At 40.2% G+C, this 72,089-nt stretch overlaps 1 protein-coding gene across 2 annotated transcripts; it reads right to left on the bottom strand.

The window, feature by feature from the left end:
• Positions 1 to 28,748: 28,748 nt before the first annotated feature.
• Positions 28,749 to 61,932, bottom strand: THBS2 (thrombospondin 2). Of its 2 annotated transcripts, none has more exons than XM_049831129.1 (22): positions 61,905 to 61,932; positions 60,351 to 60,425; positions 58,875 to 59,431; positions 57,244 to 57,328; positions 52,583 to 52,776; positions 51,646 to 51,786; positions 51,318 to 51,414; positions 49,949 to 50,119; positions 48,933 to 49,109; positions 47,441 to 47,614; positions 46,864 to 46,991; positions 46,605 to 46,757; positions 45,347 to 45,565; positions 41,629 to 41,736; positions 39,680 to 39,839; positions 38,095 to 38,213; positions 37,598 to 37,832; positions 34,244 to 34,471; positions 33,511 to 33,782; positions 32,470 to 32,567; positions 30,062 to 30,201; positions 28,749 to 29,359 (listed from the first exon to the last, which is right to left on the bottom strand). In XM_049831129.1, exons 2-22 carry the CDS (start codon positions 60,418 to 60,420, stop codon positions 29,352 to 29,354), a joined length of 3,534 nt encoding a protein of 1,177 aa, XP_049687086.1. In that variant the 5' UTR covers positions 60,421 to 60,425; positions 61,905 to 61,932; the 3' UTR covers positions 28,749 to 29,351. The 2 variants fall into 2 exon arrangements, with proteins under 2 accessions (XP_049687086.1, XP_049687085.1); XM_049831128.1 differs by lacking the exon at positions 61,905 to 61,932 and adding an exon at positions 61,620 to 61,691.
• Positions 61,933 to 72,089: the final 10,157 nt, after the last annotated feature.

Below are 72,089 nucleotides of genomic sequence, written 5' to 3'. Positions count from 1 at the left end.
TCCTCTGTCTGGCATGTCTTTTCCCCTTATCCACTCCTTAGGCTGGACCTGGACCACACATGAGAGCTTCATCAGGCTGATGGTACCACATGAGCATCCCGAGCCCTCGCTCCAGACGGAAGGGAGAGCTGCTCCCGGAGTGGCTTCTTCCAGAACAGCCTCAGGGGAACATGCTCTGCTCTACAGATGGGAAAATACGCCAACTGGGTCCTAATGGATTGTCACTTCTGTTAGCGAGATAGGAAAAAAGCATAGTCGTTATTATGAGTGAAATTTGGGCTGTAGGGAAGGTCAAGAAGTGGCTGATGTTAGCTTCAATAATGACAGGATTTAACTCTGTGTCTTTATGGTCAAATTTAAAATTTTTTTCAGGTAAATACTCTAAAAGCATTGCAAAAAGAATATGAACCGCTTCGATCCAAATAACTGCTCATGGAGGTTTCAGACCATCTACTTGCTAGTTTCTGAAAAATTATTTTAATGGTTGGGAAACCTGGATTTCTCTAGTAAAACTCCCATTAACAGCCAACCATGAACTGGTAAATTGGCACCATGCTATTCTTCTTCAACTGGAAATCTTAGCCGAGTTGCTATTAGTTCAGGAGCCTCTTCACTACCTGTTGCTTTACACATTCTAGGTTTCCTTAAGACATTTCTTTAAAATACTATTTAAAATGCAAATCCGAACTGGACAAAGCCAAGGTCAAGGGTAGTGGTATCCAAACTGGGCATATGTGGCAAGGAAGTGTATGAGGAGAAGAGTATTTATGATTAACAGGCGCAAAAATATACATTTGAAAGGAAAACAAATCATTAGTTACCAGACTGGAGTAGTCATCTAACCTTCAGCTGGCATTGCAGTAACACCACGGACTTTTGACTATGGATCTCCAAAGCAGGGCTATGGTAAAGTGAGTGAGGACCAAACTTCAGTGCCTGGCTGGATAGGACAGGCAGCCAGACCTTTTCTTTCCTTTAACGGGACCTGCTCCAGCCACATGCACCACAGCTCTTCCCTGCCGCTGCTGTGCCACGTCCCACGCCATCTACCAAATGCCGTGAGAACAACAAGCAGAAGCAAATGTAAATATTTGTTCCTTGCCTCCTAACAAATTTATAGTGTTTAGCTAAGGTTAAAATGCCTAGCCACATGCTTGCCATATGCTTGTCATATGTTTGTTGCTGTGGCTTTGCTTTGTGCTAAATAATGGTTTACCCATCTTGAAGTTCAAAAGTTGATTTAAGGGAGGGGAGAAGACAGTTGTCTAAGGTACCTTATAAGGGACAAATGTCTCATTTCCTCAAGGAAGGAGAAAATGCAGTGAAATAAAAAAAATTCTTGCATTATAGTACAGAAGCTAAGCTCCTCACAGGATGGGTCTGCTGGGCCTCAGGAGCACCAGTGAATCTTACCATTTAAGGTTTAGTCCTTATCTAAGCACTTTCCTAATACATGCTATTCAGTACAATACTTGCTGAAGTGAGGTAGAGGCGAACCAAACCATTCAGCATCCAAAAACACAATACCAGAATGTTTTGGTCAATAGCTCTCTAGCTTCTGCTACATCTACTTTTTAAAGTTATCTGCTGCTCCTAGCTGGTGCTCTAGGTATTATAGTCAACAGTGGTCTAGTCTATGCAAATCAATAAGGTTTTATTCCACTGCCCACACACAGTCTTCTTCATTAGGTATGGGCTGGGGTATCCAAGGGATCCATATGGGACTAGCAAATATGTTACAGGACCTGCAGGAGATCAGTGCCTTGCTGGGGGTCAGGCAGGATGCCTTGGGGCATTAAATGCCCATGTACAAGCAGCTGTATGGATGTTGATGAAGTCTGGAAAGTTATTCATCTGACTATTGCCAAGTATCTGCCTTAGGATCAGGTTAATTGCTCCATATGGGTTCCATTGACTTTATTGACTGGAGTGCCAGTGAGTGCTCAGACATTAGTTCATGTACAGAAACCTGAATAAAGCTGGAGCTGAATCCCACCCTCACTGAGCATAGCCCGGAATGATTTACTTAGATCTTTCTTGATCTTAACCCTGCTGTATTGCCAAGGAGACTTGGATCCTTCCTTCTACTTAGAAAACAGAGGCAAAGTTTCAGTTTTGCAGTCCTGCACTTTTGGTCACTTAGATATTTAGTATCTGAGTATTTGTTTGCACCTCAGAATGACTAAAAGCAGAGCTAGCCTTAATTCCAAACGCCATATCCGACCTCTTTCATTTGGGAAAAATCACATCTCTAAATAGCCACATCTGCTTCGAGCACGTGTCCACAGATGGGTTTCAGCCTCCATGCCTGCATGCCACAGGCTGGATTCCTCTGGCCAGGACGCGTGCCCGGGCTGTGCGTGCAAGCTCAGCACTTCCCTGCCAAGGGAGCGCTGACTGCCATGACCAAACCTCCGCTCTGTTCCCTCTTGCTGTCTGAGCTATATCCTGACATCTCCTTGTATGTAATTAACTTTCTCAGCTACAGTGTTAGCCAGCTGCAGGATTTTTACCCAATGACACATTTACCCCCCCCCCCCCCCCGCCAAAAAGGCATTGTTTTTTCCTTCTTTGTTTTGTTTTGCTTTGTTTTGTTTTGTTTCTGTGTAACAAAGACAGCCAAACACGTTAGCCTTTCTTTTGGGATTCCCATATTCTGGGCAATTGTACCATATGCACATCTTTCTCAGAAGGAATTCTCAAGACCAAGCAACCTCAATTACACACGTTTTTACTTCATGGCTGTGCGAGACCAACTTCTCAGCTTTTGGTGTTCCTGGCCCATGGCCATGGTCCACATTCTTCCAAAAGTGCTCTCCTCAGCTGTGGGTCATACATCTAGTTTAGATGGTCTCACCCTCCCCTGCCACAGGCAATTTCTGCGGCATTGCTAAAACTCCCTAGCATAGACACTGATAATGCAAACAGTGGAGAATCAAATGCGTAGTTTTACAGAGAAACATCAAGGCAGACGACCGCATTGGCAGAGCTGTGCAGCAGTCTTTTTTTATCTAGATTTCAGGTTTCAGTTGCCTTAGATGAACTAACTGCTCCTAAATCCCCAAAAGTGACATGTATGCATGAACAAAGCAGTCTAAGGCACTGCACTTTATTCTAGTTCTTTGAGAGTTGATAAACACATAGGTGAGCAGGCAGACAGGCAGTGACTTGAAGCCCATGGTGAAACCAGATTTGAATTACAAGGGATCCATGCCCATCGTCCCCTCCGTGGCATCTTTCACATGCAACAGAACCCAGAGAGACAATTTGTCTAAAGGCTCTGACTTCAATCTTGTGAAATGCAGTTACCTGAAGTGGAATATATTTGAGGGTAATACATGGGCAGGTATTGCATTTACTATACAAATACTTGGTATAAACACTGTTTACCAAAGAACATTTTTCTAAAATACCTGAATATTTAATTAGAGAATAAATATTCACACTTGTGTTCTTTACCAGCTGCTTGCAAGATAAACCTACACAATGGGAGTAGCATTTAAAATTACCTGTTGTGCTTTAGCCATTGCCAGTGGCTTGCATGTATATTACAATCCAAGACAACTAGGGAGCTCAGAGAAAAAGTTATAGTGCACATGACAGAGCTTTTGCGGTGTTGAGAAAACAGAACTTCTATCACAGATAACAATTTTTTTAACCTGCAACAACAGGCGTTTAAAGAAAAGACATCATGTGTCCTTGAATGCTTCTTGCATAGGAATTAGAAACAGCTGAAAGAACTGCACAGCAAAATGTGGTGCAGCTTTGAATGCGGAAAATACTGTTGTGCATCAGAAGGGAGTTAGGTTCAGATGCAGACTTCCTTAGTTCTTTCACATGGCTGAAAATCATGAGATGATTTTGACGACCAATGATGAAATCTTTCTCTGTGGCTGAAATTGTGAAAAGTTTTTAGCTCTGAGCATTCCACACACATCAGGACAGAACTTTTTTTTACAGAGTTAGGGTTGAGGTTTTTTAAATTGTTTTTAAGGGCTGTGGCAGAGATTCTGAAACAACAGATACATTTGCACTGTACAAGATTAAGCCTGATTTATTGCTTAAAGTCAGGAATTTTTTCCCCTACAAAACAGAAGCTGACATCACAGAGCAGGTATCCTGATTTTGGGTGGGATAGGGTTAACTTTCTTTCTAGTAGCTGGTACAGTGTTATGTTTTGGATTTAGTATCAGAAGAATGTTGATAACACACTGATGTTTTCAGTTGTTGCTAAGTAGTGTTTAGACTAAGTCAAGGATTTTTCAGCTTCTCATGCCCAGCCAGCAAGAAGGCTGGAGGGGCACAAGGAGTTCGGAGAGGACACAGCCAGGACAGCCGACCCAAACTGGCCAAAGAGGTATTCCATACCATGCGACATAATGTCCAGTATATAAACTGGGGGGGGGGGGTTGGCCTGGGCAGTGGATAGCTGCTCGGGAACTAACTGGTCATCGGTCGGTGAGTGGTGAGCAATTGCATTGTGCATCACTTGTTTTGTATATTCCAATTCTTTTATTAGTATTATTGTCATTCTATTATTGTTATTATTATCATTATTAGTTTCTTCCTTTCTGTTCTATCAAACTGTTCTTATCTCGACCCAGGAGTTTTACTTTTTTTTTCCCGATTCTCTCCCCCATCCCACTGGGTGGGGAGGTATGAGTGAGCAGCTGCATGGTGCTTAGTTGATGGCTGGGGTTAAAGCACGACACCAGGGAACTCACAGGGGCAATATACTCCAACGATTGTGCCCTGGATAATGTAACACAGCACACAATTGAGTGTATTGCTGGGCACTATAACACTTTTTCTGTTTATGCAGCCTTGGCTGGGAAAATATTTAAAATTTGTCTCTCAATTCATCTTTAACTCTGAAGTTCAGCTATGTAAAAATGACATTGTTCTACTCAAAATACCTGCTCCTTCCCTCTAATCGGCATCTGATTTTCTAACTTCAGTGCTTAGAAAAACGTTTTCTCTTCTCTATTCCAGGCCACACTGTACAATCTCTTCAGTATGATTTTACATAAATTGTGATTCCAGAATCTTTATTGCTAACCCTGAAGCCAGAAAGAGCTCAGGCAGTCTTTTAGATTTTGTGATGAGTTTTGCAATGTTCTTAGCTAGTTAAAAGACACAACCTTCTAGTTGTGATCTGAGCAGATTTCACATGGAACTCATGAAAGACAATAAACACATCCACAGTTTAAAGACACTCTCAGACAGAATATTCAAACCATTCTAAAGTCCTGCTGCCGTAAAATTCTTAAGCTTTCTGAAAGGACACTTCTGGTCTTTTATCTTTAATGTCCATGCAGAACCGTTGTCAGGATTTAAATAACAGTATTTTTTGCCAAATGAATATAAAATAGGCCGAAACCTGCAGTGCACTTTTCCTTCTCTTACTTGAAATGACACTTGTTATGTTAGGAGGCTACAGAACGCTTGTAGTATTCATGTAATTATCTCTGTGATGTTAGCAGCAGTCCAGAGAAAAAGACAGAAGATGGCAAAATGCTCCTCTTCAGAATATTGGTTGTGTCTGTCCAAATCTGGTCATCCAGATTACAGCCTAGCAGAGCTAATGCAGTTTACCTAAATATTTCCAAAATTGCTAGTAAGTCTCTATTAAGGCCTCCCCAGGCTTGTCTCTCTTCCAAACTCCCAACCAGTTTTAATTTTCAAGTCCAAGCTATTTTTAAAAGACTCTCAGTGGAATGTGATTTTCTTTTCATTACTTAGAAAGCTCATTTACGTGGCTTCCCTGCTACAGAATTGATAATTCTCCATCTTAATGAAGTGCAGAAGTACTTCTTACTGAGGAGATAATATTCTGTTGATAGGTTTATGGTAGCTGAAGAAAACCATACACTGTCCACTGCAAAGCCACCCACACAACTCCAGACGCTTAATCCTTTCTTTAGAACAACAACAAAAGGAAGGCAGGCGACTTGATGTTTTTCTTGAGCAGTTCATCTACTTCTTAACCACCCTGAGGTGAAATCCACTCTGGTAGAATGGATTATACATCAGACCTATGCACTACTGAGTCCTGCTTAAGTCCCACTTGTGTTTGGGAATGTAAGTGACTTTTAGTTGTTGCACAGACCTCGTGGAGCTCATCAGAAGTAAGAAATGATTGGGGATTATAGATGATGATGTCCTAATTTAGGCAAGAATTCCCAGAGTAGATACCGAGGGTTTTTTCCCTCTCCTGAAAGCCATGGCTCCTCCTTATGCCCAAACAAAGTATATCACATTATTTCAGGCTTCAGCCAAGCTCTTTCTTCTTCCTCTCCTTCCTCACTGCCACCTGCCTTACAAATTGGCCTCACTCTATATAAATGCGGTAGGGCATTTTGTCACTGCTACTAAAATTCATTTGGTTAACTTCAACCTTGGAAGCTGCAAGCCTGCTTTGAAATCAATACAATTGAAATTTTCTCATAGCTGATCTGGTTTGACCATGCAGCTCAGCAGCACAGCCTGAATAACCAAGGTACGATGTATCACTGGCGAATTTCCACACTGGGTTACCTGCTTCGCAGACTGAGTTTTGTGTGCGCCAGTAAGATATCAATTAGCTTATTTTGTCCAGATTTTAAAAAGTGAAAATGACGTAGGTTTTTTTCTAGGCTTGGCCTAAGCGTAAACAAAAATTTTCTGACAAATAAAATAAATTTTAAGGAGTGCACAAAAAATACATCACAAGGATAAGGTTCAATGGAAATCCAGAGCACAAATACACACTAGAGAAAGAAAAGAATCCAGAAAAAAAAATTAATTTGTTGAATCCTTACCAGTTGAGCCCTGCTCCAGGAGTCAGGGCCAACTGTTTTTGGCACAATAGGATAAAGCTAAAATCCATGTTGTAGTTACTACTGTTTTGTTTGTAGTTGTTTGTTTTCCTTACAAAATTTCCCTATGCACATAAAAGAAATCATGTGACTCTTACTAAATTGCATATTTATAGTGAAATAGATTGAAGCATAAACTCACAGAGAAGCAGAGATGATGACTGATAGATTTTGTTTGTTTGTTTTTCATATGTTTTTCAAAACTTGCCTGGATTGTTTTGATGCTGCCTTGTATAACAGAGCGAGCTTAAGTTTTTCCACATCATTTGGAAGTTTCAGTGTAAAAGAGAAGACAATGTCATTGCAGTAAGCAAGACAGGAGAGGAAAAAAAAATGTGCAAAATCTTGTCTCTGTACAGCTGAAGCTTTACAGAGGAACTTTTCAGGGAGAATAGTATTTATTTATTTTTTTTTATTAAAGTTCATGTCAGCTAGAATTCTGAACTTTATTCCAGTGATGACTAACTCACTCTTTAAAGTTTATATGAAGATATATTTTTTTGTTTTGAAGGATGGACTTGGAAACTGGCATGACATTTTTCAGCCTCATGTTACAGCTGAACCATGAAGGATGATGAGGGCACTGTTTTATTGCCTCTGCAGTTTTCCATATTTTTACTTTCACTCCCTGGAAGTATCAAACGGTTATATTGGCTTGGTGTGAGGCACGCAAACTTTTTAGGCAGTAGTAATAAGGAGTAACAATGGACAATACTCTCATCAGGGCATTTCTGACTCCCTGACCCAAACCCCCAGGTACCTGGCAGGAAGCTCGCAGCATGAAACCGGAGCAAGATTTGAGTTCAGCCCCAGTGGGTCCTCAGAGAAAAACCGCCTCTGTCTGGAAGTTTAAAGGCAGACAAAAAGGTGGAGGAAGGACAGACAGATCTGCCACTTCAGGGAGGGACACGTGGCTCCACTGGTTCCGAGAAGGGCAGACAGGACACACTGCTTTTTGTCTGTCCTGTGGACTGCAGTCTCATTGCCAGCTGCAAGGCATGGGGCTTGTGTCTGGAGAGCATCTGCTGCTCTCGTTTCATCCAAAAAGCTCCAGGTTCACACACTCCAGGACGACTCTGCAGCAAGACCTGCAGCATGGTTAGTGGGCATGATCAGGAGATTCCCATCAAAAGCACACTCCCGATCTCACCTAAGACACTAACACAGGTCACTCAGAGTTCATTTCCTAGTGTTTTGACTTACACCTTGGAAAATTCAGCAGATGCAGTTCCAGCAGCACTACAGGCAGGAGGAAATAAAGTGATCTTCTAAAACAATTGTCCCTCTCTCCTTCACTCACTGAACCTGTACAGGGAAGGTTAATAGAGGAACTAGGCATTATTCTACTCTTCCCTCTGTCAGATACTTGTAGAGTAGAGAGAAAAATTCGTGTTATAACAACTGGACTGAGGATTGGTTCCAGCAGTAAACAGTTTCTCAAGGGATCTTCAGGAATTGATGCAGTTATAAAGCTATGCTCTCTATCTAGTTAACTTGTTCCTTCTGTTCCTTAGCAAGTTCACCTATGTGACTAGAGAGGTGGTTCCTTCAGTTCACCTTCACCACCCTCCTACTTTCACCTGTCTCTGCCTTTGCTTTATCTCACGTCTTTTTTTTCCTTTCTCAACCACCACTGGTCTAGCTCACATTTGATATACTGTCAAAGATACAGTAAATAAACTCTAGCCAATACAATTGAAAGCCAACAGTGAATAAAAACTGGAATACTAAAAAAATAATAATAATCTTGAAACAACAGATTTGTAAATCATCATTTATCTTATGCATTTCTCCCCTTTCTTGACCCTGCTTGTCTCCATTGCAGGACCTTTCAAGAGAAGACTGTCTCTTGTCCTCTACTTATAGAATGGGCTGTAATGATCACTGGAACCTCCAAGGAATACTGCATTGCAATCAACAAGCAAAACAATAATGCACAAAAAGAGAAGAATGTATCTATCAGACAGAAGGATCTAGTTCTTCTACCGCTATTGCATAAATGTAATTGGATTTGACCAAAATTTTTCATTTGAGTTTTCATTGCCAAGGAAGCTTTGGTAGATCATTTTGACCCAGACAAAACAATTACAGAATTGTCTGAACTATAAATATTCCTTTTTCTTTCTTCAACCTTGGCTTACATTTCTTTCCCCTCTACTTAAGCAATAGTATTTCATTTTGAAAGGTTCAAGGGGAGTGAATAAAAAAATTAGTAAATAAAACAAATATAAGATAGATACATTACAGAATCCCACTATGTTTTATATAACCCTCACTAGTCATGAGAAAAGAGTTCTAGGGTCTTACAAGGGTTATACCCCTTGGGTAGATTTCCAAAGATTATGAAAATTGAGACTGTAGCCTTGACATGAATTAATGGATACTGTTGTGCAATCCCCTCACAGTATGATGTGTTTGTATGCTTATGAAGCAACTTGGGAGGTTAATGAGTACAAGTGAATACTACAGATTCTCCACATAATTTTAATCCTTTGGAGACAAGAAGATGATGCAAAAAAAGCTCGTAGCATGTCCTGATAAATGGTAGCAGAGAATTTTAAAGGAGAACATACTGCTCCAGGGCCCTTCAGCAGCCCAGACATGCCATTCTTCTCTACCCAGTGCTGAAGACTGATTAAGTTACAAGACATATCTGCAGAAGGTTGCTATTCCTCCCCTTTCCAGAAAGTTTATTAAAGAACCTATGCAGTGCTTGCTCCAGCTGTCAGATCTTCAGGGCATCTTGTTGCAAAAACTCTCAATCTAGGTCACTATCCAGATCTCACTGTTCTTGGAAGCAAGTCTGATTTCATGATCAAGCTCTCCAAGAGCTGACCTCTGTTCTAGTGCAGAAGAGAATACTTCAGGTTGAACACTGTGGAGTCACCAAGGTAATCTTTTTTTTTTTTGATAAGCAAATGAGACCTAGGCTAAAGAGTGTGGTAGATCAGACCAAAGAACTCTGGCAAACAGAAACATTTTTCTGTCTGCATATTAGGGAGTGCAGCTGAAACTGGGTTTGTGACTTCAAAAGTCACAAAAAATTCTTTTGTTTGTACCACATCTTTTTCCTGGTGTGTTTTTACATGCCTTTTCAGAAACCCAATTAACCAATGGAGAATGTTGAGCAAACTGTACTAATTTCAATACTTATGTATCTCAGTCTAGTCTGAAGCTGGATGAAATTTGTCAGAACAAGCAATAGGTAATCTCTGAAAAAAATAATCAAGCTGACAAATACAAGATGCAGAGCAACAGCTAAAGGATGTGATGTGGGCCTAACAGTTGGTAGCCAGCTGAATCTGTCAGCACTGTTATACAGCTGCAAAAAAATCCCCAAACAAACCTTGACTGCATATTCAAATAAGAGTCCAGCCTGCAAAATAAATGAAGTTGCTCTGCTTTCTGCCGCACTGTGTAAACATTGCTTAGTGGAGTGCTATGTCATGGGTAGGGCTCTGCATTTCAAAAAAGATGTGAACTAACTGGAGACAGTTGAAAACTGATCAACTGCCTGGAAAATGGGAGTTAAAAGGAAAGATTAAACAAACTGAGATTGGCAGAAAATGGGGAAGACATAATGATCCTAAATGGCTTGTACAAAGAGTTTATCAAAAGAAAGTCTTTTTCCATGTGTACATGTTATGTAAAGTTCATGAAAGTGTGAAATACCTGAAAATTCATCTATTGACCTGAAAAAGAAAACCATGTGTGGTTGTGTGCCTATGACTTTTGCAAGCATCTGTGGTTGATTCCACTTTCCATTTAAACTAGTTCTATTTGAAAAAATAAAAATTGGTGCCCTTTGCATCTTTGACTTTGGGCATCTAGTAAAAAACTTAAAATGTTTCCTAATTACTATTATCCGCTTATTTCTAAATACTATCAAAAAGCAGGTATTCGATTCCACTTTTCCCTGACAGGTTTCTATGTTGTCTGTTTCTTCAGTCCCTATTGCCATATCAAAAGGAAACTAAATGATGCTGAAACACCTTGTTAAACTGTAAGTATCATTGATAGGCAGGGATGGACTCACAGAAATTAGGCATGACAGAAGTGTCCTAGGCCACATGTTACGTGATCATTTATTTAATATGTATTAATTTACCAATGTAAATCTATACGCCTTCAAAATCAACCATATTTTGCAGTGGGAAGAGGCTATTAGAAACATGTTTTGCACTCTCGAGAACACAGTGAGACCACTGACCTGCAGCTGTGCCCAGTTGCTTTGGAGTCATTGCTTAATGCACAACATTTTCAAGAGGTGTGCAGGGGTGCAGAGTGGTCCCTCCATCCATCCAAAGCTGCAGGGCTGAGGTTTTCTTTCTGAGTGTGCACTAGTAATAGCAGAGGTGAGTGACCTGAAAATTGGAGAAACAATTTTTTATGACTTTTTAAATTAAAGACTGATGTTTCTCCACGACAGAACTCCTTGAAAGAAAAGGATGAAGCCTCCACCAGACTGGCCTGCGTCATTATCATAACTCGTCTGAAAAAGCCAAAGGTCATTTCTAGTGGGATGCCAGCAAAGCTGAAGCTTCATTTCAACACAGCCTGTCCCAGTTAATTCCCTAGTGAAGAAGCAGCAGAAATTCAGGCAGTGGGATGACTGCTGTCCTGCTGGAGGGCAAAGCTGGGCACTGAAACAGCATGTGAGGAAAAGCAGCTCTAGAGAACAGATACAACTTCTGGCTCTAATTTCTGCGTGGGACTATGCATCTGATTTTCTGGTTTCTGATAAAGTGAGCATGAATGCATTTTTAACTCACCTCTATGGTTTTCAGAAACCTTTCATGCAGTCTTTGCAGCTCTGAACCACCTGGTTTGGCAGGCGGGACTGCTTTTATGTGTTTCACTAAAAGACCACCAAACTTCATAACCTGATATGAACCACAAAATTTCTAAAATTTTACGAAAGAGTCAGCCCTGCCAAGACTTCTAGACGAGAGACGGTGGGGTGTGTCTGAATAACAACAATTCGTCAGGGCCCTCTGTGGCCTCCCGCCCTCCCTGCCAGGGGCTCAGCTGGCGGCAGGCAGGGCCGTCGCACACAGCAGGAGCTGCTGTGAGGGAAGATCTGGAAAATGCCGCGGCCAGGGCTGGACCCCCCCTTTCCTCGGGGGCTGCCTCAGCTGAGGGTCCCACCCTCAGCCTCGCCGTGTCTTCCTGCAGCCACGTCTGACCCTGGTTCCCCTCACCAGGCCCAAATCCCGGCCTCCACCCCAGGCCCACGGCCCGTCCCGGCTTCATCCCATCCCCATCCCCAGGGATGTGCCCGATGCCTGGGGCTGGGGCTGCCCCGGTGTCCCCCCCGGCTGCCCGGCTCCTGGCTGGAGCAGTGGGACAGGCCCTGGCTGCCAGGCCCTGCCATGACGGACCCCCCCATGGGCAGCCCCCATTGCCCCCGGGGAGCCCCACATCTGTGAGCCCTGGCACTGGGCACAACAGATGTCTCTGTTAAGTGACATGTAAATTTCGTTTGCTTAACTTTACAGGAACCTTTAAATTCACCACACTGTAAGAATGACAGAAGTCAAACGTTTGGACCACAAGCTTTGGCAACCATGAATTTTGTAATATGGGACTTAGCTTTCAAATAGTCTCACTTTTCTGAATAAATCTAGCTCAACAGATTTTGAGAGTAGCATTAAAAAGCACGTCCCTTTCATCAAGTTGCACAACACCTTAGCTACCAGTAAAAACAAAAATAATATACTGCACCCACTGGTGTTGTTCATGGGACTTAGGACACTGAAAGTAATCCCATTAGCATAGTCCTGGCCTTAGTAAAGATTTGTTGTATATTAAAAAAACCCCAACCAAACAACCAGTATCAACATGCATCCAGAAAGAATGATCACCTTAAAGCATTTTTATAGGTAAATTTGCCTCATTGTTATTATTATGACAAGCTTTGGGACCAGGATTTCTGAAGCTCTTTCTTCGTCTGCTTCTAAAGTGAGAATATGGCCCGTCCTTCCTGCAGGGCTCCCCCACTTTTCAGGTCCTCATCACCTTACGCTTGTACATAATGGAGCTGTTTAACTGTGGCAGTAGACGGTCTAATGAAATATTACCACACCATCTCTTCAAGGACTCCTTTGGCTTCTTGTGTCATTTATCCTTCTCAAAATCATCATGTTTACTTTGGACCGTTTTGCTGGAACTGCTCCTTGGTGCCTGATTGATTTGATGAAAAGAAGGACAGGCCGCCAGTGCCCCTTGGCCCCGTTCAGTAACGGGAATGTTTCTCCAAGGTTGGCAGCCTGCGCTCGCTCTAGGCACTGCTCCAGGTTTCCTCCGAGGAGCAGCTCTTTGATGACACGTAGCCTGCTCGGAGGAGTCCTGTTGACATCACCAGAACTGGCTTCCCTTGCACGCTGGCGGTAGGAGACGCAATTCAAGGAGACATGAAAGGCACGGGAGGACAGGGGAAGGAATGGTCGTCCGTGAAATGCCTCGTTTCTCCTCCAGAGTTGATTTCTTCGAAGCTGAGCTAGGGATTTGAGGCTGTCGGCCCGAGCACAGCTGTGACTCCAGCTGAGCTGCTGTTGTTTGTTTAGTGACAACAATTGTTCTCAGCTAGGACCTTCAGAAAACAGTACGTGTTTGGAGAGGCAGGACGATGATGCTGCTGCTGCTGCAAAGTACCGAGTATCCTCATCTCCCCACTCTGACTGCAGTGGGAGCTGAGAGCTCTTAGCACTTTGTTGGCAGTGATCACTACCTCATGATTAGGTCCGTGGACAATTAAGGCTTTCAGATATTCCCACACAGAAGGGATGAAGAGTTGCAAACATGAGGTTCTGATTCTCACCACTGCTATGAAGTGTGACTGCTGAAACATTTATTTCCACTTCGAGTATTTGTCCATATGTGTACTCCACTATTGGTAAGCGTACACAGTATGGGGTTGAAATTTGAAATCTTTGGCCAGCAGCATCCGCTGGGGACATTCTTTCTTCTTGCATGTCCACCTGCCATGATGCCAAAAGTGTAAAGAGCAGTTCGGGTATAATAGCACAGTTTCTTCTCAGCATTCATGTTCTCCCAGTATAATCATTTGTACTATATTCAATATATGCAGTAGTGTTAGCTTAACAGTGCTAATTAGGTAGCTGTTCCCTGAAAGTTCTTTAATCAGATTATTTTGTAGTCAGAAAGCAAAAGAGCTTCCTTCTTTGTGATAAACTGTTCCACACTGGGATTGCTGGACTGAAACACTGCCCATCTTTTAAGACAGAATTACTTCTTACTTAAAGAAAGTACTTCTTTAGAAAGAAGGACCTCAGAAACTGCAAGAAGTATCTAAAGATGTTGTTTTCCTTTTTTTTTTTTTTTTTTTTTTTTATTTTCCTACACACTTCCCTTTTCAGCACAACTAACCCTATCTGAAACCCCAGTTTAGAGCAGAAGTTCCTCGCAAGTTCTGTGTTCTCAGGACTCATCCTCACTCCTCCTGGTTTAGCAAGCTCTGCTCACCCTCGTCATTTTTATCCTGAAGGTAATATCACTCTCAAAGGGTGTGTTTTTAGGGCAGCAATAACTGAACATGCAATCTAGATGGCACGGATCTCTTTTTAAACTTTTGTTAAAGAAATCTGATTGGTTTATTCAATCTTGTACCAAAGGGGCTCTGCAAACAGAAGCATGGACTTCAGGAAACAAGAGACCTAGTCAGCTTCTGTAGCCGTGTCCTTACCTAATTGTCCCTGTGGAGACTGGAATAACTTCTAACATTGCTTACAGAGCCCAGTGGCTTTGTGAAGTTCAGTAATAGAGAGGGCATCAACACTGCATACATTTGCCTCATTAACCTATGTCTGTGCCAGTCCAGAATGGAATTCACAGCAGTGAGTAGGATCACAGCAGCAAAGGACATCTGGGATTTGAAAGACCCAGTTACTCCTGCTCTCAAATGGGCTGACCATTCCTCCGGTAAACCTGCAACAGGGGACAACCTCATACAGACAAGTGGAGAAGCAACCAACTGTCCAAACAGAGAGCAGGTGGCACAAAATTTGGGCATCACTGCAGAAAAGCACCTGTACATCAGAGGTGATCACGAACTAAACTTTTGAAAAAAGAAAACCTTCATACAGGATGTTCATAAACTGGAGCATCATTTTGCAAGACACAGGATGCAATCCTTCTGCTCTGCTCACAATCACATTTGGATCCCATCCATGGAAAAAATACAGGACACTTGAAAACAGTCCAGTGGAAAACAAGAAGAGTATTTTGGGCCCTATAATGTGTTACTTATGAGAAAAGATTGATAGTGGCTTGCTTGGGAGGAAGGGGTTTAGAAAAAATTTAGGTCTTCAAATACGTAAAAGGTTGCCACAGAGTTTGGCAGTGAAGTGTTTTCTATGTTCACTGTGGATAGGACAAGAAGTAGCAGGCTCAAAGAGCATCTAGAAATACTTTATGAGTTAGACAAATTCTTCTCTGTAACTGTAGTTAAGCAGAATATCTAAGGCAGTTGTGAAATCCCTATTCTGAAGAACAGACCAAGAAAATAATCTGTCAGGAACGGGTTAGGCAGAGGTTGCCCTGCCTTGAGAAGGAAGGATGGATCTGAACCATGGATCTTTGCCACTCTGTGGCAATGATTTGATATAATATAAAAAGGGCTAAGTTTCACACCTTAGAGAGGTTTTCACAAAAAAAAAAAAAAAAAAAAAAAAGTTAAAAACCCCTACTATCCATTGTTTCATCTTCAGTTTTTATTCTACTATTCTAAATTTCAATTTAAGCCAATCTTTCTTTGATTTTCTCTTTTTCACAATTTACAATTCAAGATTTTTTTCCTCATTTGTATGAGCCTGTTCTGTTTAATTCCCCTCACCCTCCACCTTGCTCAGAGCCACTTTTTCTCCATATGGTTTGACTCATATCACTTATCACACCACCACCAGCACGGACGGTCTTTTCCCTGCTTGACTTCTGTTCTTTCTATGTGTTCCTCAGTGTCTGAAATCTCATCTTCAAAACTCTCCACCATGCTTCTGTCTCCTCCAGTATTAAATCTATTTTGCAAAATAAACTTATTTTATTATCCCATCAGTGGCTAACTTTCATAAACCATATCTCTGAATCACATTTCCTTATAGTAGGAAAAATCCCAGACAATATATTAGGCATTACAAAACATGGGTGGTACATCTGAGCAATCCTTGAACAGTGGAGTATTCAAATCCAGGGCATTATTTCAGTCCCAACTATAAACTACAGTAAAAGACCAGTCATGGGAATACTAACAGAAGTATATAAAATGAGAAACTAGGAAATACACTCAGCTTCTTTGTGCTTATTTCCTTTTATAGATGAGGTGAATGAAGGGAAGAGTCATTGTGTGCTTTAGTAATTCATGTACCAGTGAGAAGGGGAGAAATTCAGTTAGGCCATTCAGGCACAGCCAGTGCTAATCTGGGATAATAAAGCCTCTTATCCAATGAAATTATCCAAGGTTAAATGTATACTGGAATAGGTACAGACACAGAGTTAAACAGGATAGTTTCCTTAGTTCTGGATTAAAATGCTTTGTCAACCGATGAACCAAAGTTTAGTTACTATATCTGAAGGTTCTGGGAAATATGCAAGAATCATTTAATAATCATAGAATTCTGTAAATTTTTGGTTGGTTGGTTGGGGGGGTGGGGTGGTATGTTTTCTTCAGGAAGATAAAATACTAAAATGCCATAGTTGTCTAAGAAGCTATAAAGAGCAAAAAAGGGGATGAAAGACCTTATAAAAGTCTGCCAGGGAGCTATCAGACTGTTTGACTATTTCAAACTAGCTTCTATTGAAATATAAAGAATAGCAGATCCTTGGGTGGCATGATTTTTTTTTTTTTTCCCTAAATGTTTTCCTACCTTTTTCCAGGATGCATATTTGTTACTTCTCTCTGTATTACCATAGACAGCAATGTTAGTGTCCAACAACATGGAGGAAGACAATTGGTCTAAAAGATCTTATGTGTTAGTAGACAAACTAAACTCATTCCTCTTGCCTTTTCAAATCCTGCCTAAGGATTCTTGTTAGATATTAATGAAAACGAACAAAAAGTGTCATTTCGGAAATCTGTGTTTTGTTCTCCGTTCCTCACTGGCCTCTGTGGAAATTTGGGGAAAACCCCTTAACTGTCTATTACACCATTCTCCATCTGCCCTTCCCTCCACCCGTGACTTCCACACACATTTGCACAAGTGTATCTTTAGTCTATATTGACCATTTAACAGATTTTCCAGGACAACAAACTGCATCTTAAACTGCGTTTCCGCAGTGCCTAGCAAGTAAGCCCTGAAGCTTGGCTAGAGCTTTCTGTGCTAATATAGAACAAAGAAATGACAAGGACAACTTGTTTCTGTTTGGTTGTTTTAAATTCCTGTGAATAGGCCACTCCCATGAGGGGTCTCCCAGTGTTGCCAGTGACACAAGTAACTCCCTGGGCACTGGAACTAGCGACTGGCTTCCAATGCATTTTTGTGCCTTTTAGGCATTTTTTCACTGAATGTTGCCTCGTGAGCTTTACCCTTATTAGACATCAAAGAGAAAGAGATTAGACATCCCCTAATTATGAGAAAAAACTTTCATTCTTTTTGTAACTTACTAGTAAAAAGAGAATCCACATGGAAGAGAAATCTTAATCAATCCTATCTGCACAAAAATCGTATGTACTTCGTAATCTGTGAAGTGTCTGTCAAATTCAGCTCTGTCAAGTCAATTAAAACTGGCCAGTGAGTTTAAAAGTTCTGTTAGTGATTTACTAGCATATGACAGACAAATGGTCAGCATGATCATGCCAGCTTCCTTTCTTTGAGAAACCAGGATTAGTAAAAAGCCTACTTCAGTTCCTAGTTAATTTTTCACTGTGAAATTGGTCTAGTAGGTACAAATCATGTTCTGTATCCTTAATGGTTTGCTTCTTTTGACTGTTTTGGTTTTGTTGGGTTTTTTTTTCTATTTTATATTTTTCTTATTTAGACTACAGTCAAGGCTAACATTTTTCAGTCAGAGGAATAAAGAGGCGGAAGCCCTTGAGAAGAAGCATCAACACGATGCTCTGCAATTGTATGATTTTCTGATGAGAGAGAGGGAGCAGGTATCTTGGGACAAATCAGGCAATTTTGGTAATGGTTAAACCCAGTGCCAGCTCCAGACATCTGCTGGTCTAAACAGGACTACACCGACTCCCTGTGTCTGTCTAATAGAGTAGTCAGGACCCTGTCTTCCCTCAGGATCTAGGGAATTTGATGTCCTGCATGTGGTACTAAATACGGGTTAAATATAAGATAACTGCACAGCCTCATGCCTATCACTGTTCCTTTATTTTAATGTCAGATTTAAGTTCACTACTGAAATCCCAACCTACTTACAGATTTTCTTGCTCAGCCTAATTTGCTGTTGAAGCTTTGCCATTAATAATAAGCACCTGAATCCAGTGCTTCTAGCAGGCTGTGTAAGAGCTCCTTTCATTTTCCATCATCTTTTTTAGAGTCACGGGGTGGTTGAGGTGGGAAGGGACCTCTGGAAATTGTCTAGCCCAATCCCCCTGCTCCAAGCAGAGCCAGCTGGACAAGTGGCTCAGAACTGATTTTTGGTTTAGTGATGAGGTTTCTTATATCCCAGCAATGGCCTTTATATCACAACAGTGTGCCTAAATGTTTAGGAGATGATTTATATCTATTCCAATATTGTCAATATCTCTAGAATTAGCAATGTCAAGTGAATGCAGCTGCTAGGAGCCAGAATCACAGCCATTTGGGTCCTTCTATCTGGTCAGCATCTTTTTGCCTAAGCTCAGAAGTCAGTCCTTAGTGAGTCATTCTATTCAAATGCCTCAATGTGGGGGCGTGAGTAAAGCAAAGGTCAAGTTGGATGAAGTCAGTCCAGTGAACACAGGTAATGAATCCTGAATCAGCATAGTCAGAAACAAAAACTCGCTCTATTTGCCTGGATAAAATTAAGTGGCCCTTGAAAAACCTTTACAGAATTATTTTTTTATAACCCACTAAGAGTGCATAAGAGAAATGTTCTTACTACAAGAGCACACCAGAAAAATACAGAGTATCTATAGTGTTATAGTCACTTGTGAGTGGACCACAACAGGAGGGATGCTTTCCTCCTGCATCCTAAAGAATAGTGTTGTAAGTAAATGCATACCTTTTTCGGCTTGGATTTGAGCTTTTCAAGTTTACTTGTCCTATTTTATACACCTACATTAAAAGAAAATCTTTGTTCTAGGAAAGACTGTTTTTCTTCACTAACTGAAAAGGAAGTATAAAGAGTTAGGCCAGGTATAGATATCTACTTCTCAGATGGTTAAATATAATTTCTGGTTTGGGGGTTTTTTTTCCATTTATTTACCAGAATATCATCTGTCTGGCACATCTGGAAATAGAGCATTTCTTACAGCTGTAGCTGCAAACAGGGCATTGTGATACACAGACCAAATGGCTGATCCTTTATAACCAGTATTCCTTTGGGAAATATGTTTTAACAATTGCCCTCAGCTCACCATTAACAATCATCTCCAATCATTTCTGTTTCCATCTTTAAGAAGTCTTGGTGTTTCTTAGGTATGACCATGGATCAGTGGCCTTCATTCTGTTCTGAAAGGGTTAAGAAAACAGAAAAAGGAAAAAAACAAAAGAAAAAAAGAAAAGAAAAGAAAAAACCAAAAAGTATGTAAGTGAAAAATGCCACCTCTGCAAGCTCACTCTGAGGAACGTAACTTCTGTAATTTATGCATACATCCAATTCTTCAGCCTGCCTTTGCACAAGTGAAGCAAGAATTTGGCTCTCTGGTTTTATAATCGATTTAATAAAAAAATAAGCAGCAAGCAAGACTAGCAGCGGGCTTCTGGTGCACAACAGTGCAGCAGTTCCCCGGGGGGCTCAGGCCAGGCGTCTTAGGTGGTTCAGGTACTGGCTGATGATCTCTGCAGACTAGATCCTACATTTCTGCAAGTACTGATTATGACTTTGAGCAGAGTATTTTTCTCCCTCTGCCCACCTCTTTTGTGCAGTTTGTCAGTCCCTGTAAAATTTTGTGCAGTTTTATTGCTGCTGCTTTCCCCGCACTCATTCCTCCACACCACATCTGGTATGTTACATGTCTCCATCTGAGAGATTTCTGCTGGCTTTCCAATAGCTTCAGTGAAGTGATATTGGCATAGGTATTTCAGAAAAGCAGAGGCCCCACTGCAGCACAAATCATCGCAATATGTCTCCTTCTGCCACTGAGCCAGTAAGTTTAGTACTGATATTTTTGCCTATGACTATTTTGAATCAGCAGCTATGTTTTTGTTAACAGGGATTGGGCAAGAGGTTCATTTTTCATTGTGATTTGCATGCAAACCCCTGTGCATATGAGCACTTAACTTGTATGTGTCTATATACGGGTTTGTCTATATGCAAATGTACTTAAAAATGGATATAGGCACAAATGCTTTGTGACTGACCCAGGGTGAGCAAAATTAATAGCCTTGACCCAGAAAGCAATAGAAAGCCTTTATTAATAGACTCTATTAACAGAGTTTCCGAAGGTTTTGTGCCTCACAGTTGAACCTCACAAATGCAGATGCCCTCCCTCCTCCTCAGCCTGCAATATCTCCATCTCATCAGAAGGGTTGAATTTTTCCCTTCCTCCCAAGGCAGCACCTTGGGAAGTAGTGAGGCTCCCTGCCACTTTCTGAAAAAGTAAAAAACTCTCTTTGACAATGAAACAATTCTCTTTGTAGTACAGAAAATGTGTTTCATTCAGTATAAAAATAAGGAAGATTTTTTTTTTTTTGCAATATACTTCCTGAAGTTTTACCAATATCAAAGAGAAGTATCATCGATGGAAGAGAACAAAACCAAATCAACCTTAAGTAGATCAGGTGACAAATACATTTGGCATTCACAGTTTCTTATTAGACAAGTTTTTAAAAAATCCCTTTGGCTTGATACACTTCAGGAAATTAATATTTAACCTGAAGAAAATTTAGAAATCCCTAAACACTGCTATTTGGTGTTGTGGGAGCCAGCAAATAGCTGTACAGGTTCCTCCTATCAGCCTTTTGGTCTTCATCCTTCTCCAGTTTCTGTCTCAGCACATGCTGGTCTGTGACACTGGGACACTGCCCCCCAAACCTTGGCGTTGAGGTGCACTTCAGAGAGCTCTGGCAGGTAAAAAGGGGAGGATTTTCCACCTTTCCTATCAGTTCTCCCCGGGAGAACTGGAACAGCTTCTCCTGTGATAGGGACATCAGGGTGCAGAGCATAAACATGTGTCAAAGCCCCAGATGATGAGATACAAAAATATGGATATAGCAGGAAATTAAAACGCTCTGAAATTGTTTCCTTTTGAATTAATAATTCTTTCCACAGCTTTAGTTTTATTTTACATTTCTAACGCAAAACACTTGCACCATAAGAAGTGTCAGGCTCTTCGCTAAAAGATGATGTATGTCCCTCAAAATTATGAACATGTGTATGAAAACCTGGTAGTCCCAGTAAGGCAAATTGACAACATTGGCTTATCCCACATGGACACATCCATGCAGAGTAATGACTGGGCAAACAGAAGAGCTAAAGATGTCTCAGATACTTGCCATTTCTTACTTTACTTATTAATTGTTTCACAGTGAAATGCCTACAGTTTCTTGTAAAAATTAATCTTTCTTCTGGAGAAATATGAGTTCTGCATCTTCAATTATTTAAACATCACAGCCCAAAGGTTTTCCAAGCCACTTTTCAGTGTTAAAATTTTTCTAGAATGTTGCAGGAAAAGGGCACAAAAATGTACATTGATAAATTCTTTTCCATATCCATCTGGAAGTGTCAACATTTAAAAATTCATATTAATATTTAATCAAAACTGGACAGAGAAGTAAACTTCCTGTTTATAAGAAGGTCATATGTGCAAATGGAGCATTAATTTCTTTTGAAGCTATAGAAATTAATGCAGTAGTTTTCCAAGTAATCTTTTATTTCTGAAAGTACTGCGAAAACTACAGTGTCTCCACTGTGTTTTGGGAATCTGGCAGGACCTAAATAGCCAATATGAAGTAACAGCTGATATGAAATTGGTTGTGATTTACCAGCTGCACTGTTAAATCACAGTATTTCATGCTCTGTTGGGAGAAACAGTACAGGGAAGAAAGTATGTATGTAATTATGGAGCTAAACAATACACACTTTTTGAGAAATAGCAGCCACCACATTCCGAACTCGTCCTGGACAGGAATGGAGAGGCGCAAGCAATGATCCTTCACAGGGCTACAACACCACAATGCTTTGCGCTGGGGCTTTTTAAGAACTCTTTCAAAACATTATTGGATCCTCTGGGACATAAAGGAGCATTATGAGACCCCAGTTCATAGAAGAAAAAAACAACACTAACATGAATATTCCAGAAATAAGCAAGTAAATGTGTTTAGTTTTAGTCTACATGCATCATTAAGAAGAAAAAAAACCTTAGGCACAGCATTCAGGTGTTAAACCTGGAACTAGGCTGTAGACAGATGCGTTGGCATGAGGATAGGAGAAAATATTTTAAGTACAGGCAACACAGCAGCCGTGGAGCTGATCTGCAGACCTCAGTGTTTGAAGTAACTCTCTGTAGGCTTAGCACATTTTCCCTCTCTCTTCCACAGGGGACTGACTGCGCACGGGGTAGCTGCATGCAGGATTTCTCACCTTAGCTATTTCTTTGGCTGTCGCAATGGGTCAAGTGGAATCATGACCCAGGTGCCAGCTCCTGCTTTCAGTAACCCAGTTGTACAGTTTCTCTCATCAGCCGATGCCCGCTGCAGGAGAACAGTTCTTCCTTCCTCTCTGCAGAAGAGAGAAGTGGTTCTGGCTAGAACTTTCCTTCCCTAGACACATGATTTCAGTAAAAACTTAACCAGGCATCAGGTCTTCCATGCAGTTAAGAATGATTGCTAATAACAAAAATCAGCTTGTTATTTTTATCCACAAAAAGTTACCGAAGATGGAAATGGAACAAAAAAAACCCTAAGAGCTGAAAAGATTTTACATGGAAGACCCTTCAATCACTGCAGAATAGTGGATATCATCCACTCATTTTCAAATGTAATATAGTAAATATTCTGCCCCCCCCCCTTGAAAATATTCCAGAAATATTATTTGTCTTACTAATAAATTCAGATAATATTAAATACCTAGGTCACTTGTTATAAGTAGCCATTAGTTCTAAAACAAGAGTTCTAAAAAAACCCAAGAATGTGGTCTCTTGCCATTTTACTGCCAATGGATGCTCCATTTCTCTGAAAATTGTGCAAATCTTAACCTGAGCATTTAACAACATTCTGTTTTTCTCCCTGCTCCTGATCTCCTTTATAAACATCGGAACTTTTTTCTTTAAATGGAAAAGTGCTGTTTTCTAGAGCAGTGATGCCAATACTTTTGTAACTGAATCTCACTGGAGAAAGCTAGTGATGTTCCACATGTCACTGGTTTCAGCTCTAGACATTGCCCCCACTTCTTCAGAATCAAGGCTGAGTTACTGTGTATAGTTAAACCCACTGGATTACATCCATGACCAGCTGGGTGGTCCTTTACTTCTGACTGCAAAATCCTAGAGCAGAGACACCGCAGCTGAATCTTCAGCAATCAGGACAGATTAATTTGCTTAGGCTCCATGCTCCAGCTCTGAAGTACCTGAGTCTCAGCAGCAAGGAATGTCTTAACAATTGGTAGTCACTGCTCCTGAATATCTGTTAAAGCAAGCTGAAATATTGGTTTTTCATATCTTGAATCATCATCTCTTTATGATGGGCAGATCTATCCCTAAAATTTCTATTGGATGTTGTTGCTACTTTGAAGAAGGCAGCAGATGTGGCAGCTCCAGGAAGAAAACTGGATTGAATGATCAATCAGAAGACTATCTGAGAGAAACCTGCCTCACATGAAACTGAAAATTCTGGGTTTCATTTTCTTCACATTGGTCAAAAATTATCCATTGCAGCCACTGACAGTGCCTGCAGCTTTCCCCCCTCTCCCTTGTTTTCTTTGATGTCAGCATGATTTAGAGAGGAAATCAGCTCACAAAGGGAGTCAAGATACAGTCAAGACTGTATCCCTAAAAGTCTGAATGACTATGTAATCTTAATGACTAAAAACAACTTCTGAGTTACAAGTTACCTTATTACAGCTGTTGCTATGATTTGAAGTGTGATCTGCAATGCATGCCTCCAGCATCCAGAGACCAGTGCATTCAGCAGCGCTGAAAAGAGTCCAGAAGATGTCTGAAAAGAAAGTCACTTGCTTCTAAAGGAACGACGCCAAATACATTCACGTCTAGCTCTACAAATATCAAGATGAATGGGTAATGATCCTATCATTGATAGGATAAAAGGTTGCAAAAGGTCTGTCCAACTCATTTGCCTGATTCTAGCTGTGGCCAGTAGCAGATGGCTAGACAACAAGAAGACAAACACAGAATGACATGTATCCTTTGCAAACTACATAGATCTGTGTGGGGGGGTGTGCGTACACACACATATATGACATGTCAATGCAAGAGCTAGACAGAGAGCCTTGGAGAAAGCCATAACCGTGGGTAGCATCCTGTGCCCAAACAGAATTGCAACATGACAGCTGATCTTTTCAGCAAGCAGAGGAAATTCTTCTACTTTTGGTGTACTGCAGGAACCCATTACAGACACATGCACACAAGCAGTAAAAGTAAGGCAGAAATTTTTTCTTGTAACATGCAGTTTTATGATGAAATACATACTATTCACTCCTTCCCAAAGTCTGTGAGAAGTAAAGCCTGTCAATGAAATTAAACAGTAACAGACCTGAAATTGGTAAAAGGAAATTTTTACTGTATATTGTGTATAAGCAATCTCCAGAACTCTCAAGAGGTCGAGATGTGGGATTACAAACCCGAGATCTTTATATGAATAACAGGAATATTTGCAGTTAAATTAAAACAAAAGAAGCCATGCAGGTACGAGGGCAGAAACCACCCATTAACCACCTGGGGCTAGGAGTGATCTTTCCCTTTTAGGTGTGCTGATGTATGATTTTTAGTGATAAAGAGTTTACACCTTCCTCTGGCGCATTTGGTACAGGCAGCTTTCAAGAAGCAGGATAATGGATTAGAAGGACCTTTGGTTTAATCAGTCCCAGGTTTCTTTTGCTTCGAAGTCCCCCTTCCTGATCTACAAGGGTGGTCTTCTCCACATTGGGAACACCACCGTGCCAAGTTATTACATCGTTAGTTATTTTTCAAATGCCTTTAGAGAGCAGATATTCCCATGTGAGCATTAGAGCTCTTCCTCTATGGACGTTTGCAGCACAAGCCAAACCCTGAATCTCATCCAGATATCACATCAAGTCCACAGCAAAACCCCCACTGAGCTGACCAAGATGAGGAATTGGCCCACTGACTGCGAGAGTCTGTTCAGCTTCTACTGCCATTGTGTAGCTAGCGAGGAGCAGACACAGATGTTAGCATTCATGATGCTAATACTTGGGCTGCCTGATGTGTGAAATCACAGGTATAATCCTTGGGCGGGTTTTTTCCCCTTCCTTTCTAGAAGAAACCATGGTAAAGGTGTTACTCTTACAACAGACAAATCCTTAAATGCTGCGAGTTCAGCTTAACTTTTCAGAATTCAGAGGCTTATCCAAAGCTTATCTGAAAAAAACATGTTTTAAATGCGGTCAAGAAGTCTCATTTGAACTTAAATTTCAGGGGGAGTTCAGGATTTCAGTATTTCCTGGTTTTTGGCTGATCCAGAAATAATAGGATACATAAAACTTATCAAAAGTTTTGTAAAGGGGAGGAAATTTATCATTGACTTCTAGTAGATGGGAACCTAATGCTCAGGGAAATGAAGAATATTCTGCCCAGTGTCATGCTGGAGTCAGTGGCAGAATGAGCGCCTGCTCTGCTTCCCCTTGTGAGAAAACAGCCTCTCTGCAGAGATTTCAGGCTCCCTTCTTTCAAACCCGTATCTCTCTGGGAACCAGCAAGGCAGGGGCTGCAAAATTCTTAAATATGTCTTTTCCCCAAATTACCCAAATATCCCTGCATACCTTCAAAAGCCTGTAGTTAGAACAATGGACAGAGGTCAGAGGATGTCACTGCTTTAGGCGAGCCTGCTCATTCACAGCATAGTATTTGCTTTTTTGGTCCTTCCCTCTCTGTTTTTCTTCAAGACCCTGTACTAGTACTGAAGTGCTGCTGTTATGGCTTCACATGTTTCCAGTCATTTTATTTCCCTGGGTCCATTTTGCAGGGTTTTGTTTGGTTGCCATGAAGGGATGTATTTTTTTCCTTCCCATCATCACTAAGTGTTCATGCTCAAAACTCTTTTGCAGATTGCAACCAGAGATTTAAATGGGACTCTTGAGAATGCAGGTAACAAGATCTTGATCACCCTGTTACCTGAAGAACGTTAATCATTGATGTCCTCGCAGCATAAATAGAAGCAAGCCACCCAACTCTCTACAAAACTGAACATTTGTATTGCTTTCAAGGACTCACCAAAAGATTGTGCTGAAGACTATATGGCTTTCTTGTGTCATGTTCTGAGTACTCGCACTGGAACCAAAAGCCAAGGAAACCAAATAGCTGGGATATTTGTAAGGCCAAGAAGAGTGAATAGTTGGGATATTTATAAGAGAATATGACTTGAGTTCACACCTCAAAACTGGCATTTTGGCATGCTGGGCATTCTTACTTCTCCTAATCCAATTCAAATTCCCCTCCCTGTGAGCAGTTCATACTGATGGCAAAGATCTCTCATGCTAGCAATTTTTTCTTGTATTTCATTTTGTTTGGTTAGTGACGGACGATTCACCGGTTCCTGAAATTCTCCAGCAGGAAGGCAATCCTCGCTCACACCAACAAATCCCAGCGACTCAGATGGGACTCGCAGCAAAAGCAGATACAGAACAGGATCGTGTATTTGTTCAGACACAATACAGACACCATGTGTAGGAGTCCAGCAAAAAAAGAGAAGCAGGACCAAAATTTCTCAGTTGTAATGCCATAAATAAAACTTGGGATAGTTTGCCAGATAAAGACTTCATGGAGAATTAGGTCTTGTCAGAGAGACTAGGAAACCTGCTGTTTACAACCTTAGCAGACAGTTGGTGACCTGTAACCAAGCAACAGATTTGGGGGTTTGCTTGAAATGAACTGGTTTATAGCAAGACAAGAGGCTTATTTAACTGAGGGCTTTGGGGAATGGAATCTTTTCTTTAAAGAAACATTTTAACTATAAAAAAGGTAAAGAGAATTTTGTTTATAAAACCTTTTTACAGTTTATTTCCTATCATTAATTTCTTAAAATATATATATATATAAAAATGAGGATCTGACTAAATGAATCAGGACGTTAAATGATAAAGTTCCGTCCGTGTAAACAAATAAATAATTATTTACAATCTTTGGCAAAACAAAATGAAATTTCATTGATCTCACTCTCTCACACACACTTGCAAGGAAAAAGATGAAAAAGAAATTTAAAAAACATCATAAATAATTTACATAGAATAGGAAAATTATGATACAGTCCAAATATTAACATCTTCATCCCCACACTGATGTCTCTCTCTGACAAAACAAAAAACCCTACACAGCCATTACAATCATTACATTTAATGAAGTCACCCTCCCTTCTGCTTGGGACTTGGGGATACAATTTGAAACACCAAAAGTAAGAAACTGAAACATTTAAAAACCTCATGAAGAGGATACGGAAAAAAAAAACCCAAAACCAAAACACAAACCAGAAACAAAACAAAATTGAAACAAAAACAAAACCAAAAAGATTTGATAATATGAACACTATAAAATGTGCAATAAAGCCAGCAACTGTGGATTCTCTTCTAATGAATATAGCAACAAAATCTATTTCAAGAGAGAAAAAGTTGATTCAACATTTAGCTCACTGTGCCCTGTAAGAAGGCAGAGGTACTGTATTATTCCATCAGTTAACCCATCTATGAACAAAAGCACACCAGCGTGTGTTCTTTTTTGTGAACAAAGCTCATACAACTTAAACAAAACAAAAAAAATGCTAAACATGTTTATACTATTGTATATCTGAGTAACTGTTGTATCTGTTTAGAATAAACACTGGTATCCCTTCAGCATTATTTAAGAAGTTCTATATACAGCAGACATAGGTAACAATACAAAATATTAAAATTAGGGTAACTGGATATATATTAAGGTTCCATTTATAAATTCCTTATTATTATTCATTTAACTTTAAAGCATACATGAATATAACCCATGAAACTCTACTTAAGTGTATACCATGCTTTGACAATATCTACATATTGTGATATGCTTTTAAAGATAGCTTTAAAATATCATTATTTGTGAATGTATTACTGATGCATTATATGACATGCTTTAAAATAAATTATCAGAGAAGGGAGCTTGGTGTGATAATCATAATAAATACTAACAAAATATTTATAAATGGAACCTTAAATTCCCACGTTACCAAATTAAGTAATAGTGGCGTTGCCACCTTTTCAAAAACCCACATCAGGATTCAGGATGTCAAAGTGCTTTTTGCAGCAGAGGTGGGAAAGTGGTTCAGGTTTGTTTTGCTCCACATGGTCATGGTACATTCTTTATTATAAGGGAACGCAAAATATGATGGAAACAAAACAACTGGAAATAATTTTTTGAAAGTCAGACAATAGCAATAGCTTTGGATGTTCAAATGAGTCACTCTTCCCTTTCACATGGGAGTTTCTAGTTCAGTTCCATTTGGCCTGAATATCTACTAGACAATGCTTTAGGTTGCAAATCTGACATTTCTACCAGCTGTTAATTTTAATGGGTGTTATTACGAGCATCCTCATAAGCTAAAGAACATCTTTTTGGATCAAGAAGTGTTCATAATAGGTCTTTACTTTATTATCCAAAGGCATTTTCATTGTTATATAGATACTGTTAGCGTGGCCTTCCATTACTTTGCTAAAATTAGACCCAGAGGCTTTGTGTTACTGAAGTCCAGTCCTGATCAGAGCACGGAAGTGTCAACCATACACCTAAAAAGTTATTCAAACACATTTTTCCTTACTTAAAGACAATGACTGATAATCATCACCCCCCTCTTTTTCTCCATATATATATAAATACATTAAGTAATTACATTTTTATATGTAAACGTCATTCCTTAAAAAAGACAAATAAACAAACAAACATGTTTTGCTAAGTTTTCACTCTACAAAAGTGTTCTAATATATCAATCTGCTTTTGCTTCGGTGGTGGGTCGGACGCTCACGTTTAGGTCTCATTAGTCCTGGCTGTGAGAAGGCACTTGGGTGGAGGGATGGCTGAGGCACTCCTGGCAGCAGGGAGGTACCTGGTGAGTGGAGCACGAGGACAGAGGACAGGAGGTACGCAAAAATAGAAACTGGGAGTACCAGGATGTACTGAGGTGTCTAGGTTGCATAGCATTTACAGTACTTTGCTGGTAATGCAGCAACCATTGCTCAAGCATCTGAAAGAAATGAGAAAAAACAATATTAATTGTGGTTGTCTTATTTTGTTAGAAAGTCAGTCACACAAGAACAGAGCTCCGTCATGACACAGTATAGGGATGCAGCACAATGTTTCCCATTCTGCATTTTCCTACAAATGTGAGGACATTTATATAAAAATAGATATCTGCCTATATAGATAGAGACACACACATACGTGTATGTGCACCTGTGTATCTAAATGTATACGAAAAAAAATCATACATAAGAAAACCTGGGAAAGCATTTTCTGTATTTCAAAACATTTTGGACAAGGCATTATAGACAGACATGCTCATTAAAAATATCTGCTCTCTCCTTCATGCCTCTTGAAAGAGGGGTGATCCAGAAGTAGCTCTCTGCCCGCAGGACACACTCAAATAGCCTAGAAAAGAAAGTGGATATACAGACAGAATTCTAAGCGCATATCTCACTCAGAGATGTATTTCTATCTCATTTTTTCCAGGTGGGTAGTATTAAACATCTGGGTTTTGTTATTCAAATTGAGATTACTATAGGGGCAAAGGGCATTCATGGTATTTCAACAAATCAAAGTTTACTCCATGCTTTGATATTACAGATTGCTTTCTGTGACTAGAGGACACTTTTCATTTCCATATTTCATGCTTGCTCCACAGCTTATCAAAGGCTTCAGCATTTTCCAGATATTTTCTGTAACTAACCTCTGCATTCATATTTGAGGTCAGAGAAATAGACCATCTCTTGAGAGAAGACAAAAAGACCTAATCGTCCACCAGCAAAGGTTGTATCATAGATTGGTCCAGAATCCACCATGACTTGTTTCCCTTCATACACTAAAACTCTGTAAAGAAGAAGATAATTTAAATTAGACAAGGAGGATAACGCAGTGTCCAGTGCTAAGGGCTGGTAATGGTTCCCAAGAGCTGAAACAGAATTAATTTTAAGAAGGCATCAGAAAACCCAACTTCACTGTAAGGATCACTTCTCATCTGTATCTCACGCCCACCTGGCTGGCAGCCATAACACATTAATCAGAAGCAGTGGAGCTGTTCCATAAGTAATTTTATGCACACCATCTGCAAAAGATTTCCCAATTCTTTATTTAGAACAGTCATGTCTCCTGGAATGAACTATGTCATGTACTAGCATTCATTGATAAGCCCCTGTCCCTGTGAACTCAGAGGTTAGCACAAGACCTCGCCACATCACTTAGCAAAATAGTCATTATAGCTGTGTGAATGGCTGATTTATTTATCTTTAGACGCAAGGGCCAACATCAGAAATTGGAAGAACCTTCCCTTTAGAGTCAAACAAAACATTAATTGGAGCCATGCTGAATCTCAATTTCAGACATTTTAAGAGCTTAATGAAAGCTGGAAGGATTTGGACACAAATAGCTAGACTAATAACAAATTGGAAAAGAAGGAGAACTTGTTTTTTTAGGGGTGGTGGTGTGGGTTTTTTTTGGTAGTGTTTCAGGCATCCACCCTAGAGCCAAAAGACCTCTAAAGATGCCTCCTCATTTTCCTTCTCTATCAGATAGATTACCCTTCCTTGAACTTGGATTCTCTACTTCTCACGGGAGACCTTGAGATAGTCAAAGTTCTTAGGCTCTCACTCTCTTAAAATAGCTTTTGGGCCAAATGAGAAATTACTCTATAGTCTGTTAATTAAAGCAGTCTCTGGAGGAAGGGATTATGGTCCTGCTTCAGTTGACAATACATGAGTTATACAAAGCAGGATGGTTTCACATGAGGATGAACACACTTGAGCAACTTCCTATAACTCAGGGGTTCAGGACAGATTTCTACTTAGGCAAAAATGCACGTCCAGCACTTGCTCTACCTTGAAGTGTTTTATTTTCTGAAAGGTGCCTAAAAACAAGTATGAAACTGCTCCCTGAAAACAGTATTTCATCGATGGTCATAAGAAAAGCAAAAAGAACGCCAGGTTCATGTAACCCTATTTAACACAAGTCTTAAAATTTCAAGAACCCAAAACCTATGGGAAGAGTTTAATAAATTATTCATCCTACCCCAAAAAATTAGGCAGCTCTAATCATGTTAATACTAAATTGCTATTTCTGTACAAAAAAAATGGCTTCATGACTATATTAGTGAAACAATTGATTTTATATATTTATTTTCTATAAAAACACCCTGAAGAATGAAGGAATTTAGTGCCCTGGACCACAGAACTTGTCATGATAGATTAATCTAATGGGATACCAGTTGAAACACGCTTTGTCTGACACTAAGTAGATTCCTGCAAAGGAAGATACAGGTAACAGCATCACAAACAAAAAACTCAAGTTTCCTTTTGACCTGTAACAGTCAATGCTTTGCACTGCAATACTTCAATGCATGAAACTCTTTTCTTTCCAAGAAACAGATAATTTAGTAACTTAGTCTATCCAAATTTGTCTACCCTTTTGTCTTTCACAGCCAAGTGAAACTCCCCTGCTCATAGGCACAAACAAGACCTTAAGAGGTAAGGTCAGACTCTGCCCTTTGAAAAACATCCTTTACAGTTACAGTAGTTAGTAGAAGATAAAATTGACATGGACAGTTAATGCTCGTTCTTTGGAACATCAGATAAACAGCTGGGCTCTCAGGGAAGTCATACACCATAACTCCTTGTGTGCATTACAGATGTGCTCATGGATACTTCTGCAGTATCTCGGATAAGCCACTATGGGAGACAGGATGCTGAAGTAGACAGGCCGTTGGCCTACTTCCCTGTGGCAATTCTGATGTTTCTAATTAATTTCATTCATTCAAATTCCAGAGGCTGGGGAGGAATCTCGTGTTCTAATCTTGCTTTGAGTTTTGCTCAGGAATTTTTGGTCCCTTTACAGAAGAGCTATTGAGAAAGAATTTTATTTTTTTCTTTAATTTAAGAATATTTAGCTGATGTAAATATTGAACCATCCAGACTACATTAAATACATCTGAAAAGGAAAATACCTTATTCTAAAGACAACAAAATGTCCCCAAAATATTGGAACAAACTGTCACACAAGTATCATTATCAGAACTAACAAAGAAACTGATAACATAGTTCTCAGTTTTGCTACTAGAAAATACAGAGGTGCAGAAACATTTCTTACTTTATTAATCCCGTTTTAGGCCTATGAATCAAATGCCACCTGTAAGCAGTATAATCCTTCCAGCCAATGTTCTTGGGATCATGCCACAAAGTTCGCACCTACAGTAGGAATACAAACACCTTATTAGAAACAGACTGTGCTCTAGTAACTGTACATCCACTATAGTAACTGTACATGCAGCCAAAGCTGCAGAGCATGGAACCGAAAATAGCGTTTAACATGGTATGATCAGCAGACCTCTTTTATAGGGTGAGAGCAATGAAAATTTCTGTCTTAAATTATTATCAGTTACTCATCTGTAGTTTCATAGCTGGAGTCACCAAAGACCATCACAGCACCGAACCTGACTTCCTTTAGGAAGTCCTGCCCATTTGCACACACACACCCACCCACACTGCCAGAGACAATGCTACTTTTCATATCTGTATGAGCACCTCCACCAAAGGAGAGGGACTATGGCTTGCACAGATGTTACTGCCTGTGGCCTGCTCCTTGAAATCTCTTGCACTCAGTAAAGGTCCTTTTCCTTCAAGGGGCTCCAAAGTGCTAAATTCCTATCCACATGCGAAGTCCCACTAACTTCATTTCCAAAAGGCACAAGTTTCTTCCATGGCTGGGCCCTATTTGGAACAGCAGCAGTTTTCCTCTCTTTGTTTTCATTTCTTTTCTCTTTGGCTGTCACTGGTTACTGAACTCTAAACCATGTATAATTCAAACAAGCTGGAATGTCAAAGAAGCAAGTGCCAATACAGAGGTCACAAAGGATTTGTGGATAACTGAGACTTCTCACTCCTTTCTCTTTGGACCACACCACATCTTCCCTTTTATACATGTAACTTTTTCCATTCATAATTTTTTATACGTGTAATGTTTTCTTTGAAACACAATGCAAATGTTATTATTGACACCAGTAATATGGGAAATGAAGAAAAGCTGATAAAAGTCTGCAAAAATTTGAGGTGTGAATGGAAATTCAAGACACCTCCCTTCCTTTTAAAATATTAGCCATGCATTGTTGGCCTGAAGTGTTAAATCTCTCACCTGTCCAGGGGTGTTTCCTGTGTGCCAGAGAGCATTTCTCAAGTGTTCACCGGTACCAGTTGTTGAATTCACTACTTTGAGCGACACACCTGAATAGCCATAAGCTCTGGTGGGTTTGTCCTCCCAGTAGGTCTGAGTGACCTGCTTCCACATCAGAACATAAAACCGACTGCTGGACTGGTAGCCAAACACAAAGCCAGCATAGTCATCATCGCGGTCTGTGTTAACATAGAACGTCCCACTGAAGTCAACAGAGCTGAACTCATCGTAGCCTGGGAGAGGATGGAAGAGACAAACCATTGAGTTACAATGCTCGTTCAGGCCGCCCACGCCCAAGAGTCCCAGCTCTATCCCGAGTTTTGCCAACAGTCATAAACTATCTTTTTCAGTTTCCTTACCTGTAGGAGAGGAGGTAGTCACACTTGCCTACCTATAACATGGAGGCTTCTGGAGAGAAGTTAAGTTGTTTACAAGGGGCATTGGAGACAGTAGGCACTGCACTTATATCAAGTTCTGGGTATCTTCTGTGTGTTACAGTCAGTGATGAGATGAATGGTTAAAGGCAAACAGTACTGAGCTGTTTTTAATTTGGGCATGTACACTGTCCCCGTGTGTCAGTCCGAGGCTTGCAGCACCAAAAAGCTGTGTTTATCTACCTTTTTTTTCCCCCCTTCCCTTATCACCAGATCACTGGTTACTTGTCCATAGACAACAGCTGACATCCAATACTCACCTACAGCTATTCCAGGATCAGAGTTGGCAGTCTGCACCAGTTCCTTGCCTTGGTGGCGAATAACCCAGTTGGGATCAATCTGAGCTGTTCCCTTGGGGTCCAGGGGGACCATCTGGAACTTTCTGAAATCAGTTTCACTGATGGCATTGTTTTCAGGGCATACATCATAAATATCTGGGACGTTGTCATTGTCAAAGTCATCTTTGCAAATATCACCTCTGCCATCACCTATAAGCAATGTGAATAAGCAAATGCAATTGTTAGCAATTTGTTCAGCCTTCCTAACGTCTCTCCCACTGATGGAAGAAATTTATGATACATATATGTTATTCTCTTGTTTCCCAAAGAACGCTCCAAATGACTCCAAAGAAAGCTTCGTTCTCTGTAAGTACATTTGAAGTGTTGCTGGTAAGGACTGGAAGAAGTCATCAACATAGATCAGGGCCAAAATTGTTGTTAATAAAACTGTTCTGTCGGTGGTTTATGACAGTGATCAATCTTGCCCCAGTCTATATGCTGCTTTAGAATCGGGGTGGGAAAAGTTGGAAGTTTGCTATGTCGATGTAATTCACTAATGCTTGTATTACATTTTCAGTTTGATTTGTCCCAGATGTGGATACAACACCACATTTTAATATGATCAGTGTAAATGAATTCAAACAATACTGTTAAAATCTTAACGTTAAAATCTTAATCTTGCACATTACTAAATCCTTATATATTATTGAAGATACTACATTTTCTTCAGACTCTTTTATCTCTGTCTTAAGATTCCTTCAGCAACAATCCATCTCAGGTGCTATAGATTGCAGAAGTGTCACCTCTATGTCAGAAGAAAGTGGGGACAGTATTGCAGTAAAATATGCATATGTGCTTAGTCCCCCTTTCACTTGTGGGTAGAACAATTTGTCTTATAAGAAATGTAGTGCTTCAGAAAAATGTAAGAAAAAAGAAAGTACTGTATCCAACAGGACTAGCCTTGGAGGAATGGAAATATTAAGTTTTGTTACATGACTTGCAAGAAGCTTTTTAGAGAGCCTAAAAATATGTCCATACAGCTCAGCCACAGTTGTGCATCTGCTCAACACTTTTACTATGCTCAATATTTTTTAAAAAAATAATTTCCTTTCTTAATTTACCCTTAATATTGGTAGAAACCAGGAGATGTGACTTGCCTTGAATAGCAGGTGGTGAAAGGAGGCATCTAAAAAACCAAACAAACCTCATTGCCAATGCCACTGTTATTCAGTGGCATACAAAACACTTGAAAATAAAGTAGAAAAACTTGGCTAGACAAGTATAGAAACAAATTCGCAAATGGCTCCGACTTTTACAACAGAAACCACTGGATATTGCACTGGGTACTAATGTAAAACCAGAAGTGCCAGCTAATTTGTTTCTATCCTCATATAGCTGAGCATCGCTTTTTTTAAAGTGTTTATGACCACTCTAAGAATATGGGAATTAACACAATGGGAAAGAGCAATGATCCAGCTCATTCAATACTGACCTACTACTAGATGCTTCACAGACAAATGGAAAGCTACATTACTATGCCTAACCAGCACAGCATTATCCAAGTATGAAGCTTTCAAAAGGAAAGCAGAATGAGTTTTAAGCAACAGCCAAAAAAAAAAAAAAAGTAGAGAAAGCTGAAGTATCCAGTATCTCAAAGACTTTCTGCAGTTCAGATACATGGTAAAACGGTCCCATTTTCCACCCTGGCAATCAGCCATGGAGAACTCAAAATCCTGACCAGCTGTGTGCTCCTGCACCTGTTTGTCTTAGTACTTGTTGGAGAAAAGAGAATGAATTTCTAATTTTATTCCCTTTGCCAATATCAAAGAGGTAATTCTTGAGTCACAGGAGAATCTAATTATTCACTGAAAGTCCTGCTGATGTTCATTTGGTACTGAGCTGCTGCTGACAACATTGATTCCCTATCAAGGAAAGTTAGAAAGCATTTGTTTACCCAGCCATGTCCAACAGCTCTCTCCAGGGCCTCATCTTTATATGCTATAGCTCACATCTTCAAGAGCGTGGGAGCATCTTTTGGCTTTATCTATCACTTTTCCAAGATTTCTGTTGGACCTGTCACTAATGATAGTGATGAGCTGGCTAAAATGTTTAAATTTACACTTTTTGTGAATCCTTACTCCATACATAAATGCAGTCTCCCTTGCAAGATCCAGGTGACAGACGACTATAACAAACTATCCCAGTTTGGGGGCACCCTTATTTTGGAATATTTCTGAAATTAAGGGGCTATTCCAGGGACTTGCAAGTACAAAGATATTCCAAATATATAATTGAACTGAAGGGTTAAGTAATTTAAGAACTACTACTGACTACCAACCAGAAACTCCCTATTGCCAGCAGTTGTCTCACCAGGAAATCAGTCAGGGCTCAGGATTTTATCTTTCTAAATGTGCATAAAGCCATATTGTGTAGGTACTAAATTCTGCTTTCAATTTCACCAGCATAGCCATGGAATGACTCCAGCAAGCTCTATAACTCAGAACAGAAATTGCTCACCTGTATTTATTGCAAGTGCCATTACTTATAGATATATAATAGATATATAGATAGATATATTATGATGGGTTTTGAAGGATCATAAATGTTTTCTAAATTACATTTGTGATTATGAAACTATCACTATTTCATTCTTGAAATTCTGCTAAGCATAGAGAAGGACGATTTGAGAGGGACTAGCAACATTTTCCCACAGAATTGAAGAACAACTATGTATCCATGTTTTAAACTGTAACATTTACATCATCAAGACATAGTTAAAGCTACCTATAAAGCAAATTTGAGAAAAGCTGCCTAGGAATCTTTTTTACAAAAATAGTTAAAAATTAACAAGAATTTTAGACTTATAAAAACTGGAGAAACAGTCTGTTTTTCAAAATAAAACAGAGCAGTAAACCATAATTTTTTCCATTTTAATTTTCAGAGGATAACTTATTTTGAAAGCAAAGCAGCTCATTTTTCATTTTTTAAGACATCTAAAATTCAAGCTATTTGAAATATTTTTCCCAGATTTGTAATATTTCAACAAAGTGAAAATCAGAAATATAAAAAAAACCCAAAACTTAATTTTGATTTTTAAATTTGTTAAAGGTGTTCTATAAATAAGTATGTGTGTGTTTGAGCCCCTGTCAAAGAGGTTTCCTAATGCTCTAACCCTGGACCAAACTGGCCAGTTCAGTTCCACTGAAGTCCATGGTGTCTCAACTGTCAAAAGCAGCTCAGTTTGATCTGAAATCTTTCTCTTCATCAGATGTTAATACTCCAAGATCAGAATTGGATACTAAGAACTAAATGAAATGCATATGACATTGTTCTTACCATCAGAGTCCTCCTGCTCAGGGTTGTATCTGAGGCGACAATTGTCCCTGTCATCTGGGACACCATCATTGTCATCATCAGGATCACAGGCATCTCCTTTACCATCTTTATCATGGTCAGCCTGGTTAGCATTGGGGATGTAAGGGCAGTTATCCTGGTTGTTCTGGTGGCCATCTTCATCTATGTCCTCATTGTTGTCACACTGGTCACCAACAAGGTCATTATCTGCATCAGTCTACCCCAAAAAATTTGAGAGAGTAAATTTATTATTGTTGCTGAAAGTACAAAAGTACAGATAGCCTGGTACTTAATTTCTCAACACTTCTCTTCAAGGACATCTCTGATACAAAGAGATCTGACTCCCTGAGATATGAAAATGAGCAATACAGATCCACCTCTTCAGCTCTACAGTAAACAGGGACTGATAGCAGTTCCTGGGTTCTTTCCTCTGCGCTTGTTCTGACGCTACCATTAAGAAAACCATCTCTAACATTTACCTGGTCTGGATTATGCATCAACGGACAATTATCACACTGATCACCAACTCCATCACCATCTGTATCACTCTGGTCTGTGTTGTAGACGTAAGGACAATTATCTCGTTCATTAAAAATGTCTGCAAGGAAAAAACCAAAAGACTGAAGAAATCAGAATGATATAGCATCCAGCACAGACAACCATAACTGCAGGAGTCACCAGTAAAGAAGCAAGGCTCTTAAGGGGTTCATAGGCTTCCTGATTGCCACAACATTATTGCTACAACATGAAATAGTGAAAAGACTAATATTAGAAAGAAAAATGATGGTATCAATTCCACTCTTCTTGCCATGATAAAGTCTTCTATATGCATTTTCCTAAGGAATTTTGCTAGAGTAAGGGCTGATTATGTCTTAAGAATTTAGCCCTCTTTCACAGAATAACAGATAAAGAGGCAGGTTATTTTTCTTTTTAAACAATTTGGTTGGGATTTTCTTCCCACACTCTAAGAAATGGCATAGAATGCACAGTTATATCATGGTGGAATTTCTGAAGAGTTTTGTTTAGCAACAACTGCATTAATGTTCAGCTGCCTCAGCACTAAATAATTTAATTTTACTAGAACATGTGCATCATTTATTGTACAGCATGCCAAATTTTCAAAAGAAACTGTTCCTCCTCAGGAAGCGTTTCTTATACAACCAACAATCTCCTTCAAAACTATAATACGTTGAAAAGAAACAAAATCAAGCCACGTTGGCATGTCTGTCTGGAAAGGATACAAGGACCCTTTCCCACATGATATGGTCCCTGGGTATTTGCATAATCTTTCAGCCAGTAACACATGACTATGTTTTTCTTCAAATGCAGAACTATCATGAGCACTACTAAGAACGTGATGATCAGAAGGATGAGAGGACTTCAAAATGTTCAGAACTTCAATCCAAAAGTTTAAAATGTTACTGAAAGAAATCCAAAACTAGATTTCTTCATCTTCTAGTACTTCTGGATTCTCATAAATTGAAATGCTGCATGGTTATGATTTTTGAAAGACATTTAAGTGCTTTCCCCCCTCCTTAATTCTGATCAAATCTGGGTCACATAGGCATGTACTGGTAGATTAAATAAACACCTTTAATAATATTTTAAGACACACACAAAAATGTGTATTTGGATTACTGTGGGCTTTGCATTACATTCATAGAAAAGCAGATTAATTTCCTACAGATATTGTCTTAACCGCACAGATGTTCTGATGTACTATTCCCTCCCTAAAAAGGAAAAAAAAAAAAAAAGGCAACAGAAGTGTTATATTAGAGCCTGATTACTTTGGAACACAGATGAAGGAAAGAATTTTTTTTAAGATTACACTGATAAAAGACTTGCTGTGACTTATACTTGAATAATATCCATTGTTAATCCTTTAGGGACTTTATGGACAACTACACTACACAGGACAGATGAACCTGTCTTCCCTTTCTTCTGCATTTTTGAGCTGCTAGACACAATTTTATTCCATGTATAAAAGCAGGTAGCCCATCTTACTGGACATAAAGCAAAGTGTACTTGTGGAACAGCACTTAATTCTCAAAACTGAAAGCATACCATCTCCATCAATATCCACAGCACATGAGTCACCCTCCCCATTATTATCTGTGTCAATCTGAGCAGGGTTGTGCACATAGGGGCAATTATCACAGCGGTCACCAACTTCATCTTTGTCATAATCAAACTGACGAGGGTTGAACAGAAGAGGGCAGTTGTCCTGGTAAGAAGAAATAGAAGATTTCAGAATATAAATCACAACTCATGAGAGCATACTATGAAGTGATAACTCCTCCTGTTCATCTTGGACAGAGGCCAAAATCAAACTATCAATCCACTGTTTTTTCAATGGACAACCTGTACCTACACTGAAGATCTCAGTGGTAACAAGATGGCATCTGGACAGCCTGGCTCACTGTCTGGTTTTGTGTTTTTATACAAGCCATACAAAACATGTTCCACACCTCACCAGGAGAGGAACAGGCATTTTAAATTGGATCTGTACTCAGATATTTCAACAAAAGTGTATCACTGGTACATGTGTTTTTTAGAAAAATCAGAATGTGTTGCAAAATCAGGCCAACTTCAACTGCATACTGTATTTTTTGGGAAAAGTTAGAAATGATACTCTGACTTTTTTGGAACAAACTAGTATCAATATTCTCACTTTTAAACCATGTATTTTGATTTTTCAATTTAAATAAAGACTGACTTTTTTGTGGGTTGTGTTATATTGCATGTGATAATAAAATGTAAAAACTTTCAAAAATTAAAGTTAAAATTAAATACTCTCATTGCCCCCAAATATTTTTTTCCTGAGACCATTTCTTTTAGTGGGATTTTGAAAATTTAATTTCAGTTTAGTCCCTAATTTGGAAGTCTGCCAGAACAATTCTTTTTTTTCACACATCCCCAAATTACACATGGACTTTTGCACAGGCATGAGGAAGTACACAGTGTGGAAAGCAAAGAAGAATGAAACCAAACCAAAGCAGTGGGAGTGAGGGCTGTATCAGTATCATGGAATCTGAAAGGAGGTCATATGGAAAAAATATTTAAACTACTTTTCCTCTGCTAAAGCAAAACCCATTTACTAGGAAATATTTTTTTTAGCACAACATTTTAAATTCCTCAGAAATACATTTCATATACTCAAGGTCAAGATATAGAAGCAAGTAAAAATTTTATACTGCTCATAAAACAACTTCTGGCTACAATTTTTCAACTATATGTACTACATCATATTATTTTATCAAATGATTCTTTGTTTTTTGAAATATTCCAAATAGAGGCTCCATCAACACAGTTCTAACCCAGTGTTAACCATCTGAAGCTCTAGAGCATCTAGGCTCCCTCTGAAGGAAACAAATTGGAACAGTAAATTCCTAAAACAAATTCACCCATCCTAAACATGTTCAGAAAAGGCAGGGTGAAGCCCCCTCTGGAGGTGCCTCTGTCCTTTTTCTGAATGTCCAGGGAGAACAGGTTTAGACTGCCTATCTTTTAGGCTCTACAGGTAAATGAATTTCAGTCTTGTGGGCAGATCTAAAGGAGGAAAGTATGAACCAGGCTAGGTATCTTCCTCCTGTCATTTCCCCTTGATGCTGGCTGTGTTTATAGTTATTATTATTCGTCATAACTTGTTTCCAACATACCCCAGATGTAATATTTACCAGCTTTTCAAATACAATGGATCTATTATTCTCCCATTGTAAAATAAGAAATCCAATCCCACTTTCCATTAAACTCTTTTCATGCACATGACTGAACCCAGAACTGATACGGAGAATGTAATTCAGCCCCAGGTTCCCCAGGCTGCTTTGCTCTCCACAGTGCTACTCTTCTTTGACCCAACACAGCTTTATTCTGCACCAGATATCATTGAGGGAAGGCAGCGCAGAACAACTCAGCTGAAGCTCTGAACAATAACGCTCTCATCTATTGCAATGGTTTTCCTTAAAACCAGATGTTTAGGTCAAATGTACTGAATACACAGAAATGCATCTTACTTTGTCATCTTCAACACCATCATTGTCATCATCCTCATCACAGGCATCTCCTTTGCCATCTTTATCAAAGTCTTCTTGGCCAGAGTTAGGCAGAAGGGGGCAGTTATCCTGGCCAAAAGAAATAATCAATACATTGTGTTTACATTATGTCAGAATGACTTGCCTGGGGAGAAGAGTAGATACGGTACACCAGAGACTATAAAACAAGAACAATCAATCACAGATACTTTTTAAAGTGCCTGTTTGTTTGCTGCCAAAGATAGTAGTTCATTTGCTGCTTTCATATTGTAAAGTGAAATGCATCTGCAAATCATTCTATTTCCCAGCTCTCCTTCTGTTAAAGGGATGTTTCCAGCAAATTTTAGATGAAACTATCTAGCAGAGAACAAACACGCCACATGCACACACATGCACTCTTACATCAACTTTTTATAGACAACTCATGAAGTATGTTTAAAGATTACATATAAAATGATCAGGTTTGGTTGCCAGAAGAATAGACACAAGCCAGGAGATGGTCTTCAGAAATAGTTGTTCATATGGAAAGTTACTGGACTGAAGTAGTACACAGCAATGAAGGGGAACACAGTAAGAAAGGGTTTTGAAAAACCTGCCTTTATACTGTTCTGTAGAACAGTACCTTTGCACTCCCATGGCTTTGAAAATAAAAGGTAAATGTATCCCTTTATTTTATATCACAGCTTTGTAAAGAATGATTATTTTAAATGAGGAAGTCTTAGGTTACACTGAAAAAGCAAGAAGTGAAATAGTTTGGCAAACTTTTAACATGTATTCCTTTTTAAAATACCAAAATCAGCTGAAAATGGATTGCAATTCCACCACAGCTAAAGAATACACACATCTATAAAAACCCACTCTGTTATTCTCACTTTTTCTCAAATTCCGTATCTACCTCAGACCAAAACTGAATGTCCCAATAGTGCGCAGAAATATCTTTTTTTTGTAACACATGCCCTAAGAAAATGAATATTATAGTAAGATTCCTGGCCCGGTTTTCAATCTTAGTGGTTCTAATAGTATAGATAATTTAAGAAAAAGAGAAGTGGAAAATTTGTGATAAATATCAAAACCCCAATGCAACTCCAAATTTTTTATGGCACTTTTTTACCAAACACCTGTGAACAGCCTTGACTGTCCAACTCAACACTGGTTAGCAGTGATACAAAAAAAATTTTTTGAAACAATGGAAGAAATTAGTTGAAGCTTGCTCAATCACTTTGTATGTTTCTGTCTGTATGTTTTTCTGTCTCTCTGTATTCTCTACAGATTCGAGTCCAGTTTCATACAAATCAAGTAGTAAGGTAGAGATAGCAATTTCCTATAAACTTTGCAAAAAGAGGTAATAGGGTACAGGGGAGAGATCCTACCAGTGCACCCTAGAAGTTTCTTATATTAGAAAGCGGACTTATTAGACATTGCACCTTCTACCTGGGAACTCAACCTTGAGGCACAAAAGCACTGGAAACTAGGCTTCTTTGGTTCACCTATTGACAAAGCTGTGTTTTGGTATGATAATTCTTATGGAAAAAAATGCTACTTTCATGTGAATGAAAGAAATTTATACTAAAAGATAGTGCTAAGATTTTACTTTCATTATTATTTACTTGTTTTATTCATATAGCTTTGCTTAGACAGTGAGCTAATTTTCAACCATTATCAACTCAAGGAAAGAATCTTTAGTTTGCTTTTTTAAAATAGAATTACTCAACTAGAATATTTTGTAATGAGTATAAGGAGCTGAAAATACCTGGTATTTTTAAGGTTTGGGGTTTTTTTTTGGGGGGGGGGGGGCGGGGTCCCCTTCACTGATGTACTTGTACTTGTGTCTGTTAGATCAACACATATATTATAGAAACCATGAATCAACCTTTGGAAACAATTTTTTTTGAATGGGTTCAGCATGTTGGGTTTTTAATGAAAACTAATCATTGGCCTTACATCTTGAGTCAACATGTTACAGAGTCTGACGACAGGAACCAAAAAAGAATATATGAAATGCAATAGCTGAATTGCCTGGATCCACCATGAACAGACATCAGCTACAGTGAGGAAGATCAACATTTGAGGCTCAAATTTCCATCAATGTCTGAAACTCTTCTGCTGAGAGAGCCCAGATTCACAACTTCAAGTGGATTACACCCGAGTGACTTCTGACTTTCTCAAACAGCCTGATTTCAAACTTTCCTAGTCTCTTGATCTGTGTTTGTTTTTTTTTAACCACCGTAGTGGTCTAGAACTCTGTCATTTTTGCATTTCTTTCCTCATTTTTTTAAGCTGAAGTTATCATGCTAGAACTTCGTGAGAGTTTAGAGGTAGATCACTTTAACATGGAGAAGGAGAAACCAAAATGTTTCAGGGCAGTAGGGAAAAAAATTACCTAAAAACCTCAGGAAAGAAAGCATTGCCCTTGGAGCCACAACTGATTCAGCAAAATACTTGAGCATCTGCCCTAGTGAAAGCATGTAGGTAATCCAGTGTTATCAGTGGTCCCATGGGCAAGTGTTTAAAACTGAGCACTTGATTATGCCTTCTGCTCAGATAAAGCTCACTTATTTTGCTGCTGCAAACAGCACATGCCCTTCTGTACTGTGTCTGTCATTCGACCATCAGTGAGGCCACCACTCAGAACTGGGATCCGGGGAACTACCTGTTGGGGATGCCCTCACCCCTCAGCTATTTGGGCCATTGTTAAATTGATGGACCTGGAACAACTTCCAGCCTGCTTTTGCACAGCGGTGTAACTGCATCAGGTTGAGACATCAAAGGGGGCTCACCATTTTTGAGCAATTGCCACTGGAAGAAACCTCAGGCCACGGAGCCAAGGAGGACTTACAGTGTGCTTCAGATGAGCACAGAACCAGGTTCCAGGGAACATACCACAGTGGGCTAAACTTACATACCACCATTTTCAGGCTCCCTGATGCTTATTTCCTCCTTGGTGTAGTAATGTTTCATTTTTTACTACAATGGCACAGCTGTAGCAGCAAGAGTGAACAGTCCCCTGCCAGGTCTAGAGCCAATGATGGCAGGCAGGTCACTCCCCTCGGGTGGGTAAGAGCTGGGACTCCACATCTCTGAAGGGTAAGAGAAGCTCAATCTCCCATCCTCTCCCGCTGAACCTATGCAATAAGAACTCCTCTGTCTAATTACTCATATTCACTCCTCTCTTAGGTTCCTATCACCAGAAATTATCTCAGGCTCTGAATCCAGTTTTCACAGAGTGTGACCTGCTTAACTCTTTAAAAGGAAGGGGTAGTTCAAGACAGGATTTAGAACTGTCGACCTTACGTGGCTGTCTGTCTTGTTACAAGCCTTGCAGGTAGGATTTCATACTCATCTGTGTCCAGAGACACCTGTTTAGTTCTCACTAGCTGTGTGTTCCACACCTGCGCTTTAGGCAGCTCCTGCTCAGTGTACTAACTCTATTCAGAAGCACCCCAACCTTCTGTGTATTCTGAGCCGGAAGAAATCCAAAGCAGACGACTCTGGATTTCATTTTGAGAATCTCTTACTGGATCTAGTGTTAAGTCAACACACATTTCACAGCATCTCCTAGAAAATGAGCATGGAGTAACAGTCAAAGCTTAATGAAAGCAACAACCAGCTTGATGCTGAAAAGTGGTATTCACAACTATTTAGGAAAAAAGAGAGAAAATTTGGTTATGGCATGGTATTTTTATCAACCTTCTTTACTTACCTTCACGCAATGGTATGTTGCATTAGCAGCACAGACCAAGTTATTATTAGGCCAGCCATCCAAATCCGAATCCTCACCACAGATGCGTCCATCACCAGCATAACCTGTCCTACATTCACATTTGTACATAGGATCACTGAAATGGCCGAGATAGATGCACTCTGCAGACTTATGGCAGCTGTGTGTCTTGTCCTTGCATGGGTTCTCAGGTTCACAGACCTGTAACAGATAGAGCATACTCACTGAAACCAGATGATATTTGCAGCTAGCTGTGTGTATCTCAACTTTGTCAAAATCAGGCCAGTTATTTAGATGCCTAAAGACAGGAACTTTGTTTTAACTGTTGTTAGTAAGCCATACTGCTCTGTCAGTTCACAACTCCAGATGATGTGTACAATGAAAACAATTAAAACAAACCACAGGAAAAATTGGACATTATTCAAAAAGAAATTAAAGTGATTAACATTTTCAGAACTCTATCTGCTTTCTTCCAGATGTCATTAATCCCCAGAAATTAACTGCAACAGAAAGTAGACTGTACTCACCTCTTTCCTTTAATGTTCTGCCTGTCAGTATGCAAGGACTACCTTATTTTCTTAAATCAATGAGACCCAAATGAATTCTCACATTCCCCTCAAGTAAGTTTTTTTTTACCTCTTTCTTATCACTTTGCTTATTTTCACTGACAATATCCGAGAATCTTACACAGATGTTTTGCATTTGGACTTCACACGTTGAACTAACCACAGATTGATTCAATAGCCACAAAGAGAAGGCATCCCGTGACATCTGTTTTAACATTTTTATCTATCAGACCATAGTCTTCAGTATCACTTCCACTTTCTTCTGTCCTTCACCACTGATAAGTGTTGGCCCAATAGAATTTAGGGATTGAGAACTTCAGACATATGTCTGATGACACCCACATTAACAGCATTAGATTTGTGGAGAGAACGATCCTCATTCTTCAGTTTCCAATGCCCAGAGTAGGCATATATACCTGAAAGGAGTGCAAAGCAAGGGAATGCTTGCTCCTGGCATTTTACATCATTTGGTGCAACTGCGCAGATGCCTAGACTAAATAAAACCCTCAAAAAAACCCCAACCCCAAATTCAGTGTTTTGTTACTCGAACCAAAAATAACCTGAAATAGATAACTGCGGTTGGAGGGTATTTTTGTCATGCTTTCATTCACAGGTATTTTCAGGTGAGAATTACTCAGTTTCAAAGCCATCAAATTCTCTTCAACATCACTTACTTGCTTCTCTGTCTTGGCAACTTCCAGCCCTACTCCATATGGCTGACTTCCTTTATAGCGTGGTGGACATGGCAAGCAGTGGAAACCTGGATTTGTGTTCACGCAGCGATGGACCTGATTCACCTTAAAGCACACATCTGACACAGCTATACACTGCCGGAAGAGAAAGAAAGAAGACACCAATTAGATGGCTGTGTAATTCCTAAACAATGAAAATTTCACAGTGATCTCCTGAGGTTAATGCAATCAAAGTCAATACCTCATCAAGATCCTCACAGACGGTACCATTGCCAAGGTAACCTGCTGGGCATGGCCCACATGACCAAGATCCATCTGGGTAACTGTTGCATTCTGCTCCAGGAAAGCAAGGATTTGACAAACACCCATCTGGCAAAGACACATAAAAGTGTAAATTAAGTTAGAAGCATGAAAGGCATATAAAACTTCATTTAAGAAACAGATATTCTCTGTTCATCAGCTTAAATCATATGTGATGCAACAGACTCTTATAAAAGCCTGCTACAATTAGGGTTATTAAATGCATTTAATATACTATTGATTTAATATGAAAATATTACAGATTGCTACATCCAGCTGAATACATTGCAGCATATTGAAGCCTTGTTTAAGAAACACATCCTTGTTCAGGGGAAGTCAGTATTAAGAACATATATAAAATCCCGCTGATCTAAACAGCACCCAAAATAGTTAAAAGTGCTTTCCTGAAACAAAGGCATAATTAGTAGATTTCTGTAGTGTCAATTCATAATTATCCATTAAAGAAATAACAGCAATAATAATTACTCAGACTGAATAAAGAATGACAAAATACCAACCAATTGGGCAATCCTTCTTGTTGCACATATCATGTTGCTTGGTATCTCCCACACAGGGCTTTCCTCCATACTGTGGCTCTGGACTGTTACAGAGGCGAGACCGCTCACGAATTCCTCCTCCACAGGTAACAGTGCAGGCAGACCATGGAGACCAAGGACCCCACTGGCCGTTCACTAGGATATGCAGAAGAGAGGAGAAGAGTATCACAGGCAATATACTGGGGACAACATTTGGTGCCAATGACAACAACTCTTTCTTCAGATCCCTGACTGGAGACAGTTTCTCACTATGCACATAGGAAGAAAGATGCCGGCAAAGCCTTACACTGAGATAGCAATATTTCAGAAGCAAACAAGCAAATAAAAAATACCAACTGCTTTATAGGCATTTTTTGGCCAATAATTCAAAACAACATGCCGTGCCCACTGGCATGGTGTATTTCCATTTAAGTTGATCACAACAAATACAGTACCTTCAAAGCTCCCTACTAAGCTTTCATTTTGTACACAAAGCAGGGCGTGACCACAGGATACAAACTTGTGCTGAGCCAAACCTGAGCTCTGTGGCTTTTTTTATGGCAACCATATGCTCAGTAAGGTTGCAGCTATTATTCTTGTTCTGTAATCCATTCATCAGTGTATCTTCAATAGTGTTGCTTGACTCAGTATAAATAACTTATTTCAATGATTCTTCTGCACGTTTTACGGTGGTACAACTCTACTGATCCTGTTGTCATCAAACCTGAATTTTCTTGAAATACAAACATCTTTGAACCAAACTCTGTGTTTGTTCTTGGTACTGAAAAAAAAATGTAAGGCCAATGGTGTGTGTCCTTTTCACTAACTTAGCATGCACAGATAGATCAAAAAATAGATGAATTGTGTATAGCTATTTAAGTACTATTGTGTTAGAAGCTTGACAACAGTTTCAAGCTCATAGCCTGTAAGTAGAAAGGAAAGGCTAAACAGAGGAGGGAATGAGGAAAAATATACAAAGGGAAAAAAGTGAGGAAAAGTTATATAAAAGGAAAGTAAAAGTGAGTGGAATGAATGGTCTCTAAAAAGGTTGAAAAGTGTAGATGAGGAAGAAAGAATTATAACAATTACATGTGTTGAGTATGTATAAAATATGTATGCATGCTCTCAAAGAAACCTGGCTATTGGGGGACTATATGTCTATTCCTAACATGTACAGTATCAGCTTCCTTTTAGATAGAAAGTGTTTATATTTTTGATATGCAGAGATAAATCACTAAGTTATAAAATGAAAAATTCTCAAACTCTGAATGTTTAAAGCCAAATCATAACTTGGGAGCTTTACAAAACCTCCAACTGCCTTGTTGTCTTCATTTTAAAAGCACTCTTGTGTATTATTCCACCCCTAAGCTATGAATTATATCTTCTGTCATAGAAATTCACTGTAATTTAGATATGAATAAAGAGAAGAAATTCAGCCGGAATATTATTGTGTCACCTTGGACCACAGACATACCTGGACATGGAACCTTCTCACACTTCTCTGTTTCACGCCCACTTCCCACACAGTTTTTCCCACCCATCTGGGGGATAGGGGAATTGCAGAGGCGGATGCGGGTGATATTTCCGACTCCGCAGGTAACTGAACAGGAAGACCAGGGAGACCAGTGACTCCAGCCACCATCTTGACGTACTGTCAAAGAAAAGAGCAAAATTCAAGGAAATAGCCCAGCTGCAGCAGTAGTACAAACTCACTTGTGAAGTTAACTTTCTAATAAGCCTCTCACTACATCTGATGCATGTCCCATCTCTTTTCTACCACTGTCGCTTACAAAGCCCAGCATGTCAGCTCAGGCATTCAGGTACAGCTTGCTTAAGAACCTCAGTGACTAACAAATGACTAACATGGATGTCAGATATTCTACTTAAAACTAAACTTGTTCCAATGAAACAAACACTTGTTTAAAATGCACATTTGGACATCTAGCGGCTTCAGCAATAGCCTTAGGTACTAAAGTAGCAGCTACCTGCAATAGTATTAACAACAGTTCTGGAGACAGAGTATGACCCTTCTAAATGCCTTAAATATCAAAGCCGTTTGATACTTTGCAGAAGTCTTCTATGATTACTGTATTCCTAAACACTACTAAGCTAATGGAATGGGCCAATCATGAATGAATGGCAGATGAAAACGTGGCCCTATGTATCGTGATTATGAACTGAGTGTCGTCTCCAAAGTGGCTTCAAACAAGAGACTCCAGCTCATAATGTTAAAGATCACCCGCTATCTTTTTGTTTAACAGAGCTGAGCCCAGAATGCACATACCTATTAAATGGTCAGGAAAAGGAGAAATATTTGAAAGGGGGGTGATGACAAAGAATCTAATGATAGCTACTTTAATTATGCACATATGAGTGTTCAAATACATACTGTCCTGGCCAGTGAGCATTCACAGGAAATTCAGACTAAACTTGGTTTTTCTTAGAGATGTCCAAAGAAGCTTTAAAAAAAGGACAAATTTTACTACTTACTGCGATGGTCACATTTCTTAAAGCTGCACATCCTTGTCTGGATGTGCGGGCCTGTACAAGCACTCCTGGTGACATCACATGACCTTCCTCGCATCTGAGTCCCAGAGCCACAGGTAACTGAGCACTTTGTCCAGTCTGACCATGGTGACCAGCCTTCCTCGCTGTCATCAGCTGCAGAGCAAAAGATAAGAAAAAGTGCTTAGCATTGAAAGTCACTCTATTATCCTATTCAGAAGATTTTCACTTCTCTTTTTCTGTAGAACATGTACTTTGTCCTTTAGATCTCTCTTTTTCTAATTTTCCTTCCCCAAGTTGCCACTGCAGTTAGAAAATTATTGCTTAATGTAATGAGAGGTTAGCCCGGATAAGAGTCCTGGATCTTCATGAACTTGTGCGCAGTGTGTTTGCACAAGGTGCTGACCTTTGGAGGAAGAAGAACACCTTATCTGAAGAATGGACTGAGCCAAAAACTCAAGTCCCAACTGCCTTTGAATTCAGACTATAGGTCAATATAATGAGATGTGGCCCCACCTCTAAACACAACATAATGCTGAACATGATCACAAGCACACTGTAAAAGAATATGCCCTATGCTTTGAATAGGCAAAAAACCTCTGAGTATATTCAAATGCATTTTTATTCAGAACATCTAAGCAACCATTTTCTTCTTTAACAGACCTTTCTACCACAGAGTGAAATGTACTGAACCCACACTGAAGTGACTTAATCAGTGAAATCATTAAACGTATCGTCAGTCCAAAGTCTAGTTCACAGACTGCAATGCTGTCTTAAATGTGGAAGGGATTGTCAAGGTTTGTAAGTACAGCATTACACCAGAAGAGGATATATGACGGAGAAGAAATAAAACAGAGTAACAGAATGACAATAACAGAGAGGGAAAAAAACCTTGCACTCGTAATAAGTATTGCATCAAACTGCATGAAACTTTTCATCTGGAACTTAAATGTCCTCCACAAGGAAACATCCTAACCTATGTTCATCTGCTTTAACCAGGCAGTATGGAAAAGAAACAATAGTGCACAGTGCCATTGCAAACCAACAAAAATCAGAATGTCCAGCCTTGGAATACATGACTGGGGAGGTGCATGCATCTAACCTTTAGTGTCCCACTTAGCTAGGCAAATTATCAGCTTACTTCTAAGCTACCAATATAATCACTGAAGAGACACCAACTCTTCCAGAAGGTAACTTCAAGCAGCCAAGTTACTTCATATGATCTTCGTATACCTGTAAGTTTTATATTTGATCTTACCTGCCTTGACCTCTTACTCATTTTGACATTTCCAACACACTGGTAGTGATTTTATATATTGCCAAAGAGTATCTTTCTCTTTGGCTAAATACTCACAGTGAGAGCAGACTGGACAGCATTCGCCTTCAACAAAAGATGGATCGGCACAGGACACTGCTGGGCAGGTGATTTGATGGCACACAATTTTAGAATCCTACAGGCAGAGAAATCAACTTACTGACAGGCTCACATACAGAGACAAATAAAGGTGGGCATCTGGGGAAGTTTCATGGGTGGAAACTCTTCCATTTGTTCTAAATGTCGTGGACATGGGGACTACTTTGTATAAATATCAGTAAGACTGGGCAAAGGTCTGAGTAAATGTGACCTGACCTGAACCCACTACCCATTTCTGCAGAGAAGGAGGATGTTTCCAAAACCTTACCTGGCAGGTGCACTTGGTACAGCTATCTACAATCCAGCTTTCATTATCTGCAAAGACACGACCATCCTGCCAGCAAACCGACTGGTTCTTCAGTGTTTTGTTAGGCCCAATCAATTCCCACATAATTTGGTTCTCTTCAGACTAGAAGATGACGTAAATGAAAACAAATTGTGTACATTGTAAGCAAACAGTTTTAAATAAACACCTAAATGAGACACTACTAGATTTAATTCTTCCATTAAAAAAAAAGTGTATTTTTACATATTTATGTACATAAAGAAGATGATTTCAGGTACCACAATGCTGCACAGCAATTCTTCAGATACTATTACAAACACAGTCACATAATACTAAGGGAAATATGTTCTTAGCAGTTTTGCTTTCTGCTAGTACAGCTCATCTTTAGATGGGAAGATTTTAGTCCCGAGACATATGGCATATTAATAAACTACCTTCAGAAAGAATTAACTGATTCACAACAAGAAGAGGGGCAGAGTTCACTAAAATGCCACCATCATAGTTCTATGATGAAAATCCCATACATTTACTTACAGTATAGGTACCCTGAGGTATTCGTAAATGGTATAAGCATGGCAATAACGCTTTAACAGTACACAGCCAAGGTTGGGTTTGTCAGCTTTCGATTCCCAAACCTGCAGTAACCTTTAAGAGGATTGATCTCCCCTGTGTATGAGTGCATGTATGTGTGCTCTTTTGAACCCAGGCTGTGAAAACCAAGCCTTCATTAAGGTGTTATACTCAAGAACTACCTAACGTCACTTTGAAAATGTAGGTCATCTCTACTTTATGTAGATATACCAACAGGTATACACATGCAATACAGAAATATCTATTAACTGCCTCTGGTATAAAACAAAGAAAGAAGGAGCACTGCACAGCAGACCTCTTTCAGTTCTTCAGACTTACAGGCACCTACCACTTTTTGGAGGTTATCAGCTAAGTTGTTCACCACAATGCGCAAGCCGGTGAGCTCCGTGAACATCGTTCCCAGCTCTTCACAGGAGCGATCGCAGAACTCGGCCTTCTCTGATTTCTCACCCACGTACTCGGTTGTGACAGCAGGGCTCAAGTGAAGGATTTCAGTGCTCTCATTGATGGTGTTCACTTCAGCTGGCAGCACGAGAGGGAAAGAGAAGAGCGGCATATACAAAGTTCTTCCACAGATTACAGATTCCTGCTGAAATCACAGATTGGCACCCATGGGTAGGGTTTAAACACATCTATTTTGGCATGGCTTCATGCTAGATTATACCCATGAATACAGGAGAGGGGTTAGATGTCAGCTGGTTCCAATTATAGGCTTTCCCTTTTCAAAATTAAGAGCCAAGCTGTGTCTCACACAGCCCTCACTTTAAAACATTGCTGGCACTGCAACACATTAATTTATGAAGAAGGCATAACAAAGGGACACAGTATCAAAAAAGCAAACCCATTTTATCCGTTCAGAGCCATGAAAGGTTTCAGATTTTTTCACAACCTATCACATTTGCTCGATGCAGAGAAAAAGGCAGGGGAAAGAGTTTCCTTGCAGAAAGTAATTGTCTGTGTTCTGCCCATAAATTCCATGGCTACCTGCATCAAATTCGGACCATTATGCAATTTATACCAGACTCTGGGTTGCTCTATGTTGCTCTGCCTGGTGTTAAAACTCAGAGGAGCTGTTATAATGATAGTTTAATTCTGAAGTGAAATGGAGGTCAAGCTAAGATTGGGCTGAATATTTGATTTGTCACTTCAAACACTCCTCCATCAGGCAGATCATAATTAAAACAGAACTTTGTGTGCATTATACAGGGAGAACTGGACATGTTCTAATATCAGTTTAAAAGACACCCCTGCCCATATAGCAAATTCTTGAAAAAGAATACAACAAAGACCATCGGCAGTAATTAATAAAAAATAACATAGATAACTAAATAAAACAGTCTGTGGTCTGTTAAGCATTTAAATCTCCACCAGGTAAATATCTTATGGATTCCATGGAAGCTTTCTCTAAGGACTCCATGGTACACTCAAACTTGGTATCAGCTATACAGAAATCCATACTGCCCTGCCTCTCAATAAAGATTTGTTTACCAGATTTAGTAATGTTGTAATAACTCAAGGTTACCAAACAGAAAGGAGAAGCAAAGGATATAGCAATTTAAAAAGAAGAAATCAGCACAGGAACATGTGCCATAAAACATACGTTTCAAAACATACCAATACCATTAGTGTTGACAAGTCACAGAAGGTGGCAACACTTTAAAAATTTTGAGAGCTTGATTTGATGCTTGACTATACAATGTAAAGTGTTATATTTAAACGTACAAGCAATGAAAATGGGAGCAAAGTATTCTTCATTCATTTAGAAGGCTGAAAATAAAAGAACAAAGAGCCAACCCATAAGATGACATTAAATAATTACTTCTTAACCATACTTAAAATGATTGGCTTGATGTGCTTTTAAATTAGCTATGAAGTATCTGCCGCTAGCCAAGGTCTACAAAAAATTGTTCGTAGTATTCCAGAGTTGAAGTAATTGTCCAGCTGCACTTACAGGACGGGAGAAAACCAATATACCACATAGCAGATCAGAACTCTCTGTGTCATAACTGTTTACTTCAGCTGCTTTTTGATTCCTTGGAAAGAATGCAATTTTCCTACCACATTGAAACACTAGGTTTCTCAGATTCCCCCATAGCACTTCTCAGGTCATTAATTTCATATTTTTCAAGCCAACACGGAGTGTGCCTTGACCGGAACATTCTGAGGACATTAATAAAGCTGCAATCTCAGCAGGAAACATAAACCAAAACTATGTTAGAAGAACTAAATCCACACTTCCTACTGGTACTTGGCAGTGACTGAAAGAAGATGCCTGGGGATCACTGGGAAATCAGTCCTCTGCTGCTGGCTTCCTGCTAATTTCCTAAGGACCACATGATTATCTTTAAAATAAGAAACCAGAAGAGCAGAATGTGCATCCTTTCACATATGCAAATGTCATTCTGTTGATCTAGCTGAAGAAGGGATTTTATTGATGTGCCTATTTAGGCATGTTTTTGCCATCTCTCCTATCCAGCGCTGTGTGTAATTTCTGCCTAAAGTATTTGCAGCCACCACACTACAGAGATCCTTTCCCACTCTCAACCCAACAGCAATTCCCAAGCTACCATTTCACCATACCTCACATTCTCATACTAGGATTAAAGATACAGAAGGAAAACACAGTCCTGTGTCTGAAAAAGCAGCAGGCTTTTTGTGTCCTCAGAGCTGAGGGCACTTCACTGGTAACATCTGCCATGCTGTTATGGGACACTCACACATAAACATGGCACCACAATGCCTGTACCTCAGCTCAACGAGTGGGCCATCAAAATGGGAAAATATGTACCTTGTGGTCAGTAACATATCGCCCATGGCTTTTCAGCTGTGGTAATTAAGCTGGATAGGCAATGCCAGAAAATCAGCCATGCATGTAACAAGCCTCTCAAGTAATTTTGATGGCCTCAAGCCACAGTGTGCTATTAGCCCTATTCTGTTGTTGGACAAGTAATTTCCATCTTGTAGATCTCTCTTGGTGTTGCAAAGTAGAAGTAAAGATACTGTGAATTGAACTATTTGCTAAATACTTCCCAGTAAGGGTAAAACAAAAACCCCAAATCTGTATAATGTATGGAACCTGAAAATTTGGTAGTTGACAGATGTGATAAAAATACATTAAGCAAATATTATCTGTTGGTTACAGCTGCAACAGCTGAAGGGTGTAAGAATTCCTCCTAAGGTATGTCTCAGCATGCAGAACTCAATTATCCCTTTAGGCTCCCATTGGCTTCCTCTTCACGGTAGAAGTACAGTAACATCCCATTTCTACTTGGTAATATTTCAAAACACTTGGTCACATTGTTTCCCTTTGTGGTAATTAACCAATAATAATATAAAAGATTTGTAGACACTGTCTTTCATTGGTTTTGCTGGTTCAGTCTGTCTACACCTAGGGATCCCATCCTCCTGACTGAGACTGTTCTGCCTCTGACTGCTGAATGTGCCCTCAAGGTTCTACCTCTACTTCTGGGAATTTTCTTTCCACCAGCAAATGAAGCAGGATAGCTGAACTGCATCCTTCCTGAAATCATCCTTCTCTTTTATTCAGATTACAGTTAGACCTAAATATATGTTCTATTTTCCCACAGCTGTTCTGCTCCTCAAGCATTTTATCCCACTAATGAAGCTGAAAACTAGTGATCAATACTTCCAAGTAGTTTCTGAGTACAGAAAACAGCTTGGCTGGGAGAGAAGACAATCAAAAAATGAGGGCACGCCTTCTTGCCTGTGCCATCTAAGGCCACTTCTATTCCAGCCCACATGAATCATTTCTAACACATTGTCACACTTGTGTTTGAGGTCCTGCACCTGGGCACAGCTCTGGAACATATGAAATAACCAACCAATATCCTTTAGGAAGATTTAAAAACAGACTAGCAAGCTCAGTTAAATTTTTTGTGCATATACATATATACACACTCCTAACAGATATATACATACATATATATATACACACATTTACGTATCTCAGAGACTTTTTATGACAAAGTCTCAGTACTCTGGCCCCCTTTGAAGAAGTCAAGACCTGCTACTGCTTAATTTCTGGGTTTTGCATGAACAAGGAAAAAGGTTGAATACAGTCTGCTTAACGGATTTGCTCTACGTCATATGTTTTAGCAAAGTGACAGAAATAATGGCATTTCAGATGGCAGGAGTTTCAAATAAAACCCTGAAGTCCTGACTGCCTTGTGCACCTACCACATTCCTCGGATGGACTCATTTGTCTCTGATTCTTGACTGAGCTCTTGCCAGTTACGAACACTGGAAAGTAAAATAGCCAGCACTTCTCGTGAGCTCAAGTACAAAACCCTAGTGCATACTTGACAAATTTTCATAACTCTTTCATGATGAATCCAATATACTCCCACGCACAGAGGGCTCCCCTCCTGGTGAGGTCAGCATGAACTGGACTAACAAGAACACATGTCAGCCTGTCACATACATCCCTTCCATATCTCTTTTTATTTTTTTATTTGCCTTAGGTTGTTTTGATTAACAATGCTCTGGGACTCAAACCCAAAGCCTCTTTCAGTCAACAAACTTTCTACTACTGAGGAATTCAGTGTCTTTTAAGACTTGCAGACTTGTTCATGGGCCCATTGAGAGTCAGGAGCAGAATTCATAAGCAACATTACCAGCCTTATGCTCAAAGAATCATGGACATCTCATGGAAAGAATGTAGACATTTTCAAACATATGCATTTTTCCTTCTATTTCTATTAACTTCTTGCTTGACAGCTTTCCTCCCAACTTATAAACAGAGGCTCAGAGTTCTAAACCTAAGCAATAAGAACTAAAATAGTAGGCTAGAGAGTAGAAATGGTACCTCAAAATAGGTAAAAGGTATGTTGTTTTTACCACCAAAAAGCAACTCATTTTCTTTTGCATTTCAAAGGGATCTGTTGCGTGGTTTCAGGATAATATGTCACCATTAACATTTCTCATTTTCAGAGTCAACTGAACGGTATTAATGAGGTAAAAAAGCCTTACTTGACTGGCTTCTCTGGCATCCTTTTTTACGCAGAACATCCTCTATTGAAGTATCAAAGATTAACTGAATATTTTGCAAAAGACCCTGTAATAATAATAATAAAATAATTAAAAAGCATTTAGATCAATTTGGGAGTAACTAATAACTGATCTGTCTCGATCCCACGCTACCAACTGGATTCAGCCATAAGTAAATATGCAAAAAGCAATCTATAAGGCATTAAAACTGACACACACTGAAAAAAAAATGTGTTTATAGTTTTGTTATACACAATTTCAATAAGCAACAAAATTAGTTATGTTCTGAAATAAGTCATAATAAAAGTTATTAATCAGCTACGAGCTCAAATCTCCATTTTCACAGCGTGCTTTTTAGACTAGTTCTACGAGACATTCGTCATGAGGTCAAAGCCAACTTTTGAAGTTCCTGCCCCATCGCACTTCCATCCTTATCCAGCCATTCCCATACACCATACTTCACTGTCTCCTCAATTGCGCTGACACTACCCTGAGACAACACTATAAAAACAGACTAGTATCTGTTTCACTTAGAAAAAAACTCAAAGAAGAAAAAAATTACTTTAAAACCAGATTATTTCAGTGACCCACTTAACAGTACAGCTCCAGAACCAGTTCTATGAGCACAACTGGTGGAGAAACTTAGCCATGGAGGCAGGAAAGGAGAGACCACGGGCAAGAACTTCTAGCTTCCCTGCCAAAACTGGTCACCCCATGCAACTACACTTCAGCATGTCACGCTCTGGCTGACAACTAGATGGCACAACAGGATGAGAAAGAAAGGGCTTTTTGAAATTTTTGAAGCCATGAGTTCAAGTCTGATTTCAGCTCTGAGTGAAAAGAAGCCATTCTCAAAGCACTTGGGCTAGATCACATCACTATATGAGGCAGGACGTAATTTTCATCTTATAGGAAAACCAGAAAGTTTGTGATTGCTTCATTTTAAAACAAAAGGGAAACAATAAATGGTTTCCACAAAAAGAAAAAAAAAAAAATCTCATTTACAGGACTGATCAAAACATTTTGTTCTAATTTTTTTTTCAATTTTTTTCTTTTTTTTTTTAATTTTTAAATTGAAACAAAAGGTTATTCAGAATGGCAAACCAAGATATTCTGTTAGGGGATGGACCAACACCACATGCTTCAGCTTCATTAAAAATTCTTTTTTTTTCCTTCCTCTTTCAAATAAAATTTAAAAATATTGACAGGCTCTTATGACTTGAATAGATAGATTTCAATGGAAAAATAGTTCTTCAGGAAATCTCCAAAGAATTCTACAAATCACCACAAAAATGCAACATGTTTAGAAGTCTTACATCTGGAAAAGGAAGTGGATGGTTGCATAGGAAAGCCCATAAACTGGTTTTGTGCACTTTTCCTGGATCTAGACCTTGCTTTACCGGTCCTTTGCTTCCAGGAACCCCACATTCACACAACGCAAAACCAGTAATGAATAAAAACACACTCTGGAAAAATTCTGGTTGGGAACACCTGTGACCTTGTCAAATCCAAGAGGCATTGGGAGAACAAAACTGCACCTATTGCATCTTCTCCAACTACCTGCAGTTACTTTCTTACCTCACCAGAGACCCGAGTTTCTCCAGCTTACCTACCCTGAAATGATTCTCCCGAATGGACCCTTTCGCCACATACATTCTGCTGTTCTCTGCTTTCAGCTGCTCATAGAAAGGCTCCTCCAGGATGAAGCTGTCAATAAGGTCACAGCCAACATAGAGGTTGTAGTTCTCGCCTGTTATTTGCACGGTGAGGTTCTTCCACTGTGAGTCAGCGAGGTCCACGTCTTCCAGGGAAATCACGTTCTGGAAGCCATCCACCCAATAGATAAGGTCCAGGGTGTTGGCCCGGCCATTGGAAATTATCTCAAACTGCCTCTCACTGATGCCAGGACCCTCTAAAGCAAGGATAGTGCCTCTAGATTGCCTGTCCTGTCTCAGGGTGGCTGAAAGGATAAAGCCCTCATTCTGCCGTATGAGTTTGACAATCTTTTTTAATTTTTCTGGTTTACATGGCGGTATGTGGTCAAACCGAATGAAACGATACGCTGGCATAGTGGGGTCTGGACCCCGAAACAATTTTGCTCCAACTGTCTTTCGGTTTATGTTACTGATTTGAAGTAAATCAAAGGTAATCTCCTCTTCCTTGTCACCATCTGAAAAAGTTAACAGTGTGTGACAATGTGTCTACAAAAAGTCTTACAAGAAACAACTCTGCATACTATACTTCATAACTTCAATTGTATGAGAGGTGTAAGGATCAGCAGAGTAAAACCAGTACTCTCCTACTTCCACAAACAGAACTGTTCCTACTAGCATGCAAGTGAATCGTATTTTCCACCTGCCATTTTCATTTACATGACAACTTTCTCCTTCTATGGTTCATTAGGTTCATTATATAACTAAACATATGGCTATATATTTTATAGCACTATATAATACACACTTGTATATATATACACACATGCTGTATGTCATGTATCTGCCTACACATGGATGCATGTAACAATGTATTCATTAAATACTTTTAATATATATGAAGGGATAAGGAAGTTGAGCCAACATCTATATTTTGACTATCAGCTAATAAAAATCAAATTATGAGAAGCGATGTGGCCACATGACAACAGGAAGCAAGAGATTTGCTTTTTAAAGATTCAGGTCAAGAAGTCAAATGTAAATGAGGGTCTGGCACTGTGCCAGTTTACTTATATTTAGTCTGTAGATGTCTATTTCTCTATCTTTTTAAAATGTTCACCCCATTCAGTGAGTCTGTTTATGTAAATTTCACCATACTTTTCCACTGCAGAGGGAAGTATAATAGCAATTATTTCTGAGACTCTGTACATTTTGACCAATAATTTCTAAAGAAAGCAAGTTTTGGATACTTATTGGGGAATCTTCATTTAGCAGTGGTAAGATGTATCTACCAAAAATACCCCCAGCAACTACCATTCCAGGCACTTCTACAAAAACCATATCTGATGACTTTTCCCACTGTAGTTCAGGTAAGCTAATGTTCTACACCAACTTTTAGCTTTACTCTGTATCTAGTTAAGAAGTGTCAGAACTTACCCTGAGCATCTGAGGAAACCCACAGGGTTATCAAGACAGCAAGCCACAACAGTCCCCTCCTCTGCAGCATAACTCCTATGAATAAACCAAGTATTAGTAAGTATTAGGGAAATAATATTTATCAACTACAAATATTTTCATTTACTTCATGAAATGCCATAAACAGAACTCTGATTATAAGCAACTATATATATAAAAACAGAATTTCTGTCTCGTCCGGTTCTTGTAATACTTATTCAGGGGTTATTCTTGATGCCAGAAGTAAAATATGACATCAAGTGGAGGGAAGAGAAATTCTGGATGACAAAGCTCCTTTTTATGTAAATAAAGGTCCTTAATAATAAAACCCGAAAGACATACAGACTATACATGCTATTATTTTCTCCACGATATTTCGGTAGCTAGCATAGCGACCGCACCACGTTACACGACATACAGCACACCAGTAGCTGCATCTTTACTTTGGAGCACAACGTTCAGCTGAAATTCCTTGTAGGATAATGGGATCTCACAAGGTGCTGGTTCTGAGTACCTGGGGTACTTTTCAGTGCCTTTTTCATTGCCATCACGCAAACTCCTCTCTCCCTCCTGTGTATATACATATAACCTCATCTCATTGCCCCATTCTTCCAACCCTCCGTACGCAACCACAGCTGGATAAAGTGACTTTTAACGTGATGCCACTTCTTCCCCGAAGCACTCAGCAGCCGTGAGCCACGTAACTGCATGTCCCTGTCTGTCTGCCCTCCCAATGAATGGAGCGGCCGGCATTCCCTGGAACGCGCAGCCGGCCATCGCCCCGGCTGCAGCCCTACCCTTCAGCACCGCTCACGCCGCACATCTCTCTGAGGGCTGGGGGGATGCCACCTTCTCCTGCCCGCCTCTCCTTTTCCCCTACGGGGAACCCTTCGCATCTGTCACCCTGAGGTACCACCGCTACAGCCAGTTCCCGGCGAACGCCTGCAAGCCGACTTTTACCTCACAAAACCCGCCGGACCCTCTTGCCCGGACGGCTCCGGCTCTGCCACACGGCGGGCGCGGCTGCGCAGCGGGCAGGTGCCGCGCACCGAGCCTTCCCCGGGGCAGGACCCTTCCTCTTCTTCCCCTCGCCACCCCGAGTCCCCACCGCAGGGGACGGCAGCACGGGGCGCCCCACGGCGAGCTGCGGCCGGGCGGCGAGAGCAGCGGCACCCCCCCACACACCCACCCACACACCCCGCGGCCCGGAGTGGGGGCTTCACGGCGGGACACGGCGCCTTCCCGCCTCACCTGGCATGGGGCGGGGGGGGAGCCGACGGCGCGCTGAGGCTCTGGCGGGGCGAGGCCGGTGGGGAGTGGAGCGCGGTGCCCTGCTGCCGCCGTCGCAAGTCCCTCCGCGGCCCCGCGCCCCGCGCCGCCGCCTTTATGGGCTGCGGGCCGGGCCCCGCTGTCAATCAGCGGCGCCGGGGCGCGCCCCCCCCCCCTCCGGGCTCGCCCCCCCCCCCCCCCGCTCCGCGGCGGTGACATAACCCACCCCGCCGCCCCCTCCCCACCGGGCGGCCCGCACTCGCCTACCTGCGAGGCCATCCCGGGCCCGGGGCCCTCCCCCGCGACCGCCTCCGCGAACCGCCCGACCGCCCCTGGGCGGGCGGTGCGGGAGGCGGGTCGGGCGGCCGCCACCTCCCCTCAGGGAGCGGAGCGGCGCGGAGGGGCGGGGAGAGGCGGCCGAGCGCGCCGTCGTGCCCCGGGTTCCGCGGTGGGGAGAGGAGGGGGGGGGGACACACTGGGGACGAGCGCGGCCGCCCCGGCGCGGCAGAGCCCCCGGGAGGCGGCGCCAGGCCCCGGGAGCGGGGACGGGACCCGCCGCCGAGGCCTCCCCGGCCCGGTCCCCGCGGGCGGCGGCGGAAGGGAGCGCGTCCCCGGCCTCTGCGGCCCGGCCGGGGGCTTCGCGAAACTTGGCCGGCGGAGAGCTCGGTGCTTCTGCCGCCACTGCGGCAAAACTCAGCCTTCCCGAGGACGGAATCCTCTCATTTTTATCCTTTGTATTTTTAAATTACCCGGCACCCCAAAGGCGAGACTGACTCCCCCCCCCCCCCCCCGCTTCTAAAGCGCTTACTGGAGGTCGGTCAGCAGCTTCTCGCTCCGGTCCCGCTTTTCTCCAAAGGCGGCTTGGGCCTGCTCCTCCTCACGGAGGGAGCCTTGCCTCCGGCTAATGAAAGCGGCACACAAGAAATCTCACTCTTGGGCTGCTCCCGGTCTCGTTGGGAGGACTGGAAAGTACCTCCACAAGCAAGGACTCCAGTCCCAACCCTTGGACTGGCGGGTCGCTGTGCTGAGGAGCAGCCGGCGGAGCTGCAGGCACCATGCTTCTCCCGGAGCAGGAGAGTGGATGCCTGGGTGGATCCACAGAACCTGCCCTGACACACGGGAATGTTTCAGAAGTCAAACGAGGAGACCAGGGTCCCTGCTGCTGAGGCCCAAACTGGGGTTGCAGAATATCTCTGGAAGGATCCTGCAGGTGATGCGAAACAGGCATGGATTTGGCTGGGTTGCCTGCAGAATCCCCAAGAAACGGGGGCCCTGTCAAATGCATAGGTGAATAAACACCCCAAATGTTAACAAAAAAAAAAGAAAAAGAAAGATAAAGGAGAAATAGCATAGGAAGTCATCAACTTTGCTCATCACAATTTGAAATTCCAGTAGAAAAAGGTGTTGTTTCAGAACTCGGAAGACTTCAAAAGGCCTAATCTGTCACTAGGGCAGAAAACGCCAATGCAAGCATCACTGCCTTTCCTTTTGCCATGGAAGCTCCTTCCAACTTGGCTGGCCATGGCCTGGCAGGCTAGTGGGAGCCAAGGAGCCTTCCCCTTTCTCACAGGGTACAGGGGACTGAGCCAAGCTAGGAGGGAGAGGGCTTTTTTGTCTTCCGAAGGCATTTGGTTTTCAGTTTTGCAAAACCTCAAGAATTTAAAAAAATAGCTAATGAAGTTCACAAAACCTCAAATTCTACTGAGTTTACTCATTCCCCCCACTACATTAAGACTTAGTCTTTATATCTATATATGTAGCTGTATGGTGTGTCCTCCACAAGACTTTGAACAGCACTGGCACAACTCTCGTCAGGAAGCTGCTCTAGGTTTACAGTTGGAGAAGAGAGGGCAGAAAAGTGTTTAAGAGACCTAGAAGGTATCTTTGAGATAGTGCAGTTTACTATTTGTACATTCATATAAGAACATTTTTTTACAGGGGAAATTTTTGAACCAGTAAAAGGACAGTGCAAAAAAAAAGACCCAAATTTTATGGTGATTGTTTTTAACCAGCCACCTCATAACAAAACTCTTGTTTCCATCTCTGTAGGCATTGCAGGAATGAATGGTTGATAGCATAGTGTTTCAAGCTGAGTGATGTATATATAGGATGATGACCTTTCAGAAGACAGATTTGGTTTTGTTCTTTCCACGACTGTGAAAACACTCACTGCTCACTTTCCTCTGGCCACCTTGGAAGAGGTAAACATCCCCTCCTTTCCAGGATTCCTGACGGAACGGCTCGCAGGAACGAATGCGCACTCTGCTTTCCCCAGCTAGTCAATGTACACACGCAAACATTGGAATTATGTTCATGTTTCTCAAGCTACCTGGGTTTTTTAGTACAAGGTGAAAGTGAGCAATGGTAGCTAGAGAGATAATAAAGTCAGATTCACTAACATTTAGGAGCACTAATGAAGTAACAGTAGTTCTCATACTGCTGGTTTTCTGTAGTGCTTTACCTTTCATTGCGGTTTGCTTCAGACTGGCACACCAGGCATGAGCACAGGTCCTTAACTTCTCATTTCTTTATGCACCTCCCTTTGCCTTTTTCAGCCTACTGTTTGGGTTTTTGCTTTCCTTCCCTTCTGCACCAGCCCTAAGGGACTTCCATTTTGGATCATGCAAGCATCGTGCAAGGTAACGTGCACTAGTGAAAATCACTGGGGAATGGCAGGATTCTGATATGGCACTATCTCAGAAAGAACTGTGATTCAACGCATCTCCACCAAATAATCCTTGGTTTTGCCTAGGAGTTTATGACTGACATTCTGACTTAGCTTAGCTTGGGGCAAGACTTGAACTCTCCTACACTAGAAGAAATCCCACTAAAGAAGTGGAATACGCTATACATACTAGAAAATTTGTTTTGACTGCTTTTCTGATAAAATTGAAGCTACTGTGGCATGATGCCAGAAGACAAATTCCATGAATTTCACTGGGTGAAATCCTGATCGACTTTCTTTTCTGTTGCCACAAAAGCGTCCCTGCTAGTTGAAATGGATCTAATTGCACAAATATGATGAGGAGTCCTTCAGGTCTTATCCTGCAGTCCTAGCTGTTCACCTGATGCTGATAAACATTCTTTCTGAAATGCTGTCCCACAAGCATGAAGAATTTTTCAGTTTTTTCTTCCTGTGGTAAGGTTTGATTTTCATAATTCACTGTATCGGGGTTCCAAAACTGAAACAGATGACTTCAGATTAGAATGTGACTCAGCCATTCAGTTTTTTGAATGAGCTTGTAGTGATTGGGAGAGAGACCTGGGTGGTTCTTCAGACAAGATGTTTTAAGTACTCCAGCTAAATGCACATTTTGAGTATTGGAATAGATTGCACAAGGGACAGTGATTTCATCTGTGATGAGGGAGAAAATTATTTTTGACAAAGCTTTATGTATGCTTTAAGTTCTGGTGCATAAGTAGTCAGAAAAAATGGGCATCATAATCAGGTACTTAGTTTTCCATTCTTTGAATCAGAGGGAGAAGTGTTTTATTTCCAACCTTCTTTAAATAATTTCCAGGTATAAAATGTATCCAGATACAAATGCTAACACATTCTGTCAGAACAAATGGCTGTGGGCTGTACAAGTACTGGCTGGTATACTTCTACAACAGTCTTGTCAAAGAGGGAAGTCTTGCTACCAGCCATTTACAAACTTCGTCTTTACTCAACAAAGTGCTCATACCCAGAAGCTTGCTCATTGGTGTCGGCAGGAGGACTTTGAGTTTAAAGCTAAGCACATGTTTAAGTGCTTTGCTAAACTGGTTCCTACGTGATTTAACTGGTGTCACACAGTAACTTACAGAAAGGGCCGTAAATGAAGCCCTAGGCTTCTAACTCACAGTTGGAAACTTTAATCTGGAAACTGGTTTTTTTCCTGTCCTTAATGTACGTGTGACAAAACAAATACCCATCTACAAACAGTTAAATGTATTCTTAACCATTTTACAGAATTTTTGTATTCTTTCCCCACATGTGAGCTGCTGAACATGTTAGGGCTGCCAAATATTTTCAGCCTCCAAAAAGGAACATTCCCCTACCAAGTGCAACACAAATGAGCACTGAAAATGCTCAGTAAATCCCACGTTGTTGCTCTGGGTTCCAAAAAAACCCCTATTACTATATTCAGAACAGATTTATTACCCAAAGACCTGCTTTTATTACAATTTTGTTGCATAGTTTCACATTCTATCACAAAAGTATTGATACTTTCACTTACAACAGGAAAAGAATATATCACTACAGCACTGACTTTTGAACAGCTAGCACTATCCTTAGTATCCAGGCTGTAATATTATAATTTTTATTTTATTTGTAGTACTGTGTTTTCTATACGTCACATGGAATTTGGTCTGTTGTATTTACATATGTTCAAGGACAGCCCAGATCTCAAAGCTTTTAGATGATTTGGATTCAATCCTTATTTAGAAGTAAAACATACTGGAGTTGATAGTAGTTTTAGCTGAGGAGCAAGTGAATACAACTAAAATGATAACTTCAGTGGTCCAGCTGGATTATAAAAGTTGTTCAGGAGACAAGATGCCATTCATTTCAGGAGGAGGTAGAGCCAAACTAACTTTGAAAGCTGGGGCCTAGCTTCTTTTCACTTATTTAGGTGAAATGAAATACCAAACGCTTACTGAAGGCTTAACAAGTTATAGGGAATGTTTGAATGATCGCAGTCTAAAACCAATTTTTTCTTGCAATGAGACCCACATTTGTGTTTGACCAGAATCGTGCCAGGTCCTTGCCTTACCCACACAACTGCCCCATGAAATGTGGGTTATTCCCACTGCTGCATGCACTGACTGCTGGGGGGGCCCATCCTGAGGGGACTCTAGGTGCAAACACAGGACAGGAGCCCCTCTCCTGGGCAGACAGGCAGCCCCATGTCTGAGGGTGCTGCCTCTGCCGCGCTTTCCCCCTCCTCCCAGCAAGGGCCTGGGCATCTGCACCCTTCCCCTTGCTCTTCTTTTTTCTATAGGTACAGCAGGGTGGCTGGCCAACAGCAAAGTATGGTCTTACCAGGTACTGTGCGTCCTTGAAACACGGAACTCGCAGAACCTGAAGAGATCAAGAGGCACAACTGGGAAGAGAAACCAAATAGACAAAAGCCCCAGCAGGGCAAGGAAAAAACGTATTCAAAAGAATTGAAATTGATTGCAAAAAATTTGAAAGGCCACAGAGAATGGTCTGGGGGTTTGATATCTCTCCATATGTTCAAAACTCCACAGATGGAGTCATGGGTCCCACAGGATGAAGTGAAGAGATGAAAGAAAGCAATTCATGAAACTACTACAGCTGGCAGTGGGTCTCTAACTGGGAGAAAGAGCATCATTCAGCTGTGGCCTGATAATGATTATGATGATTAAAGCTGAACAAATAATTCCCATATTATTCTTTTTTTACTTTAATATGGGTGTCACCTCTTTTTACCTTCATAAGAACTTCCACACACAGACCACAGCTTCCCCTAGCATATTAATTACTTGGGTGTGCTCATTTAGCCATTACTCGCATTGTTGATGAATATGTAAAATCCAAATCATCTTGCTTAGCTGTGAATGGTCAGAGGAGTCAGATGGCAGCATTTTGGCTCCCCAGTCAGCACACCATCACTTCCCGCACAAAGACTTGGGCATACGTATTAAAGGTGGGACCTTTTATAGTACTCATGCTTATCATCATCCCTTTTGCTCTGAAAGCCGTCATCCACATAGAATTAAACAATTTCAAAACCCCCTCTGAAATTTCAAAGGTGAAGAAAATTGGTTTTGCTGTTATGTTCCTTGTTCCACTGTGGCTGTCTCTGGTTCTCTTGAAAAGTAAACAGGGAGAAATTTGCTCAGATGATAACCATAGACTACTCAGTTTGGTATAGTCATGTAGTGAAATCCTGGGGAAACTAGAGCAATGGGAAAAACATCTGTTACAGCATACACCAGAAACAGAAAAATATATCTCCACACACATTTTTTGCAGGCTTGCCAGTTCTTGCAAGCTATTAGCTTTATTATTATTTATTTATTTATTTGTAATTAGTTCTATGTTTCATTCTATTTAAGAGCTAATTGGCTTCACAACAGTCAAAAGACTATAAGGAAACTGTAACTTGTTCCCCTTCCTACAAAGCGCACTCTTCCTATTTCTATCCTTGTTCTCTGGCAATAAAAATTATAAGCTAATCAACAGTGATATAATTCAACCTATGCATGGTTTACTGATATTAAAGTTCTTGCTTGTTTACTTACCTTACAGCAATTAACTGCATTTCTCCCTAACATTATTATTTTTTTAACATTGCTTCATTTTCCTTTCCATGAATGCTCACAATGATGTGCTGGAAATGGGGACACAAGAATGGACTGATATTCATCCCTCATGAAGAGGGACATGAACAGTGATTATTGTCTTGCATTTATTTATTTATTTATTTTATGTTTTGAGAATATTCACTTCTAGGAAACCACACATGAACAAAGCTGGTTCTACTTCAAGAAAAGCTCTGCTGACCAGAAAGTGTCTCATTTTTCTTTCAGCTAACCACATAATGCATTTTAAGTGTGCATGGTAATTTGCATGGTTCACAACATTAAGGAAAAGAGAAGACGTTGATGGTTGTGGCATTTTTGCAATTGGGTGAATGTTTTTGCAGAGGTGGGGATGAGCCTGTGTTTGTGTCACTTGTGGTGGGTGCCTACATGTTGGTAAGGTTTGCATGGTGTTCTGTTTATGCATTTGTGTAAGCATAAGTGTGTGATTGTTCAAAGATGTGTCCTTCACTACGGTATCCCTGGAAGCTACCTGTGTTATGCTAGATTAAAGACACTGAAGTTCAGACCCAGCTTGAGTAAAAATGTGTAGCTTTACTTCTATTTGTTTTGGTTAATCATATACTACATGTTAATCCTGTCATCAGACACCCCTTGTTCAAATATAGCAGAATGCCTTTCAATTGCCTTTTCATTTGGATTTAATACATTTTTCTCAAAACTAAAAAAGCAGACAAGCAACTCTTTACTTAATTCAAATTGTGCTTACTGTTTTTCCTCATTCTTCTGCTCCCAAATCCTTAATGAAGGTGACATTTAACAGTCACTAAAAAAAGTACAGAAAATCTGGATTCGAGTCTAGATGTCCACTTACAGGTCTAATCCTTTGCATATTTATTAAAAATCCATCCAGAAATCATCTAGACACCAGCTCAATAACAACCTTCAGACAATGTCATGTCCAAGGCAGCCTGCTAGCTACTTACCTGCCAACCTGGATGGCTCTTCATTCAAAAGTCCAGCTCTTGTAGCACAATTTGTTTCCTGCAGTTTAACTAATTATTCTTCATTTGACATTGGGCTTAATGTTTTGCTAACAACTACAGAATTAGATGTTTTGCCTTTTCCTTCTCTACAAGGTCTATATTACCAAAAAAGGTACCATGAGCTTCCTTTGGCAAATCCATCTTGCTTTCATCCAGTTTTTCTCCCTATCTTCACTTATTTTTGTTTCAGTATTTACTCTAAATTCGTGTTTTACTGAGATCTGATTTGCTCTCTCTTCTCCTTTATGAAATATATTTATATTAACTTTTCCCATTTCCTGTGAGACTGTCCTAGATGAGACAGATTCACTTAAATTATTTGCTACTGGGTTTGGAACCTCCCATGCCAGTTCCTTCAGAGTCCTGGTACAGAGATTATTTGATGATGTAAATTTTGAACATGTCTGAGTCTGGGAGTCTGGGTTTTTCTTCCACCTCAGATGTTATAATTTTTTTTTGTCAATTCTCTTTATTCCTTTTCCTTTTCTTATTTTTTCTTTTTTTTTTTTTTTTTTTTGCCTTGTGTTCAAAATCAATGTATATTTTTGAAATATGAACATCAAAAATGGATAGAGCTTTGCAGTCAAATGAATGGTAAAAATATCTTCCCTGTTCTAGTCAGTATTTGCCTATATATGTGTGTGCAAGGTTTACATGCTTTTTTTCATAATCCTAACATAGTGCTGGATGCATTGTTCAATTAATTATTGCATCACGACCCTTTACAAATCTTTATTAGAGTCACTATTTCCTACGTTCTCACATTTCATTGAATTAAAGTACGTGTTCTTAAGGGAGAACACCTCAAATTTAAGTTTAATCTGAAAATCTCAGCAGTTTTAGTATATTGCTTGAGGCACATACAACTACTGAACATAGCTGCATCGAGAAGAGCCCCTTGTAGGACCACTCTGCATTACTAACTCTTCAGGCACCCCCAGTGAAGATCTTTCACTTACAACTATTGCTACAACTACAGCAGTTACTGTGCTCTATTTACGACTGTGATGGATCTATGTTGAAAAGATTCTAGGGAAAAGAACTGACAAACACTTAATATACATGATAGCAGAAGAGTTTAAATTTTACTCAGAAAAACATTTCATTATTTTCTTGATCCTGCTCTCAAGGAAAATGAAATTTCTGTCTTTGAGCTAATGAAAAAAAAGTCTAAAACATACAACATTGCTGAATTTCTATGTTATAATCTGAAAGAAAATTAGGAAAAAAAACCAAACCCGTTTTTTGTTAAAAATCTTCCTAGTGTTTGGCAAGATCTACTCCTTTCTACCATGTCTGTAATATTTCTTACTTCCCTCATGGGACTATTTTTTTCATAGATTAGTCATGCCTGAGGGTGGTTTTATATTTTGAGGTAGAAGATGCCCTGAAAATCTAAATCATTTAAATGATGTACTGTTACGCCTGTTACACTTATCAAGAGGTGTCAATGACTCTGTGTACACATAGATGTTTTTGTCTCTGACTGAAATGGAACTTGCTGTGTAAGTAAGGCTATGGCCTTGAATAAGAAATGTCCATATAGAAAATGAGAAAACATATTTTTGTACTAGCTTTCCTACTAAACTTTTTACTAAGTGCTTTCTTAGTACTGAGATAGAAAAAGTCAACCATATTTTTCTTCCAACGTAAATAATGTAACTTTGATAAATACTTTTGTTAAATTATACAAATGCTGTCTTAGATTAGCTGTTGTTCAGCTTTTTCCTTCCTTTGGGCCCCAGAATTACTGTGGAAGTTTGATGTACTTAAGGATGGCAGAGGGAGGTATCCAGCTACCACCCTGTGTGTCCCAGCAGAACTGAAGACCTTTTTACATAAAGCTGGCTATATATCTTTATTTATTCTTTCAGACATCCAAAATCATACTAAAATGCCATTGTCTCCCACGTTCAAAAGCAGCTAGTAATTGGGCCTCTTTTCTTTAATCAACTCGATACACCTTTAGAGTGACTAGTTCCTAGGGTATAAGTCTATGGAGATGTAATTCTACAATTCATTAGAAATAGGCTTCTCTGTGGGGTTATTTCTCGATTTCTTTGTAGAACTTGGGAGGGAAGGGGATATTCCTGCCACTGAATTTTGGATACTAGGTGAAAAACAAGACGGCTGTTTGGAGTAGCTCCTTTTAAAGGCTTTTAGACTTAGTTTAAAATGTCAGTTTTCTGTATGGCTTGCATAATAGTACTGTGATAAGAAGATGTTAGTAGATAGTCTATAGCCCTATTCAGGTTTGATCTTGAAGAAACATTCTTGATCAGCTATAATGCATTTCTCTTCAGGCAGAAAGTAGGCAGTAAGGCATATTCCCTGCATCAACCTCTTTGAGTAAGAACTTTCAATAAGTTATACCCCTGTGAGTCCCCTTGAGGCCACAGTCTTACATGTAATGATAAGCCATTTCAATGCAATAAACAAAGTTTGTGTTTTCAAATCCAGTGAAAGGTTATTAGATATTTAAAAGTTGTTTATTTTTCACACCATCACAGATAGTTAACCAAGTCCTCATTTGTGTCCTTTATTAAATTCCTCAGTGCTCTTTTATGATTTTCTTGGGTTCATTTCCAGTATATGTAAATTAGTGGAATATTTGGAGCATTAATAGTTGCATGTACATTCCGTGTGCCAAAATTAGACTGAGGTTCTTTGTTTGTTGGAAGTCAAGTTTTTAGTAATTAATAAAACCCTAACTGCCTGACCTTTGTTTACAATTGCTATTTCAGCCTCTTGGATTGTCAAGTAAAGCTAGACATCACCTATAAAAGAGTGGATTTCATTCTGTAAATGGAAATGGTGCAATCTCTTTAGCCAGCCTGGAGTTCCTTGTGGGAATATATGGACTATGGAGTATGTTATGTTCAGCCAAATACTGCTTCCAGTCTCTTAAACCACCTTCTAAAGGGAGCCGATGAGTGGCACATAACCAGAGGATGAGGTTATTTGGACCACATGGTCCAAGTGGCTCTTACAGAGTTGCTTTTTGATGCTGAAGTGTAAGCTTGCCTTTTCATCCTGCTTTCTCCTCAGAGGTGTGCATCAGCCCAGTGTGAACAGGATGTAAATTTAGGTTATGTGCCTCCCTGTTGTTGTATGTTGCTTAAAAGACTGCTAT

The sequence above is a fragment of the Accipiter gentilis genome, chromosome 28, assembly GCF_929443795.1.
Source record: "Accipiter gentilis chromosome 28, bAccGen1.1, whole genome shotgun sequence".
Taxonomy (NCBI): Eukaryota; Metazoa; Chordata; class Aves; order Accipitriformes; family Accipitridae; genus Astur; species Astur gentilis.
This window is presented reverse-complemented; position numbering and strand designations above follow the sequence as displayed.

Bases quoted from the DNA above. Each gene is read 5' to 3' on its own strand.
- THBS2 (XM_049831128.1), bottom strand. The intron at 39,840-41,628 runs GTAAGATGCATT...TCTTCTTACCAG, and splicing joins ATGGTGTTGAAGATGACAAA to GACAACTGCCCTCTTCTGTT. The intron at 38,214-39,679 runs GTATGCTTTCAG...TTTTCCTTGCAG, and splicing joins TGTGGATATTGATGGAGATG to ACATTTTTAATGAACGAGAT.